Source organism: Macrobrachium rosenbergii, chromosome 51, assembly GCF_040412425.1.
Source record: "Macrobrachium rosenbergii isolate ZJJX-2024 chromosome 51, ASM4041242v1, whole genome shotgun sequence".
Taxonomy (NCBI): domain Eukaryota; kingdom Metazoa; phylum Arthropoda; class Malacostraca; order Decapoda; family Palaemonidae; genus Macrobrachium; species Macrobrachium rosenbergii.
Genome location: NC_089791.1, coordinates 72,240,247 through 72,301,194, shown reverse-complemented (window position 1 = coordinate 72,301,194; position 60,948 = coordinate 72,240,247). Strand labels below are relative to the sequence as shown.

The window sequence follows — 60,948 nt, the reverse complement described above, 5'->3', positions numbered from 1 at the left end:
TCCAGCCCGTGGGCCTCCCCCCTCCACATGGTGCAGAAACTGGACGGTTCCTGGAGACCCTGCAGCGACTACAGGCGACTCAACCTTGCAACGGAACCTGACCATTATCCCCTGCTGAACATGCAGGGCCTCACAGCCTCCTTCCATCATCACGCCTTTTGGGTCCTATGTGTTCACCTTCTCTACATTCGTCCTGAGGAACGCTGGGGCGACTTTCCAGTGGCTCATGGACAGCATCCTGGGGGACCTAAACTTCTGCATCTGCTACGTAGATGATATCCTTATATTTTCCAGGTCCCACAAGGAGCACCAGAAACACATCCGGGCAGTCCTACAGTGACTGCAGGAGAACGGCCTCGTCATACATTTTGACAAGTGCACCTTCAGCATACAGAAGGCCGACTTCCTGGGCCACAAAGTATCCCCAGATGGCGTCCGTACGCTCGCATCCAAAGTCGCAGCCGTCACCAGGTTCCCCATCCCCACCTCCGTCAAGGCCATCCAAGAATTCCTCAGGATGGTGAACTACTACAGGAGGTTCGTCCCGGGATCGCACACACCACGGCCCCTTTGACGGAGACCCTGAAAGGCCGACCAAAATCCTTGTTGTGGGGACCCAGCCAGCAGCAGGCCTTCTCCCTGACGAAGGAAACCGCCTTGGCCCACCAGGATCCCAGCGCCCCCCTCCAACTGACAACGGACACCAGCAATGTCGCCTGTGGTGCTGTCCTGGAGCAGGTCATCAACGGCGCCCCCCAGCCCATCGCCTTCTTCAGCAAGAAGTTCAACCCCGCAGAGGCCCGCTACAGCACCTTCGACAGGGAACTCTGCGCAGTGTACCGTGCAGTCCGGCACTTCAAGTTCCTCCTGGAGGGCATGCCCTTCACAATCTATATGGACCACCAACCGCTGGTCCACGCCTTCACCAAGCAATGGCATCTCTTGGCCATTGCCGAGTTCACCTGCCCCATTAAGTACCTCCCTGGCAGGAAAAACCCTGTGGCGGATGCCCTCTCCAGAGTCGAGCTGAATGCGGTGCAGCTGGGAACCAACTACGAAGACCTCGCCAGGGAGCAGGCCACCGACCCAGAGACCCCAGCCTACCGCACCGCCATCACGTCCCTAAAGTGGAGGGGCGTGCCCCTCACCCCTGGGGGTCCAAATCTCCTCTGTGACATCAGCACCGGTCAGCCCCACCCTCTAGTGCCAGCCTCCCACCGCCGCCAGGTATTCAACATCATCCACGGCCTGTCACACCCCTCTGGCAGGACGACGGCCAAGCTGCTGTCAGAGAAGTTCGTCTGGCACAGCGTGCAGAAGGACGCGAGGACCTGGGCGAGACAGTGCCTGCATTGCCAAACCAGCAAGGTGGGGCGGCACACCGAATCCGGGGTAGGCGAGTTCCCGCAGCCAGGGTGGCGTTTCGGCCGTGTGCACATCGACGTTGTCAGGCCCCTTCCCCATCAGGTGGGTCCAGATATCTCCTGACGGTGGTAGACCGCTCAACAAGGTGGCCCGAAGCCATGCCAATGCAAGAAGCCACCACCAGCGCCTGTGCCGAGGCCCTACTCTCCAGCTGGATCAGCCACTTCGGCATCCCTGACCAGCTGGGGACAGCTCATCACACCACCGCGGCCTACAACCCAGCCGCCAACGGCTTGGTCGAGCGTTTTCACAGGTCCCTGAAGGCGTCCCTTATGGCCCGCTGTACCGCCGAGGACTGGAAGTACCAGCTGCCATGGGTCCTCCTCGGGTTGAGAACCACCCCCAGGGCAGACGGCGGCCCGTCCGCAGCCGAGAAAACCTACGGCGAGCCCCTCGTGGTCCCGGGCGAACTAGTGACAGAGGATCGCCACAACCCATCGGTCCAGAGTCTTTGAAATCGTCGGCAAGTTCGCCCCCTACAAGAGGACATATACCGACAGGTCGGCCACCTTCACGCCGCCTGGGCTGGCCTCCACTACCCACGTCTTCGTCAGAGATGACGCCATCCGCCCGCCACTGACCAGGCCCTACAGGGGGCCCTTCTGTGTGCTGGAGTGGAACAGCAAGACATTCCTGCTCGCACTCCACGGGAGGAACGATTGGGTGTCAATCGACCAGGTCAAGCCCGCCCTCCTGGAGGAGGACACAGCCGTCAGCACACCGCACCCTCCGCCGGCGCAGCCACCGCCACAACCGGGCCCTCGCAAGAAGCGGAAACATGGCCGCCCCCGGAAAAGGCCGCCCACACCCACATTCAGCCACCCTCGCACACAGGATGTCCCTCCATTGTCCTCACGCAGCCGGGGCACCCTTCAACACCACAGCAGATACGCCGACTAATCAGATGTTACCTACATCTTTGGGGGGAAGTATTTGTAAAGCCATGTTGTACAGTCTCTGCTGATCATGTTGTTTGTAAAGTCCCCGCTAAGCAAGTTTTCTTTGATGACGGCCCATTTTCTTTGTACCTGCGATTCGGCACACTTGATGGGCCAGGTCACGTAAAATTCAATCGTTTAAACTGTGTATATAATTATTTATCTGTCCATCAACTATGTACCGTGTATTTCTTCTTTTGCAGGCATCAAGATTATACTCAACTTTAATTCTGTCTATTTTTACATTGTAAATTGTACTCATTCGCTTTATTTATTTATTAATTGTTATCGACCTCAGGTCACCCTTGCTTCCATTGTCTTCCGCGGCCCAATGCCAGTCGGCCGCTATATAAACCGACTGGACCTTGAATAAATCAGCAGTCACCTTTACCTGCTCGTTTCTTTTGCACCTCTTATAGGCACCGCAGAAAACAGGATGTTCATTACAGAGAACACATTGAGCGGGGACTTTACAATACTCCCCCCACTCCAAGATGTAAGTAACGTCTGATCAAAGCAGGTATCTGCTGGGGCGGCGGAGAGGGCCTCGCTTTCTCGATGCCAGCTGGAGGGGGTGGTCGTCTTCTTCGGCGCCCTTTGGAGTGGTGTGTTGGGGTGCCCTCCTGTCTGGTCCCAGGGTTTTCCTGGGATGCCCACGATGTTTTCCTGCAGATGGGGCAGGCCCGGGGGTTGCTATTTCCTGCGGGGGCTTCGGGGATTGCCCCTGACATCCTCCTCTAGGAATGTGGGCTTGAGGCGGTCTACCGATACCCAGTCTTCCCTTCCGTGGACGGCCGCCTTTTTGTTCCTCTCAAGCATAAGGAAAGGCCCTCTGTAGGGCCTGGTTAAGGGTGGCCGTACGGCGTCGTCCCTGATGAAGACATGGGTGGCGGAGGACAGACTGGGAGGCATGAGGGGGGATGTCCTGTCGGTGTATATCCGCTGGCAGGGGGCGAACTTCCCAACCCTGTCGCGGAGCCTCTGCATTGTTAAGTCATCCTAGTCCTCTGCGATGAGTTCCCCCGGGACTACCAGGGTCTCCCCGTAGACTTTTTCTGCTGCAGATGGGTCGCCGTTGGCTCTGGGGGCGGTCCTTAACCTGAAGAGGACCCAGGGCAGCTGGTACTTCCAACTCTCGGAGGTGCAATAAGCCATGAGGGACGCCTTCAGGGATCTGTGGAACCTCTCGACCATTCCATTGGCTGCGGGGTTGTAGGCGATGGTGCTGTAGCGAGTAGTCCCCAGCAGGCGTGCCAGGGTGGTCCACAGCTCAGACAGGAAAGCGGGATGCCTGTCTGTAGTTATATGGTCCGGGACACTGAACCGGCTGATCCAGCTGGAGAGGAGGGCCTCTGCGCACACACTGGAGGTGACTTCTTTCATGGGCGTAGCTTCGGGCCACCTGGTGGAACGTCGACGATTGTTAGAAGGTATCTTGCTCCTCCTGATGGGGGAAGAGGACCCACCACGTCGACATGGATGTGCCCGAAACGTCTCCTCAGGTGGGGAAAATCGCCCACCCCAGACTCGGTGTGCTGCCCTACTTTGCTGGCCTGACACTGCATGCACTGCCTTGCCCAGGCCGTTGCGTCCTTCCGTATGCCGTGCCAGATGAACTTCTCCATCAGTAGCCTGGCCATCATCCTTCCAGAGGGGTGGGGTGATCCGTGGAGGACGTCGAAGACCAGCCGATGACGGGAACCTCGTAGCAGATCTCGAGCTGCACTGCGTCAGTTTCGATCCTCGGGAGGGCGTCGACTACTGGGTTCTTCTTGCCGGGGAGGCACTTGATGGTGCAGGTGAACTCCGCGACGGCCACGATGTGCCGCTGCTGCCTGGAGGACCATGCGTCCCCCAGCTTCGTGAAGGCGTGGACCAACAGCTGGTGGTCAGTCCAAATCGTGAAGGGCGTACCCTCCAGGAGGCACATGAAGTGGAGTACCGCCTGGTACACTGCGAAGAGTTCCCTGTTGAAGGTGCTGTAGCGGGACTTGGTGGGGCTGAGTTTCCTGCTGAAGAAGGTGATGGGCTGAGGATTCCGTTGATGACTTGTTCCAGGACGGCCCCACAGGTGACATTGCTGGCGTCCGTCGTCAGCTGGAGGGGAGCGCTGGCGTCCTTGTGGGCCAAAGCTGTTGCCTTGGCGAGGGTGACCTTCATCAGGGAGAAGGCCTTCTGCTGGTTGGGGCCCCACTCTAGGGTCTTTGGACGACCCTTGAGGACCTCCGTCAGGTGGACCATGGTGTGCACGATCCCTAGGATGAATCTCCTGTAGCAGTTGACCATACTGAGGAATTCTTGTACGGCCCTGATGGAGGTAGGGGTGGGGAACCTCATGACGGCCACAACCTTCGATGACACTGGGCAGACGCCTCCTGGGGATATCTCGTGGCCTAGGAATTCCACCTTCTCGACGCCGAAGGTGCACTTGTCAAACCTGATGATGAGGCCACTCTCCTGCAGGAGCTGCAGGACCTTCCGGATGTGCCGTAGGTGTTCCTTGTGGGATCTGGAAAAAATTAGGATATTATCGACCTAGCAGACACAGAAGTCCAGGTCCCCAAGGATGCTGTCAATCAGCCTCTGGAAGGTCGTGCCTGCGTTCCTCAGGCCGAAGGTGGAGAAGGCGAAGACGTACAACCCGAAAGGCGTGACGATGGCGGTTTTGGGGATGTCGTTTGGAGCTACTGGTACCTGATTTTTGAGAATATTTTGGCCCGTGGAAGGAGGCCGTTAGGTACTGCATGTTTGGGAGAGGGTAGTGGTCTGGTTCTGTAGCGAGGTTGACCTCCTGTAGTCGCCGCAGGGCCTCCAGGTGCCATCCACTTTCTGCACCATGTGAAGCGGGGAGGCCCACGGGCTGGGAGCCTTCTTGCATATGCCCATCCATTCCATCTTGGCAAAGGCTCTCTTGGCCTCCTGAAGGCGCTGTGGGGGAAGCCTCCGGAAGTTCCCGTGCATTGGGGGCCCCTTTGTCTTGATGTGATGATATATCCCATGTTTGGCGGGGCCCTGGGCACCTGACAAAGCTCGGGTTTGAAAACTTCCAGGAATTCCTTCAGGAGGGAGCCATACGGGTGGGGCGCGACAGAACAGATTGTGGGCTCCCTGGGGCCTGGCAACAAGGGCGGGGACTGGCAGGACTCGGTGTCCAGCAGGCTCTTGTGGCCGATGTCGACTGCCAGTCTGAAGTGGGCGAGGAAGTCCACACCCAGGAGCGGGGTCCTAACATCTGTGACGATGAAGTTCCACCTGTACCTCCGGCCAAGGATGGAGAACGACAGGAGCCTGGTGCCGTAGGAGAGGATGGGGGACCCGTTGGCGGCCGTCAGGGAGGCAGCCAGGTCTGGCGGACATCTGCGGTCCTCTATGGAAGGGGGAACACTGACTGCATGGCCCCAGTGTTGATCAACATCATCCTGCTGGAGATGGTGTCGCAGACGTAGAAGCCTACTGGTGCGGGGCCCCAGGGTGTTTCAGATGCTGCTGCCATGGCAGCCTTTGAGGGTGGCCGCCACCTCCCCCATTTTTTGGATGGGCGAAAAGGCGGGGGCTTCGCAATTCCGGCCAGCTTTCCCAAACCTCTGGTGGTAATAGCAAAGCCCCGGCCTCTCCCTCTTCTGCTGGTGGTGTGGCCTCCTCTGGGCGACGGCGTTGATTCCCTCCGTGGTGGGGTCCTCCGGCTGGAGGCAGTTGGTGGGGTGTCGGGCGTGGATGCCCGCTTCACCCCCTTTGTGGAGTCTGTCAGCTGCTGCGCCACCCTGATCAGGTCCTCGACCGGCAGGGTGTATGCTTCTGTGATCTATCCATGGACCTCTGGTAGTAGCTGCTGCAGGAAGATCTCCCTTGACAGGCCAATCTCTTTGCACCTGACGCTGCTGTCAGTTTCAGGGAGGAGGAGGAGGTCCTGGAGGGCATGCCTCGTTTCCAAGAGGTTTGTGTACTGCCAGGGTTGAGGGCGGGGTCAAAGGAGCGGGCGGCTCTCTCAGAGGCTAGGAGGGAGCAGGTCTCGATGAGAGTGGCTTTTAACTCCTGGAAGGTGGCAGGGCTCGATGTTGTCAATACCCACAGGGCGATCTTGTATATCTCCTCTGGGAGGGCGTTGATGGCGATGTCCACCTTCAACACCTCGTCGGTCAGGCCTGCCACCCTGAATTGCCCCTCGACTCTGTAGAGCCAGGATGTTGCGTTCTGATGGGTGAATGGCAGCAGCCTTATGCTATGGGCCGCCCTTGGTTGGTCTGTCAGGGGGGTCATCACACGGGGAGCAGGCACCAGCGTGGAGGAGCACACTAGAGGGGGTTGCGCGAGGGAGACGTCCACCTCTGAGAAGTTTGTGGTAATTTGTATGTGGTTGGGGATGTCTGTGTCCATGCTTATTCCGCGCTCTCACTTGGAGTGTGAGGGAACACTCGCATCAATACACGCTTGGTGTTAGAAAAATATATTTTGTTTATTCTTCTTAGGGTTAAATGTGAGGAAACCGAGGTTTGTTTATTCTTAAGTTTATTATCAGTATTTGACCACCTTGTTTTATCTGAATTGGTTTCCTCCCATTCCATATGAATTAAGATGGCAATAGATACTGTTTGCTTGTTTTGCTATTCGCAGGACAACAGCCATATTACAGTTATTTGGGTGTGGCTGATGTTTATAAGAAGTTACTACGTAAAACAGGCAGAAAGAGAGAGAGAGAAGGGAGTGAGCCACGTAAGAAGGTAAACATGAAGATAGCTGTGCTTTCATACTGTGTAACTTTTTATGACTTTACGCCCTTTTTCACAAAGTGGATATCCTGTTTCCCTTGTTGGCTATGAAGACGTTGCTGTTCAACATGGAAGAGTAAAAACCATCGTCGCCACCCTGGATGGAAGCTGGTATTGCCGACTATCTGCATTCACCAATTAATCATCGATATCAGCCAAGTAGCACCAAGTATGATTATGAGGTTGGTCATTATTGACACCGATCATCTCAATGTCCATAATGTTTTTTGCATAAATTTACTTTGGTGACTTAGCAGTTAGCCTTAAGAAATTCCGAGTTTTTCCATTTTGGTTGCTTCATGAGGGTGGAATAAAATTATCAGCGTTTGAGTTTGTCATACACAAGTTTATTTTCATAACTTGTGTGACATATTATTGTTCCCGTCTTACCTGCATCTTTCTTCTAAGTCGGCGAAGTATTCGTCCACAGCGTCTCTTCTGTAGTCAGCAGCTCACGATATTATTATTTAGAAGGGCTTTATATGAAATGTAATATATCTCTCAGAAAGGCGTAATGGAGACGAAATGGGTAGCTTCTTACTTTAATGATGAAAGTTAATTACATACATAAGTACAATTACAGTTACAGTTTTACTATCTTGAAAATCACTTTTGCTAGTCGAAGTTCAGTTTATGTCTGGTTAAATAGCCCGCGGTCGGGGTATGGTTAAGTGGCCGTGGACAGAATCTGGTTAAGTAGCCCGCAGTCAGAGTCTGGTTGGGACCACAGGAGCTAGGGGGAAGATCTGCGTCTTCTCGTTTTGGTGACTAGTGGCTCTAAATAATCTTTCTCTGGCTTCGTTCTGCTCTGGAACCCCTGGTTCTTCTTGCTATCTTCCATCTCCTCCCTTGAAGTTACCTTACTGGAAGATTTTATCTGTAAGACCTCCCCTCGAACAGCTTGATCGGGAAGGACAGTTGTGGGTGTAGTTAAAATCTCTCCTTAGAGGATTTGATTGGAAACAACTTCAGGATGAGGTGCAAATGACTCCTGCCTAGAATGTTTAATTGCTGAAGTGGTGAGCTACTTCACTTTGTCCAGCCCCTTTTTCATGGAATTTCATGTAAACGCCTCCTATTGAAGGCGGGGTTATAGATATGGCTGGAACGTTAACTCCTGATGAGGCACTCGGTCAGCTCTCTCGCAAGGGCACAGGTTCAAGATTTTATGATCAGTTTTATGGCCCTGGGCGCGATACACTTGCTCACTGTTTTGAGTTTGTGTAAGACGGTTTCCTGCGGTTAGCTTATTTGACATTTCTAGCCACACAATGCATAACAACCAAGGCTTAATTGTTGTTCTCTCTCTTTCTCTTTCCTTTCTTTATTCTTTCTTTCTCTCTCTCTCTCTCTCTCTCTCTCTCTCTCTCTCTCTCTCTCTCTCTCTCTTTATTCTTTTTCTTATGCTTCCCTATTTAATTTTTCTTTATATCACTACATATCACTCAGTCCCGCTATCTCACACTGCCCTCAGGGTGACAACAAAAATATAGTTTAAATGGATAGTTATAAATTCACACACAAAACAAATTATTTATGATTGCCCATAATGTAAAATACACATATAAAATATTGAATAATTCATGTTAATGCAACAATGGTAAAATATAATAGATCAATAGTATATTGCAGAAAATTCATACATTATACAATGAATCATTTCTTAAAAGAAAATTCATACACACAATGAATCATCACAATGTAAAATGGTTAACTGCAATAGTGAATATATAATGAAAAATCAATAATATATAAAGAATTTGGTAGTAAATCATGTCTATAAAAACATTATTCTTCTTCCTTGGCCCTTTTAATTTCTTTTATAATCTTTTCAATATTTGAAATTACTACACGTTTGACTAAAATTGTAAATACCACAGTTACAAGTAAAATGATAATTAAATTGAACAGAGAAAAAATTGGTGAAACTTTTTCTTTGTAGTAGAAAAACTCATCTACCAATGGTGACTCATTCAACTGTTTAAATTCTAACTGAGACAAGTGAAACTCTTTGATATTCTTAGAATAGTTCATGTATGGGATATTTTTGTTAAAATTAAACTCAGTGAAAATATAAGGTTCATAGTATAACTGGTTTGGTATTACTAACTTGCAAGCCTTATCAAAAGCATGGACATTCTTGAAACTAACTTCTGTAATTAGATTATGGCAGTTGATTATGGCTGTTACAGTATCTAGTGAAAACACAAAAATTGACTGTTCTACTAGGATGGAAACAAATCTGTGTTTGGATAAATTCGTACATAACTCTTTTTCTTGAATTTTGTTGTCAATTATTTCTTGAACACAAGGATAGGCATTAGTAGTTTCGTAAAGGTGATCAAGGTTACAAATGTATTCTTTTTCCCTTAAAATTATGCAATCTTTTAACTGGGCATCAGTAATAAATGAAATCATTAATCCATGTTCTTCTAATGCAAAATGGATGTTGTTGACATTTGAAATGATTACATTTTCTTTTATCAATATGGGGAAAGGATGTATAGACATCAGTACATCTGCATCTTTCTGATTAAATGGTAACACTATGTGGTTATTAGATTATAGTACATAAGAACATCTTTTACCATATGGGTATAATGCCCCTCTACCAAATAAAAATTAATTATATCTTCTAATTCTTTAGGAGTGATTAGTGTTGGGCTTAAAATTCCCTTATAAGCTAACAAGACTGCGTTTAACATGTCTCTATGTTCCTTGAAGATAATTTCACTCTCCAGTACAAAGTTATTCAAAAATTGTTGGTTCTCTATCATATTTAGTTCCTTTGTTACATTCTGGTTAACTTTAGTAATGAATACCTTTAGCTTTTCTATCTCTTGGGCATTTAAATTGTGAGAAGTTATCACTTTATTTATCACTGTACCTCTTGCTGCTGCCCACTGTTCCAGCTTTACAATTCGAGCCTTTTCTTTTTCTACATTAGATTCAGTTGCGACTCCAAATAGTTGATTTAGTGCTGCTCCTATAAAAGGTAAGAGTGATCTTTTGGACCTTGTATTTAGGATATTTCCTATGTCATTATCTAACTTTTAACAATGGTAGGGCACTGTTATTATCACTCGTCAGTATTATGGATTTGAGTTCTTTTTGAACACCTTTCAAAGACATTTCATTGATAAGCACAGAAGAAATATCAATACTCACGACTCCTAAATCTTTTATTAATTTCACTGATCCCCTTTTTTTTAGTAGTACACCCTTTCGGATGACAACCTCTGTAGACACGAATTGGAGTATTACGATTATTAAGATGAGCCGCATGTATGTATCTGTAAGAATAATCCTTATCAGATAATTTGTATACATGAGGTATTTTAGTTTCTATAAATACATTATCCATATGATATTTTCAGTCCAACACTTTACATAAGCTTATCTTTTTCTTAACTCATATCTTTTGTTTATTTGTTCTTCCTTGTTCTCCTTCAATACTTCTTCTAACTTTTTAAGTGGACCAAGCGTCTGCTTTTATTACCTTCACATGATTAAATGAACTACCCTTTCCTTTAGATCATTCTCAGTAATAATTCTAAGCTTATTTAATTTTAACACTTCTAATACTCTATAAGGACCATGAAATTTAGGAGAAACCTTTACATTAAGACCTTCTGGAATATGATTTTGAACATATACCTGAGCACCTACTATAATGTCTGGTTTAGTCGTATTTTTATCATAGTACTTGGCATTAATTTTGTGACATTCATTAAGTCTAGTCCTCGTTTGTTTGATCGTGTCATAAGTACGTCTAGTTTTCCATGCAATATAGTCATCATTATTATAAGTATGTCTGGGTGGTGTTGCATCATCCAGTAAGGTATTAGGCAATCTTTTCTGATATCCATACAATAAGTAGTGTGGTGATTCTCCTATTGTCTCATTTACAGTATTGTTTATAGTAAACTGTACGTCTTCCAAAGCTACATCCCAGTCTTCTGTAGTAGGTTTAACTAAAGTTTTCAGGATATCCTTTATTTTACGATTTGTTCTTTCTACTGCTCCATTTGAACTTGCTTTATATGCGGTTATTTGACATTTATTTATCTCGTAAAATTCACATAATTTTCTTAAAAGCTCACTGGTACATTCACCCGCATTATCAGAAAGAACTTGCGGACATGAATGTCTGGTGATAATTCTAGATTTAAGAGCTTCCGCTACTGTAATTGCATCTCTGTTTGTTACTGGTACAATTTCTACATATCTGGTTAGATCAGTGGTTCTTAAACTTTTTTGCCTTGCGCCCCCCTCTGCATTATGTATAGATCCCACGCCCCTCCTCCTGAAATTTTTGCCAACTATAATCTATAAACAATATGTTGTCTATTTGTATGCTATTATACTTATCATAACAATAAAAGACAATTCATAAACAAGATTTGAAATTAAAATTTACTTATATTTTGAATTTTTGGCATGTTTTGAGATAATAATTAGAAAATATATGGAAGCAGTGATAACGTTTTTGGCAATTTTGTAAGTAACATCACAAATTAAAAAAATAATTGGCACCATCTGGCAACTCTGCTTGTGCCCCCCTTGGAAGCTTCTGGCGCCCCCCAGTTTAAAAATCACTGGGTTAGATAGTCTAGAAAGACTAGTATCTGTTTATTCCCTCTAATAGTAGTAGGAAATGGACCTAAAAAATCCATGGTAACTAACTGAAATGGATTTAGTGCTGATGGATATTTTTGAAGTGGAGCCTTTGGATTTACGTTACCCTTATTTCTATTACAAACTACACAATTTTGTACAAAGTTCTTGGCATCTTCACTACAATGTGACCAAAAATAGTTTCTGGTTATGATTCTGCTTGGCTTTTTAATTCCTGGATGTCCTGCTAACTTATATGAGTGTGTTAGTTCTAAAACTTCTCTGCTTAGTGTTTTTGGGATGTATAGACGAGAATAACCATTCTTCTCTGTTGGCTTTTTATACAACAATCCATTTATTACTACAAAATCAGGTTTTAAAGATTCATCTGTCATTAACTGTCCTATTATCTGTCTGATTTCTGCATCATTTCCTTGTTGTATTTTTACTTTCTAAGTCTAAGTCTACTACTTGACAGCTAAAACAAGAGGTATTAGTGGTAATGCATTTCTCTGATTCTTCTTGGAATCTGGATAATGCATCTGCTAGTGTATTAAATTTCCCTGGGATATATCTGAATTCTGGAGCAAATTCTAACACACTAATGAACCACCTATTGAACTTCATGTTATTTGTAAAAGTTCTCTTTTTAAACAAATCACAAATGGGTTTGTGATCAGTAAGTACTGTACTGTACAGTACTTTGACTTTATGACCTAGAAGTATGTGTCTAAATTTCTTTAATCCCCAGTATAATGCTAAACATTCCCTTTCTGTAGTACTATAATTTCTTTCTGCTGGGTTTAAGACTCTACTGGCATAATATACTGCCCTCATTCTAGTTTTGTCCTTTTGTAGTAATACAGCTCCTAGCCCTGTACTTGAGGTATCACAGGCTAAGTAGTCTTTGGAGAAATCTGGGTAGACTAATACAGGATTCCTTGTCATTTTACTCTTTAGCGTTTGGAAGGCTGTCTCTTGCTCTTTATTCCATTCATATTTGACATCCTTCTTTGTTAATTCTGTTAATGGTTTGGCTATCGTGGCAAAACCCTTAATAAAAGGTCTATAGTAACCTACCATTCCTAAGAATCGTCTTAATGCTTTCAAATGTGTGGGAGCTGGGTATTCAACTATTGCCTTTATCTTGCCTACTTGCATGCGTAGTCCATCTTCACTAATTACGTGACCTAAGTATTCCAAAGATTTCATTAAGAATTGACATTTCTTTAATTTGATTTTTAATCCTGCTATTCTTAATCTTTCTAGGACTATTTCTAAAGTTTTGAGGTGACTTTCTAAATCTTTACTAAAAATGATAACGTCATCTAAGTAAACTGCAACATTTTCTATGTCTCCAAGAATTTGTAACATTAATCTAACAAAAGTTAAAGGAGCCGAAGTGAGTCCAGATGGCATGACTTCAAACTGTAAGTGCTCTTTATGTGTGCTGAAGGCTGTGTATGGTTTCGACTCTTCGTCTAAAGGTACTTGCCAATACCCACTCAGCAAACCTAAGGATGAAAATATTTTTGCACCTCCTAATTGAGCTAACATATCTTGAATTACTGGCATAGGCACTCTGTCTGGGATGGTGTTGGAATTTAATTTTCTATAATCTATCACAAGTCTCCAATTTTCATCTTTCTTTGGAACAAGTAGCAATGGAGAATTATATGGAGATTTGGAAGGAATGACTACCCCCATCTTTCTTCATTTCTTCTATCCAATTATCATCTATGGGTCTTTTGGCTTATTGGTAATCTGTAATTAGGAATAAAGAATGGTTTTGCTCCATCATCTAACAAAATCCTATGTTGTAGGACATTTGTTCTGCCTAATTTATCGCCTTCTATAGTTATTACATCTCTGCATTTTTCTAATACTTGAATTCATTTATTCTTGTTTTCTGGGATATCTGTTTTATTCATCTCTTTGCTTAATTCAGACTTTTGACCAGTTACAGAGAAAAAGGCTTTTTCTTCTAGTGTTAGTAAAGGGTTGTTAATAGGTATTCCAATGCAAAAGACAATGCCTGCATATAGTGTTAGTTTGTTATCTGAGTAGTTTTGGACATAAACTTCACAAGTATTACCCTTCAGGTGGACCAACGAATTATCCATTCTGACAAAATCTGGCAATTCTTCATTTAATAACAGAATGTCTTTAACCTCTATCTCTTCTTTTCCCCTTAAATGTATTATTGTTAAACACTTTGGATGCAAAATTACTTGTCTATTAAGTATGAACTGTACTTTATTATCACCAGCGGTGCTTACGCAACATGTCTCTTCATCTTTTATATCTGTAAAGTAACAATGTTCTGTATATTTACTAGTTTCTTCAGTTACTGCTATTACATTGTTTATACCTGCTTTATTTATTTTATTTAATAACAATACTTCATTTAGTAATTTCCTTTCATCATTACAACTTATTACTGCTTTGCTATAACTATCAGTATTTATCTTTGTATATTTATCAGTATAGGAGCCTTGTTTTTCGTTATATTCAGAATCTCGGTGATCACCATTATTTGTATCTGGGTCATTTCTCTCTTCGGAGTATATAGTTTCTTGATGTGCACATCCTCTTGATTCTCTACTCTGGGATTGTGAGAATTCCTCTTTTCTATCTTTTTCTATTTTATCTTGATTGTTCTCTTGATGGTAATGTATTTTATATATGTCTTTCTCGCTTGCCGAAGCCGTCTCAGACAAATTGATCAGATTTGGGTAAAACTTTTCTTCTTCAAGCGTAAAGCATATGCTCCTTTGATTATCCTGTTTCAGGCTAATCCTTCCTTCTCTGCAGTCCAGGATGATTCCACATCTCTTCATTAGGTTAAATGAGAACAATACTTGCTAGAAAACTTTCAACAGATTTATGTGACGAAATGTCTATTTCTAAGTTCACATTTCCTAAACTTTTAATCTGTTTACCCACTACTCCTTTTATCATTCTGCTTTGACCCTGAATAAGCGTTTCTTCAACGCCTACTATGGGTTTCACAGACAGTGCAAGTGCGATTTTTTGCAATTATTCTGTAACGAACTCTCGTATCAGTACGAGATTTTGCTATAGTGTATTATACCCAGTGAGGAAATTTATAGGAGTGTCAAGAATCATTAATTGTTAATTATAAAGACACTTGCCCCTATACCAAAGGCCAAAGTCTCAATCAGCCAGTCACAAAAACGAACAACCATATACAAAAGCTCCGCCTCCACCCCCTCCTTCCCTCTCCTTTCTTCCCTCACATGCCCTCCCCCCCTCCTCCTTTCTCTCTCAAGGTAGCTCTTTCTTTTGTATGATTTTTTTAATCTCTCTATCAATCTATCTATCTATCTAATTATAATTTATATTGTTGTGGCTATGTAACGATTCAATCGGTTGTTACCTATCAGATGACTGATTTCTTTATGCATTGATTTGCACATTTCTCTCTCTCTCTCTCTCTCTCTCTCTCTCTCTATGATAGTGGTTATGTAAATAATTATTAGATTGAGATCTATCTGAAGGGTTTTGGAGTAGTTGAGTGATAGACACTATGACTGATAGGAAAATGACTGTTGTACAGTACCTGCGTTTGCTGACCTTCTTCGCAAACCTCATTTCTACTCAGGGCATTAGTCATCTACTGGTATTACGAGGGTGAGCTTGAAGAAGTGATGGCCACCTCAGAACATAACTGTCCGTATGGTTGCAGAAATGAGTTTGTCATCCAACTCTTCAACTTTTTTAATAAAGAGAAAGCTGACAATTCCTTCAAATTCGTTTGAATAGGTAACTTGTTACAGTTACTCTATGAATTACAAATAAATATTGACCCTTTCCACAGGACATTCATCAGAGTTAAAGCCTTGATTATACTGATGCACGTATTTTCAAGTCATGGATGTTCAAATTTTATTTTATATGATACATTATCTATATAAATTCTTTCCTTCATATAGGCGTTACCACCGTGTTGCAGCAGCCTTGAGGATGATAGTGGGGGCGGTGCACTCGATTGTGTATCGCAGGACTAGGCCACGGCCCGTCACACCACAACGCCTCCAGCACAGCCTATCTTTGACAGTTTCTCTGTAGGAGCCATACGTCGGCACATCCATACAAAGTTTGTTGCCAAGCAGGCTTTTACTCTCGCATCCCTGGCACAGAACCTGAAGGAAGAAAGTATCATCCCTGAAAGTACCTCAAAGATTTCGCTATGGCGCTTGCTCCACAAAATGGGAATCGAGTATAAGACCACTCAGCGCAAGATGTATGTCAGGAAGGAGTCGATTGGCATCATTTGCCAAAGGATACGTTCCCTGCGGGACCTTCAAAGACAGAGGGAAGACGGCAGGGAGGTAGTGTACCTGGATGAAACGTGGTTCACAAGCAGAATGAGTCATAACATGGAATGGGTGGATACCACACAGCCAAATACCAGTGCCAATTACAGCTGTCAGGTGCCACCAGGAGAGGGGGAACGTTTCGTAGTAGTCGCAGGTGGTTCAGTCAGGGAAAAGACTCCTTTTACCCCCTGCGTTCACTAGACACGCTAAATGGCAACGCCACTTCTGTTTATGTAGTAGAAACTGTTGAAAATATGAATGAATTCTGTCTCAAAGGCAAGCCTTATTGGTGGAGACGTTTCCTTACCTGTTAGTATATATTCACTTGATTATTTCAAAAGAAACAAAATGACCTGACAAAGAAAAAAGTTTACGAACAAACTACAACGTGATTCATGGTTTTATACGTGATTTTTTATTATTATATAAGACGTTGTATCAGAGGGAAATTACATAACGTAATATTATCATACACTTGCGTTTGGCTCTTGAGACTGACGTAGGAAATAGAGGAGGAGGGACGGGGTTGGGGGTGCGTGAAGAGGGAGGAGTTGTTAGTAAGGTAGAGACGACGAACTGCCAAAGCATGTATAGCTCCGTTTACGATTTTTCCCCCAACTCCTAAACCTTTTGAAGCTAGTTCTGATTTCCCATTAAAACGATAAGTAACGTAGCTACAACGACTGAAAATATTGTGTTAATTCTGTCAAACTTTATAATAAAAATGTAGTTTTCTTATTCAATATCTTAACAGTGGTATGCATTAGGATAAATTCAGTTGTCGAATACTATTTCCTTGACCAGTCCCGTTCCAATGTTCCTGAACACAATTAGCTACATTAGAGTTCAAATATTTACATATCATCTAATCTATGCTGAAAATTCCTCCAAAATTGTGTAATTCAATCGAACAGCGGAGGAAAAGTAGTTATATCTTGAACAGCCAACCGTTCTGTATATCGTTATCAGAAAAGAATAAAATTTTTTGTGAGAATAAGGATGAATACAATTATTGGAAATACTGAATTCCCAACAGATACACAGGAGTTTGGAGACGATACTAATGCAAGGACAGATATTTGAATTCATAAAAAAAATCCATGAAATGCATCGGCGATCCTGATAGGAATTCTATTTTTAGACATACTTTGTAGCAGTTGTCGGATAACATATTTTAGAGCTCATTCGTTGTGGCCAAGAATATAGGATGTCTACCCAAGAAGGGCCAAGACAGGTCCGCTAAGAACGAAGTTTCCTTTCCACCGACTGCTGCTGGGATCACTCGGACAACTTTTCATATGGAGTTATTTTTACTATTAACAATCTTATTATGCCACAGTTTTAATCATAATTTATCAGCCACTTACTGTTGCTAAACGCTCTTTTACTTTCAAATTATACTTCCTTAATATTCTTTGTAGCATGGATACTGAACTGGGATATAGAATGCATACCTTTTTTGTTTATCATATACAAAAATTCTATAGTAGCCTATAATAAAATAAGCTTTGTCTATTTTCACTGTTGCACGCAAATTTCATGTCTTTATTTCTTGGTTAAGACAAAATAAATATCCTTTCAAATACGGAAAATCATTAAAAACAATGTTATTCACATAAATTATATATATATATATATATATATATATATATATATATATATATATATATATATATATATATATATATATATATATAAACTAGACGATAATTATCACGCTATATATTTTTGGTGTTCCTCCCTTGATAGAGGCTGCCTGACAGTGGTTCTCGAAGCCTCCAAGAGAGCAATAAGGAAAGAGCTTGTTTTCCGCGTAAATGCTGGAGCAATGGCATGGCTTGGCTGTTCACTCATTAATATCATTAAAGAATGCTGGCCACATTTAAGAAAGTAAATGAGCAAAATAAATGTATGTGATGTCATTAAGAAGCAATTACATTCGCTAGATATTTGTGTGATTACATGATATCAACTCTCTCTCTCTCTCTCTCTCTCTCTCTCTCTCTCTCTCTCTCTCTCTCTCTCTCTCTCTCGTCTTGAAAAAATGGGTTGTGGACAATGAATGTGATTTTGTAGTAATTGCATCGATATTTTTTTTGTCACTGTAGCGACAGTATCAGTTGATGAAATGGAAATTCCGCAGTAGCTTCCAAAGATTTGGGACTTACAAGCAAAATCGTTAACGAAGCTACGCATGGTTTGATTAGACAGTTCGCCGTCCCTTCCTTCCCTCGGAACAACTTCTACCTTCTTCCAACCTTTCACCTTCCATCCACCTCCGTCTCCTGTGTCAGTCTCAGGAGCCAAACGACACTGCATGATGCTATTACTCTACGTAATTTCCCTCCTCTAAAGCGTTTTATATAATCCTGAGAAAAAAACACTTATAAACCCATTTTTCACGTTGCAGATTGTTCACACATTTTTTTACTTACGTATTTTAGTTTTTGTGAAATAAGGTAAGTATTCGATGGGCCGGAGTTCAATTCCCGCCGGCGGCTGATGAAGAGTTAGAGGAATTTATTTCTGGTGATAGAAATTAATTTCTCGCTATAATGTGGTTCGGATTCCACAATAAGCTGTAGGTCCCGTTGCTAAGTAACCAATTGGTTCTTAGCCACGTAAAATAAGTCTAATCCTTCGGGCCAGCCCTAGGAGAGCTGTTAATCAGCTCAGTGGTCTGGTAAAACTAAGGTATACTTAAAAGTTGAGTAAATATATGTTAACTGGTAAGGAGACGTCTTCACCAATCAGCTAATAGTATTACTACTTAACTACATAAACAAAAGCGGCGTTGCCATTTACAGTGTCTCGTGAACTCAAGGGGGAAAACAAATCATTTCCCCGACTGTACAGCCAATGGCTTCATTGAGGGCTCCTTCCTCTGCTTCCCTGCTAAAAATACCAGCGGCGACTACCACGGGGAAATGAATGGCGAAATGTTCCTACGGTGGCTAACAACTCAGCTCCTGCCACTTCTAGAGGAGCCTTCGGTATTAGTGATGGACAATGCTCCATACCATAGTATAACGACTGAAGAGAGTCGTTGTCCCACCACTGCTACCAGGAAATCTGACCTCATTGAATGGTTACAGGCAGAAATATATCCTTCCCGCAGCATGCTACAAGACCTGAACTCCTCTACATATGCCGTCAAAATAGGTCAGAGCCTGAGTACAAGGTAGATAACACCATTCGGGAATGGGGTCACGAAATCGTCCGCCTGCCGCCCGCACATCCCGATCTCAATGCAATCGAGCAGGTGTGGGGACACATGAAACGATACGTGCGCTCCTCACTCCAACGTTTCACCCGAGCAGACCTGCAGGCCAGATTGGAGGAAGCAAAGCTCTCTGTCACTGGCGATGTATGGGCAGGAGCAGTACGTCGATCACGAGCTTTTGAAGACAGTTATCGTTCAACAGATAACATGCATGACAGTATTGATCCTGTCATTATTAGCCTTGACAGTGACACTGACGATGAAGTTGACGTGCTCTTAGAAAGCGATGAAGACTAAAAAAAAAAAAAAATAAAAAAAAAAAACCTTCAAAGAAAATTAAATATGAAAGATTATATCCTACCCACAACATTCGAGTCCCGTTATCGATTGATACAAATATTCAATCAAACTCAATTCAGTCCTTACAGAGCGTTATAAGTTTTGATGGGGAGTTGGGGGCGAATATATGTGATATTAGGTGAAATAAAAATTTTGTTTCTCATTTCCTATGAATACCTATCATCTACGCTCATACCCAGTACCGAAATAAGCAATGATATAATGGTGTACAATTGCATATTGTTCAAAGACATTATATTATGATTTATATATATATATATATATATATATATATATATATATATAATTATATATATATATATATATATATATATATATATATATATATATATATATATATATATATTGCTATTTAGCAAACACTTTAAATTTAAGAAGCATGGGGCAAAAGGAAAAAATGGTTAAGCCTCTGTACCACTCCCCACATTTGTAGAAACTGACAGAAAGGCAGAGAGAGAGAGAGAGAGAGAGAGAGAGAGAGAGAGAGAGAGAAGAGAGAGAGCAAATCGTGTATAAATAGATCAGTTAACTGGAGGGTAACAACCAGTGAATCGTTACATTTATACAACAAAGTCAATTATTATTAGATAGATATACAAAATTCGTAAAAAAATATGTTTAAATCAAAGCAACTTTCAGAGAGAGAGAAAGAGAGAAGGAAGGACGTTGGGCAGGCGAGGGAAGAAAGGAAAGGGGAGGAAGAAGAAGGGGGTTGGAGGTGAAGGGGGATGGTAGGTAGGCGTGTAAAGTCACCACATCGGCGCCAGCGTAGTGTTTCGGCGGCGCCATTAATTAAGTCTCCGCTGAGCATGTTTTCTTTGGTGACTTCCCATTTTCTTCAAGCTCAATTAGTCACGCCTAAAACGTGCCAGGTCACGCATTTTTAATCATTTTTACTTTATGCTTATTTATACAAATGTCACACATTGTGTATCACATGTTTCTTCATTCACAGGCATCAAGACTGTATCCATATTGTAGTTCTGTATGTTTTGTATTGTAATTTGTACTCGTTCACTGCATATTATTGTTTATTGTTTCGACCTCAGGTCACAGTCAATTCCATTGTCTCTCGCGGGCCGGCGTCAGTCGGCCGCTATATAAACTGCCTGGATCTGTAATAAAGTAGCAGTAACTTTTACCTGCTCGTTTCTTTGACACCTTACAGTGGTGACCCCTGGAGTATCCCGGAGCCATTAGCGGACTGACACGGCGACTTAGTCTTGGCTCCAGGATTTCTCCAAAACGCTCTTAGCGGCCTAAACACGGCGCTGTAACCAGCGTTTGAGCGTGCTGACTCGTCGGCGTACCCCACCAGCGTCACTAGCGGAACCACACGGCGCACGAAAGTGCGTACTGACGCGAGTACCCCACTCCAGTAAGGGGTCAAAGGAGCGAGCATGGACGCGGATATCCCCTCCTTCATGCAGTTAAACGCGGACCCCGCGGACTCGGAGGTTTACCTACCTCCCATCACACCTGCGCCCGCCCCCGCATCGAGGCCCTCCCGCAACTCCACACCAGCGCCCCGAACACACGACAGCCGGGCAACACAATCGCAGGCCGCCCTCACCGTAAAGCTGCCGCCGTTTACGCAGGGGAACCCATCGATGTGGCTGCGCAGGGTGGAGAGCCACTTCAGAATGGCGGACCTGACGGACGAAATCCTAGAGGCTGACACAGTGCTCAACGCCCTTCCGGGGATGTGTACAGAAAACTCATCTCGCGAGTACCCGAAACACACACCCTCACATACAGCACCACAAAAAAGTTCCTCCTCGAAGCTTGCTCCCTGCCCATCGCCGAGCGGGCCGCCCGTGCTATCGACCTTGCCATAAACCCACGCCACGACCTCGATTCAAGAGACGCTTGGAGCATGGTCGTAGATCTCCTGTCACTACCAGACTTGGGTGGCACAAAGCGGCAGGAGATAAGCTTCGCGGAAATCTACCTTCGCCAACTCCTCCCGGAGTCGCAACCAGATCGCTCACCCCTACACCATGCCTATCGAGGACCTCATAGAGACGGCGCAACATCTCACAGACTCCGTCAAGGCTTCACAGCGGCTAAAACCGGCCACACAGCCGGTCAGCTCCGTCCAGCCTGAAGAGGACGTAGAGCAGCCTGTCAACGCCATCACCAACAGACGTCCACCGAACCACAGCAGATGGAGGTCCCCGGGCTTCTGTCGCTACCACAAATGGTTCGGAAAGGATGCCCGAAACTGCCTGCCACCCCTGCTCGTTCGCCCGTTCAAAAACGGGGGTGGCGGTGGCCAGCAGGACAGGCCGCCATGGCAGCCGAAGAACCCAGGGCCTCAAAACAGTAGGTTTTTACGTCCGCGACACCGTCTCCGGCAGGATGATGCTGGTCGACACAGGGGCCTTTAAATCGGTCTTCCCAGAATCCAGAGAGGACCGCAACCAGACACCACACCCGGCCGCTTTCTGATGGTCGCCAACGGAACCCCATCCTCTCCCTATGGCACCAGGCTCCTGTCGATCTCCATCCTTGGCCAGAGTTACTCCTGGGACTTCATCGTCGCGACGTGGGAACCCCACTCCTGGGGGCCGATTTTCTGGCGCACTTTGGCCTGCTAGTCGACGTGGGCGCAGCGCCTCCTCGATACCGACTCCTGCCGGTCTCTCCCATTAACGGCGGGACCCAGACCCACCATCAGCGCCGTCGCCCCCCACCAGTATGCACACCTACTGTCGGAGTTCCCTGAGGTATTTAAGCCCGAGCTTCGCCAAGTCCCTGGGGCCCCAGCCAAGCACGGCATATACCACCATATAGCGACTAAAGGGCCCCCGACACATGCGAAGTTCCGCAGGCTTCCCCCTCAGCGCCTTCAGGAGACGAAAAAAGCATTCGCGGAGATGGAGTGGATGGGCATCTGCAGGAAAGCCTCCGGTCCATGGGCCTCCCCCCTCCACATGGTGCAGAAACCGGACGGCTCCTGGAGACCCTGCGGCGACTACAGGCGGCTCAACATTGCAACAGAGCCCGACCACTACCCTCTACCCAACATGCAGGACCTCACGGCCTCCTTTCACGGGGCCAAAATATTCACTAAATTGGACCTTCTTAAATCTTATTTCCAGGTACCTGTTGCGCCAGAGGACATACCAAAGACAGCCATCATCACGCCCTTCGGGTCCAATGTGTTCGCCTTCTCCACCTTCGGGCTGAGGAACGCCGGGGCCACCTTCCAGCGGCTCATGGACAGCATCCTGGGGGACCTAAAGTTCTGCGTCTGCTACGTCGACGACATTCTCATATTTTCCAGGTCTCACAGCGAACACCAGAGACACATCAGGGCAGTCCTCCAGCACCTCCAAGAGAACGGCCTCGTCGTCCGTTTCGACAAGTGTACCTTCGGCGTCCAGAAAGCAGAATTCCTGGGTCACGAGGTGTCTCCGACAGGCGTCCGCCCTCTTACATCGAAAGTAGCAGCCGTAGCCAAGTTCCCGACACCCACCTCCATCAAGGCCGTCCAGGAGTTCCTTGGGATGGTAAACTTCTACAGGCGGTTCATTCCCGGGATCGCGCACACCACGGCCCCCCTGACGGAAGTCCTAAAAGGCCAACCAAAGTCCCTGTCTTGGGGACCCAGCCAGCAGCAGGCCTTTTCCCTGACGAAGCCCGCCCTCGCCAAGGCAACTGCCTTGGCACACCAGGATCCCAAGGCCCCCCTCCAGCTGACGGCAGACGCCAGTAATGTCGCCTGCGGTGCTGTTCTGGAGCAAATCATCAACAGCGCCCCCCAGCCCATCGCCTTCTTCAGCAAGAAGTTCAATCCCGCAGAGACCTGCTACAGCACCTTCGACAGGGAACTCTGCGCGATGTACCGCGCAGTTCGGCACTTCAAGTTCCTCCTGGAGGGGACGCCCTTCACAATCTTCACAGACCATCAGCCACTGGTTCACGCCTTCACGAAGCAGGGGACGCATGGTCTTCAGACAACAGCGCCACCTCTCAGCCATAGCCGAATTTACCTGTTCCGTCAGGTACTTCCCGGCAAGAAAAATCCGTAGCAGACGCCCTCTCTAGAGTCCAGTTGAACGCAGTGCAGCTTGGTGTAGATTACCAGGACCTTGCCAGAGAACAGGCCGCTGACCCAGAAACCCCAGCATACCGCACCGCCATCACATCCCTCAAGTGGCGGGACGTGACCCTCGCCCCGAAGGCCCCAGCCTGCTCTGTGACATCAGCACAGGTCAGCCCCGCCCTTTGGTTCCAGCCTCACGCCGCCGCCAGGTATTCGACATAATTCACGGCCTCTCACACCCTCCGGCAGGACCACGCCAAACTGCTTTCAAAAAAGTTCGTCTGGCACGGGGTGCAAAAGGACGCCACGGCCTGGGCAAAACAGTGCCTGCAGTGCCAGACCAGTAAGGTGGGTCGTCACACGCAGTCGGGGTAGGCGAGTTCCCACAGCCAGGCGCCGCTTGCCACATCCACATCGACGTCGTCGGGCCCCTTCCCCATCAGGCGGATCCAGATACCTCCTGACGGTGGTAGACCGTTCGACGAGGTGGCCCGGCCACACCCATGCAAGAAGCCACCGCCAGCGCATGCGCCGAGGCCCTGCTCTCCAGTTGGGTTAGCCGCCGGCGTCCCGGACCACATCACAACCGACAGGGCCCCGCTTTCCTCTCCGAGTTGTGGTCTGCCCTGGCTCAACTGCTGGGAACCACGCACCACACCACCACAGCGTACAACCCAGCGGCCAACGGCCTGGTCGAACGGTTCTACAGGTCCCTAAAGTCATCCCTCATGGCCCGCTGCACCGCCGAGGACTGGAAACATCAGCTGCCGTGGGTCCTCCTCGGGTTGAGAACCGCCCCAGAGCCGACGGCACCCCATCTGCAGCTGAACAAACCTATGGGGAACCCTCGTGGTGCCGGGAGAGCTCGTGACGGATGAACGCCACTCCCCATCACTGCAGAGGCTCCGCGACGTGGCCAGCAAGTTAAGCCCCTTGCAGGCGCTCATACATCGACAAAGCAACCACCTTCATGCCGCCACAGCTGTCATCCGCCACCCATGTCTTCGTCAGAGTCGACGCCGTCTGTCCACCACTAACCAAGCCCTACAGGGGACCCTTCCGCGTGCTGGAACGAAACAGCAAGGCGTTCCAGTTGGCACTCCTGGCAAGGACGACTGGGTTTCAATAGACCGGTTAAAGCCCGCCTTTCTGTCGGAGAGTCCCGACAGCGACGCAGCACCCTTCCGCCCAACTGCACTCCAGCACGCCCTCACCCCGCAGGTGCGGCCGCCCCAGGAAGGACCGCCCAACCAGCAGCCTCACAGGCGGGAGACCCTCCGTTATCTTCAAGGAGCCGCGGCACCTTCAGCGTCCCAGCAGATACAGGGGATTAGTCAGACGCGTCCCTCGTCTTTGGGGGTATTTGTAAAGTCACCACATCGGCGCCAGCGTAGTGTTTCGGCGGCGCCATTAATTAACTCTCCGCTGAGCATGTTTTCTTTGGTGACTTCCCATTTTCTTCAAGCTCAATTAGTCACGCCTAAAACGTGCCAGGTCACGCATTTTTAATCATTTTTACTTTATGCGTATTTATACAAATGTCACACATTGTGTATCACATGTTTCTTCATTCACAGGCATCAAGACTGTATCCATATTGTAGTTCTGTATGTTTTGTATTGTAATTTGTACTCGTTCACTGCATATTATTGTTTATTGTTTCGACCTCAGGTCACAGTCAATTCCATTGTCTCTCGCGGGCCGGCGTCAGTCGGCCGCTATATAAACTGCCTGGATCTGTAATAAAGTAGCAGTAACTTTTACCTGCTCGTTTCTTTGACACCTTACAGGCGCAGCTTTTCTAAGCTCGTGTTCGTTTTCTTGCTTGGCTAATGAGTTTTGCCTCTTGGTAGGCTATAGGTACAAAAGTCTTTATTATTTACAATAAATGATTCATGATACTACTATAAATTTCCTCACTGGGTGTAATACACTATAGCAAAGTCTCTTACTGATACGAGTGTTCGTTACAGAATAATTGCAAAAAATTGCACTTGCACTGTCTGTGAAACCCATAGTAGGCGTTAAAGAAACGCTTCTGGTTAAAGTTATTTTATCTATTATGTTTACAATACTACCTGAATCCATGAGTACAGTACATATCTTTCCATTTATGCGATCTTTAATGATAGGTAAATCCTTTCAGTTTATTTCTTCTTCTCTCATGGAAAATATTACTTCTTTACTCTGCAAATAGGAAAATGTGGATGAACCTTCACTTCCCCTTTTTGCTAATTCTTCTGCTTTTATGTTATCTTCTTGAAGGGACTTTCTTGCTTTCTTATGTGTAGAGATAAATTGTCATTGACTTGACGACTTATTTGAGGTTGGGCGATTGCTGCTTAATTCAATTACTTCTTTATTGTTTTCCTTTAACCAGAAATTCCTGGTTAAATGGCCTACCTTCTTGCAAATCGTGCAGATCCTAGGCCTTCTGCACTCGTTTGTAGAATGATTTGTATACCCGCAGTTTCCACAGGCTGTCTTTGGTATCACTCCTTGAGCAGAATAGTTCACTTGGGTTGAATTATTTGTGTGTGAGCGTTGACCATATTTATAAGGTTTGGGAGGACCACCCTTTGTTTGATTCTGTCTTCCTTTCTGGTTTGGCTTCCATTTTCTTTTAGTATTTTGGGCATATTTTCCTTGAAAGGTAGTTGGTCTATTCCCTACTTGTCTGGAATTATCATAGAACTTATTATTCATTCTTGAGGTAGGATTATTATTTCTGCCTTTCCTTTCATTTTGTGTTTCTGTTATTCCTACAAATTCCTTGGAGAGATTTATCTCTTTCTTTTGTATTTCTTCTCTCATCGTTTTCAGTGTTTGAAGGCTGTCTTTCTTTGGATCAATTCTTATTTTCCTGAAAGCCTTCTTTTCATCTTCTCCAAGGGCATTATATATTGTTCCAAATGACAATTAATTGAAAACATGTCTTAGATCAACTAAATTATTGTCATTATCACCAAACTGTGCCTTATCTCCTATGGTGATGCCTGTTTTCTTTAAGTCTTGTTATTTTATCGATTGCATTCTCAACACTTGCGTACAGATTAGCTATTGTTTCATATTACGGGTTAAGGAATCTGGTTATGTTATATAAACAGTCAGTCTTATTTACTGGTTCCCAGAGTGATAAACAAATTTCTTTGAATTCCGCGTAGTTATTAAGTTTGCTAAAACTCGTGGAATTCAGAGTTTTGTGGGCGTCACCATGTTCTGAACTTACGAGAATCAAGGCTTCATTTATTTTAGCTTTTTCATCTGTTATTCCCTCTGAAGATATGCAACTATCTGCATCTGAGAGCCAATAATTTACTGTATAAGATTCGAGTCGACTTTTGTCAGGATTTGAATCATCCACCTGCCCACAGAAGCGTGTGGCTGTTGTTATTACAGCTGCTTGATTCATATTGCGATATTGGAAGGTGCGAGTATTATTAGTATTGTTACTATTATTATTACTGTTAGTATTATTAAAATTATTAACACTATTTTGGTTCTGGTTAGTTGTGTTATTATTGTTAGTATTTCTTTGCACTGAAGTTGAGTGGGAAACTAGTCTTAGAATTCGACTACGTCTGAGTGTCGACGGTCTTAAATTGCATGGTGAATGGCTAACTGTGTTTAGTAATTCATCAAAGACTCTTTGCATTTTAAAATAAAATTATTAAAATTGAATACACCACATCATAAATGTATAAAAATGTTACATTATGCACACAGTACCACAAAATAAAAGAAACTATCAAAACACAATAGTCACAAAATTAATTTTCTTAAATTGATTTTAAGTGCACAAGTAAAATAAATCCTTCAAAAGTAATTATTCAAATACACACAAAAAAAATCTTCCGTGAAATTGGGCACCATATCATCAAGAAAAAAAATATCCATCACAATGAGCACACAAATTTGCATATAATTACTCAAAAATATTTATCACCAACCGAACGAAAAAATAAGAATTCCCTTTCTAAATTATTTACCGAACAAATAATTATCATAGAGAGAGCAATAATTGTAATTACTCTTACAAAAACAAAATTTAATTCACTAGAGAGAGAGTTTCCTTAATTTTCAATTTGATAAAGAGATGTTAAATAATCTTTACTCTATTATAAATTTAACAATTCTTCACTTCTTTACACCTTTAAAGAGAGAGAACAGTAAATCTCACTTTCTCCATAACTTACAGGTTGTTGTTATTACGGAATTCTTTCGTAGTCGTCAAGTTGTTTTTCTGTTGTTGTCGCCTTCGGAGCTTCGTTGAAACACACTCTGCGCTGTTTCTGTTACACTCGTGGCAATATTTTGTTAAACACACTCGCTGACTATTGTTGCTGATCAATGTGCTGGCTCATTGTTTTGTGGTAAATTGCTCCATGTGTTTTGCTTCTCCGTTGTGCACCATTACAGCTTATATTCACTTCTGTTTGACGCTTTATTGCAGGATTTTATTTTAGCCTGTTTTGCTTGCCGTCGTAACATCTAAGTTCGTTTTGTAGATTTTCATTTCACTGTAACTTAAGTAATTGCACTGATATTTCTGTTAATGTCTGTTTGTTTCGTCTCGCCTTTTGGATCCTATAGCACTGCCACCAAATTTATGTCATACACAAGTTTATTTTCATAACTTGTGTGACATATTATTGTTCCCTTCTTACCTACGTCTTTCTTCTAAGTCGGCGAAGTATTCATCCACAGCGTCTCTTCCATAGTCAGCAGCTCACGATATTATTATTTAGAAGGGCTTTATATGAAATGTAATATGTCTCTCAGAAAGGCGTAATGGAGACGAAATGGGTAGCTTCTTACTTTAATGACGAAAGTTAATTACATACACAAGTACAATTACGGTTACAGTTTTACTATCTTGAAAATCACTCGTGCTAGTCGAAGTTCAGTTTATGTCTGGTTAAGTAGCCCGCGGTCGTGGTATGGTTAAGTGGCCGTGGACAGAATCTGGTTAAGTAGCCCACGGTCAGAGTCTGGTTGGGACCACGGGAGCTAGGGGAAGATCTGCGTCTTCTCGTTTTGGTGACTAGTGGCTCTAAATAATCTTTCTCTGGCTTTGTTCTGCTCTGGAACCCCTGGTTCTTCTTGCTATCTTCCATCTCCTCCCTTGAAGTTACCTTATTGGAAGAGTTTATCTGTAAGGCCTCCCCTCGAACAGCTTGATTGGGCAGGACAGTTGCAGGTGTAGTTAAAATCTCTCCTTAGAGGATTTGATTGGAAATGACTTCAGGAGGAGGTGTAAATGACTCCTGCCTAGAATGTTTAATTGGTGAAGTGGTGAGCTACTTCACTTTGTCCAGCCCCTTTTTCATGGAATTTCATGTAAACGCCTCCTATTGAAGGCGGGGTTATAGATATAGCTGGAACGTTAATTCCTGACGAGGCGCTCGGTCAGCTCTCTCGCTAGAGCACAGGTTCAAGATTTTATGATCGGTTTTATGGCCCTGGCCGTGACACACTCGCTCACTGTTTTGAGTTCATGTAAGACAGTTTCCTGCGGTTAGCTTACTTGACATTTCTAGCCTTGCAAAACATAACAACCAAGGCTTAATTGTTGTTCTCACTCTGTCTCTCTCCTGTCTTTATTCTTTCTCTCTCTCTCTTTATTCTTTTTCTTATGCTTCCCTATTTAATTTTTCTTTTAATCACTACAAGTTCAGCTATGTTTTATTTAGTTTTTTCGTGTGTTGAATCAGCCCCTTGTTACTACACACAATGTTGCTCAGTTGTTCTTCATTTCTCAGGCTTAATTTGTGTTTTTGTATTCCCACGTATTTTTTGTTCATGCCTAATGAAGGTCTCAGGAAATCTTGGTAAATAGTGGGTTGGGAACATCAGACCAAAAATCAAGGAAGAACACACCACATTAGTTCTTCTAGGAAGGAGGAAATAAAATTTATGTTTTAGTATAGTGAATTTTTCTTATCCCAACGAATTTAGCTGTTTACCTGTTGGAACAGAATATTAAATTTACATATGGATTTTTTTGTTTGAGATTTTTTCCAAGATGGCGCCCAACATGGGGCTATGCTAAGTTGGTTGGTTTCGGTGATGGTGTTAGTTGATGGCGTGCATTGTGGCAGAACTCCAGGGGAGGCATATTTCAGTATGAAGTTAGCATTAGTAGGTCACTCTTACATTAGACATTTGCAACGAGTTTTTCCTACTAATTTGAAAGTTAATGATACAGATTTTCATTGTGAATTTTTTGGTTATAGTGGGGCTAAGTTTAGAACGTTGGTGGCAAATGATAGATTTATTTCAGAGTTGAAGACATATGACCCAGATTTTGTTTTTGTCTTCCTAGGTGGTAATGATATTAGTATTCGAGTAAGTTTAGAGACTGTAAAACAGCATTGTTCTGAATTTTACCGGAAGTTACGTGGCTGGTTACCGAGGTCTAGGATTATTACTTAGTCAAATTGAGCAAAGGTATTATTCAGTGGGTAACAGATTTCTGTGCCCTACCGGAATAGATTACCATTATCAGTGGAAATACTTGAATAGGTTTATTTATAAGCTCAAGATCAAGGATTTTTTGTTTAGAGTTGATGGAGAATCTAGACTAGACAATAAGGCCCTGTTTGCAGATGAAGTTCATTTGAATACTAAAGGACTTGAGAAACTTGCTGAATTGGTTAAGGCTGGTTTGTCTTATAGGATAGAGCACTCTTGAGTTGCAAAAGAAAGTGTCGTTGATGCGCTTTACTGTTTTCTCATATATTTTTATGTTTTGTTATTCTTGTATTTGAAAACATGAGTTCATTGAATGTTTTAGTTAATGCACGAAAATACCTACGTGGTAGGACCAACGGTAGTGAGTGATAATAGTTCTAGAAGTCTGTTGAAGAATCCTATTATTCCTTTGCCCACTTTTAACAGTACCCCAGATGAAAATATTAATAGGTTCTTCCAGGAGTTTGAATCGGTATCCGAGCAACAACAGTTTTCCAATAGAGATAAGTTTTTGCTTTTAAAACAACAGATGCATGGGAGAGCAGAATATTTGATTAAAATTCTCTGGAACTGAGTAGTCAGTCATATGAGGATGCAAAGGATTTATTAAGTTCTGCATTTGCTTCCACTGATTTACAGAAATATAATACTGTAAGGATGTTTACTGAGCTGAAACTAAAGCCATCAGATGATCCCTTTTCATATATTGGCAGGGTGAGATCACTAATGGAAATTGTGAAATTGTTAAAAATGAATGAAGATGACTTTGCTCAGTAGGCCTATTTTGTGTGGGAAGGCTTAAATGACACCTTTAAACAGTACTTCATAAACGTCGCTAATAATGTCAGACCTAGTTTAGAAGACATCCATGAGCACTTCTTTGAAGCTTCAGATAGGTATCTGCAGGATTTCAAAGTTCATTCAAAAACTATTGCTAAGGCAAAATTTGAGAAGGTGAGCTCTACTAATCTAGCAGTTTCTGTTGAAAAGAGTAAAATACAAAGGGGCTGTTTATTGTGTTGTAATAGTGGTTATCCCTTGCACAAAGTTTCAGAATGTGAAGTTTACAAAACTCCTGAGAAGAAACTAGAACGAATTATAGAACTGGGTAGATGTTTAAGATGTTGTGGACATGGCAACTAATTGTTTTTCAGATTTCATAAGAAGTGTTTCAAATGTAATGAATGGCATTTTCCTTATTTATGTACCAAAGAGCCAAAGGTAAAAAAGGTCAGCAGAGTAGAATCTAAAACAGGTGCCAGATCAAAAGTTACCAAGGATGATCTTGTGCAGGTTAAGAATGGCAGTGCTTTGGTTATAGGATCAGTGACCAGTTGTATGGGTGATATGGCTTTACCCACATTTACCTGTAGATCAAAAACTGAAACCTTTAGAGCCTTACTGGACAGCGGTTGTCAAGGGAATTTTATTACATCTGAACTTGCCATTGAGCTTGACTGTGAGATTATTCGTGACGGTATCAGTGTGGAAGTAAATGGATTTAATGCTTCTAGGAAGTATAAAACTAAATTATTGGCCGTTGATTTGGATATTGGGGATAAGAATTATAAAGTCCAGGCTATATGTGTACCTAATATTGGCATTGATATTTCAGTCCCCAACTTGTCAAAGCTTGCTCAAGCATTTCCGAACAGAGGATATGTAATTGCTGATAGTCAACTTTTGAGCAGTGATAGGATATCTGACATGAAATTCGTGTTGGGTACGAGTTCAGCTCATTGCTTGTTGACCACAGCTAAATTGTTTGGTGATATGAGTCCTTTTGTTTACTTAGATTCTCCTGTGGGAATATTGTTTATGAGGGAAGCTAGCAAGGGATTTAAAGCTGTTGATGAAGAGTCTTTTCTGCAGAATAAAGTTGAATTTAGTCTTGCCAGTTTCTTATGCGTTCAGCCTAGGGAATGTGTACTAGATGAATGGTAAGATAACTTAAATGATAAGGATTCTAATCTTATTGTTAAAGTTAATAAACAATCCAATAAACACTTAAATGCAATAGCTGATCGAGCTCTGGCCTATAAGGTTAAGGAAGTTCTCAGTTATGAGAATATGCCCTATGAGGAAGATTCGGAGTTGAATAACGAATTGGTTAAGAACACCTTGTTGAATATTAGAATAAAAATGATGAGGGTCGCCTAACCATGCCATTAATGTGGAACCAGAGGTCATCTCATTTGTTGGGGCAAAACATCAATTTGTGTAAAGGAATATTAGCTTCCAATTTTAAAAAGTTGAAAAGAAACCCTGAACACCTAAGGATGGTTGATGATGTTATTCAGGAACAAATAGAAATGGGCATAATTGAAAGAGTTTCAAATGTGGAAAAATTCCTCGAAAAGCATCCTAGCTCACGTGCTAATCTTTAGACCTGATAAGGAAACCATAATGTGTCGAATTGTGTTCATGTCAAACTTAGGTAAAAGGGTGGAAGGTAGACCTCTGAAAGTTACTCATAATCAAGCCATGCATCCTGGTCCTAATTTGAATCAGAAGTTGAGTACTGCATTTATGAATCTGAGGTTCGGCTCCAAGTTGCTCTGCTATGATATTAGAATGGCTTTTAATCAGATTGCATTAACTGAGGAAGATCAAAGTAAGTTGCTATTTTTCTGGTACAGAAATGTATCAAAGCGTGACTTTACTTTGGTAGCATATAAGAATGTAAGGTTAAGTTTTGGACTACGTTGTAGTCCAACGATACTGATGCTGTCATTGTATTATGTGCTAGTTATTGATGATTGTGATCCTAATTTGACTGATGTCAAGAGGCTTTTGTACCAGCTGTTGTATATGGATAACGGAGCATATATTTGCAGTTCAAGGGACAAGTTGAATGAAGTTTACAGGGTTTTACCTTCAATTTTTGAGAAATATAAACTTCCTTTGCAACAATTTGTTACAAATGATCCCTCATTACAAGAAGTTATTGACAGGGAAGGATCAATTCAAACTCCTCATGAGGTAAAGCTGTTGGGTATTCAATGGGCAAGGGACTCTGATCAGATTTACACATTGCCTGTAAGGTTGGATCCTAAGGCCAATACGAAAAGGAGTGTGCTAAAAACTATTGCTTCCAATTTTGACTCCTTTAATTTCAATGGCCCTATTTTGAACAGAGCAAGGATTTTTTTTGCACAATTTGCAGGTGAATAACAAATTGGGCTGGAATGAGATCCTTGATGGAGAACAACTTAAGGGATGGAAATGTATTGTAAATTAGGTAAATTCTTCCCCACCTGTTAAATTTGATCGTTTTGTTGGTGAAAGGGATTCGAAGTACATTTTAGAATGTTATGTTGATGCAAGTACTGGGATATATGGAGTTGTTCTTTACATTAGAGAGGCTGAGTCAGGCAAAAGGAGTTTTCTTATAGCAAAGAATAGGTTTGTTAATTCATCCCCGAAAGCAAAGTCTGTACCCTCTCCAGAGCTTCAAGCACTAGTTTTGGGTTGTGAAGTGCTGAAGTCTATGATGAACTTACTGGTCAGTTTTGCTTATCCAAGATTAATATAACAGACTTGCAACTGTTTTCAGATAGTCTTGTGGTTCTTCACTGGCTGCATTCTAGTGCTGTTAAATTGGATAAAGTGAATAAGAGAGCTATATTTGTTAATAATAGGCTCGAACGTATACAGAAGATATGTGAGCAAATTCCAATGGTATTTAACTATATTGCAGGTATTAACAATCCTGCAGATTGCATTACTCGTTTGGTTTCCAGCAAGGTCTTGTCCAGTAATAACTATTGTTTTGGTCCAAGAGAAGAGCAATTTGAAGAAACAAAGGTTCAGGAAGAAGTGTTGAGGTTCCGAATACCTAGCTTTCTGGTTCAAGAGTTTGAGGTTTCTGTTAACCTAGCAGCAGAAAATCTAGTAACAGATCATTTAATTCCAGTGTATAGATTTTCTAACTTGACTAAATTAGTCAAGGTGCATGCTAAAGTTTTAATGGCATTGAATAAGTGGTAAACTGCGCTACATAAAAATGGTTCTTTTACTTCATCTTTGGATATAAAGCCCACAAGTTTTAATCATTATGAACTGGAATTGCAACAAATTATAAGTAAAGAGCAGAAGCTCAAATTTTCAGAAGTTCTGGAGTTTTTTGGAAGAAGGTAATGTGCTAGAAAGGAGATCCCTGACCTAGTTTCTCAGTTGAATATCTACTCCGACAGAAATAATGTTTTGAGAGTACTTGGGAAATTTGATAGACCTAATTCTCACAGGGTGTTCTTTCCTGTGCTACAACCTAAAGACAGTTTATTAACTTCATTAACTGTTAGGGATGCTCACATAAAGCTTGGACATGTCGCTGAAGTGGAAGGACGTGCCTCTCGCTCCCGGGGGGCCAACACTGCTGAACGATGTAAGCACTGGCTGCCTCCGCCCACTGGTGCCTGCCTCCCGTTGTTAGCTGGTCTTCGACATCATCCACGGACTATCCCACCCCTCCAGCAGGACAATGGCCAAGCTGCTGGCAGAGAAGTTCATCTGGCACGGCATACGGAAGGACGCAATGGCCTGGGCGAGGCAGTGCATTCAGTGCCAGACCAGCAAAGTAGGGTGACACACCAAATCAGGGGTGGGCGATTTTCCCCAGCCGGGAAGACGTTTCGGGCACGTCCACATCGACGTAGTGGGTCCTCTTCCCCCATCAGGAGGAGCCCAGGTGCCTTCTGACAGTCATCGACCACTCCACCAGGTGGCCCGAAGCGACGCCCATGGAAGAAGCCACCACCAGTGCGTGCGCTGAGGCCCTCCTCTCCAGCTAGATCAGCCGGTTCTGTGTCCCGGACCATATAACCACGGACAGGGGCCCAGCTTTCCTGTCCAAGCTGTGGACCGCCCTGGCATGCCTGCTGGGGATCACTCACCACAGCACCACCGCCTACAACCCTGCAGCCAATGGGTTGGTGGAAAGGTTCCACAGGTCCCTGAAGGTGTCCCTCATGGCTCGTTGCACCATCGACAACTGGAAGTACCAGCTGCCCTGGGTCCTCCTCTGGCTGAGGACCGCCTCCAGAGCCAACGGCGACCTGTCCACAGCAGAAAAAGTCTACAGGGAGTGCCTTGTAGTCCCAGGTGAACTCATCATGGAAGACTGGGACAACCTGACAACACAGAGGCTTCGTGACAGAGTCGGAAAGTTCGCCGCCTGTCGGTGGACGTATACTGACAGGACGTCCCCCTTCATACCTCCCGGTCTGTCCTCCACCACCCACATCTTCGTCAGGAACGACGCCGTCCACCCACCCTTCACCAGGCACTGCAGGGGGCCCTTCCTCGTACTGAAGAGAAACAAAAAGGCATTTCGGGTGGCCACCCACGGGAAGGACGACTGGGTGTTGATAGACTGCCTCAGGCCTGCACTCCTGGAGGAGGACATTGGTGGCACTCCCCAAAGCCCCCCACAAGAAACGTCGCCCCCTCAGCCCACCCCGCCCACAAGAAAGTCGTGTTGGTGCCCCCGTAAGGCCCTGGGCCCAGGAGGGGGAGCAACCAACCATTCCCATACGCAATGCACCGAAGTCGAACACCCCCCCCAGCTGATATCGAAGAGCCACGGCCCTCTCCGCCACCCCAGCAGATACCTGCTTTGATCAGACGTTACCTACGTCTTGGGGGCTTTCTATGAAGGACCTCCTGTTTTCTACGGTGCCTTCACACCTGACCCTAGGTCGTGGTACTCAGCCCTATTTTTCATTATGTAATTGTACATTTATTACCTATTCATTTTTGCCCTTATACATAGTGTAGGTGTAAGCGTAATTTTGTGTCTAATCTACTGTTGTCAGTTGTCACGTTATCTGTATTTACCTGTCCTATTTTGTATAGAGAATAATTGACCTTGGGTCACTTGTATGTCTTTGTACTGACGTCCGCACGCTGCTTTATAAGCGGGCCGCTGCCTCAATAAACAAGCTGTTCTTGTCTACCTGCTCTTTCTTTCACACCCCCTCACAGGCTCTCTAGTTGAAACTGTAGTAAAAATGACAAAGCAGATGATAAATAAGAGCATTGGGACTAATATTCTTGAAGTTAGAGTTTCTGAATTTATGATATGTCAGGTTAGACACTTAGTAAATAAGAGACCCATTGCATTCAAAGAATCTTTGAGAGATCAGGACCTTCATACACTAAGTCCTATAACACCAGAAATGCTTCTTAGAGGCTATGAAATTGTAACTGTCAATTTGATCCCAGAATTACAACCCTTACCAGAGTTAGATGAATATTCAGATCAGAAGTCCCCATCTGATATGCTAAGAGACAAATATGCCAAACTCAGAAAGGTTAGACATCGATAGTTTGACTTATATCAGAGTGAGTTTATGTCTACTTTGTTGAGTCAAGCAATAGACACCAAAAACAGATAATATTATAAACCCTACAAGCATAATAAAATAGGTGTTGGTGACATAGTGCTTATTAAAGATGATAATGTTAAGCCTGTAAACTTCCCGATGGGAATTGTTAAACAGGTTATCACCAATACTGAGGGAGAGATAATGGTGCGGTGGTCATGAAGGGCAGAACAGCAGAATTGACTAAAAGACATGTGAGCTCTCTGATTCCTTTATTGTTATTTGAAAATCCCTCAGAAGATAAAAACGAGCTAGCAGATCACCTTCCTAAGACTAGCACTGAGTTATCAGTTAGGCCCAAAAGTACTAGGAAGGCTGCTTTGGAGTCTGTGAGAGGGTGCAAAAGAAAGAGCAGGAAGACAAGTACTGCTAGTTTATTGATTGTTGTTGTTGTTTCAGATTTAGCTGGCCTTGTGCCAGCATGGGCTCTTGCTCCTAGAGCAGTCTGTGAGATGGGTAGGTTAGATTGTAAAGTCACCATATCGACGTCAGCGGAGTGCTTCGAAGGCATCATTAATTAAGTCTCCCCTGAGCAAGTTTTCTCTGGTGACTTCCTATGTTCTTCGCACTCAATTCGTCACGCCTAACGTGCCAGGTCACGCATTTTCTACCATTTCAACTTTATATGTATTTGTCCAACTGTCACAAATTATGTATCGTATGTTTTTATATTGTAAATTGTACTTGTTTGCCGTATATTATTGTTAATTGTTTTTGACCTCAGGTCACGCTCAATGTCATTGTCTTCCACGGTTCGGCGCAAGTTGGCCGCTATATAAACTGCCTGAATCTGTAATAAACCAGCAGTAACTTTTACCTGCTCGTTTCTTTTGCACCTCTTATAGTGGTGACCCCCAGGAGTATCCCGGAGCCATTAGCGGACCGACACAGCAACTCAGTCTTGGCTCCAGGAACTCTCCAACGCTCTTAGCAGCCTAAACACGGTGCTGTAACCAGCGTTTGAGCGTGCTGACTCTCGTCGGCAAACCCACCAGCGTCACTAATGGACCCACAAGGCGCACGAAAGTGCGTTCTGACGCGAGTACCCCACTCCAGTAAGAGGGCAGAGAGCGAGCATGGACGCGGGCATCCCCTCCTTCGTGCAGTTAACCGCGGACCTTGCGGACTCGGAGGTCTACCTTCCTCCCATCGCACCCGCGCCCGTCCCCGCACCGAGGCCCTCCCGCACCTCTACACCCATGCCAGCGCCCCGAACACTCCATGGCCGGGCAACACAGTCGCGGGCCGCCCTGACCGTAAAGTTGCCACCTTTTATACAGGGGAACCCAACAATGTGGCTGCGTAGGGTCGAGAGCCATTTCAGGGTGGCGCACCTGATGGACGAAATCCTGCAGGCCGACACGGTCCTCAACGCCCTCCCGGAGGAGGTATACAGAAAACTCGCCTCGCGGGTGCTTGACACACACCCCCTCACATACAATGTCGTGAAGAAGATCCTCCTCGAAACGTCCTCCCTACCTATCGCCGAGTGGGCCGCCCGTGCTATCGACCTCGCCGTCAACCCACGGCATGACCTCAACGCAAGAGATGCATGGAGCATGGTCGAGGACCTTCTGTCACTACCAGATTTCGACGGCACAAAAAAGCAGCAGGAAATAAGCCTGTCGCGGGAGATCTACCTTCGCCAGCTCCTCCCGGAGGTCCGCACCCAGATTCCTCACCCCTACACCATGCCTCTCGACGACCTCATAGAAATGGCGCAGCACTTCACAGACTGCGTGAAGGCCACATAGCGGCTAAAAGCGCCCACACAGTCGGTCAGCTCCATCCAGCCGGAAGAAGAAATGGAGCAGGGCGTCAATGCCGTTGCCAGGAGGCATCCACCGCCCCAAAACAAGTGGAGTTCCCCGGGCCTCTGCCGCTAACACAAGTGGTTCGGCAAAGACGCCCGAAACTGCCTGCCACCCTGCTCGTTCGCCCGTTCAAAAAACGGGGGTGGTGGCGACCAGCAGGACAAACCGCCATGGCAACCGAAAAACCCAGGGGCCCAGAACCAGTAGGCTTCTATGTCCGCAACACCGTCTCCAGCAGGATGATGCTGGTTGACACAGGGGCCTTTAGATCGATCTTCCCAGCATCCAGGGAGGACCGCAACCAGAAACCAGACCCGGCCGCCTTCCTGACGGCCGCCAACGGATCCCCCATCCTCTCCTACGGCACCAGGCCCCTGTCGATCTCCATCCTTGGCCAGAGTTACTCCTGGGACTTCATCGTCGCGGATGTAGGAACCCCGCTCCTGGGGGCGGACTTCCTGGCGCACTTCGGCCTGCTAGTCTACGTGGGGCGTAAGCGCCTCCTCGATACTGACTCCTGCCGATCTCTCCCATTAACAGTGGGACCCAAGGCACCCACCATCAGCTCCGTCGCCCCCCACCAGTACACACACCTGCTGATGGAGTTCCCCGAAATGTTCAAGCCCGAACTTCGACAAGTCCCCAGGGCCCCAGCCAAACATGACATATACCACCACATAACAACTAAAGGCCCCTGACACACGCGAAGTTCCGAAGACTTCCCCCACAGCGCCTTCAGGAGGCGAAGAAGGCATTCGCAGAGATGGAGTGGATGGGAATCTGCAGAAAGGCCTCCAGCCCGTGGGGCCCCCTCCACATGGTGCAGAAACCGGACGGCTCCTGGAGACCTTGCGGCAACTACAGACGTCTCAACATTGCAACGGAGCCCGACCACTACCCCTTGCCCAACATGCAAGACCTCACAGCCTCCTTTCACAGGGCCAAGGTATTCACTAAATTGGACCTTCTTAAATCATACTTTCAGGTACATGTCGCACCAGAGGATATACCAAAGACCGCCATCATCACGCCGTTCGGGTCCTATGTGTTCGCCCTCTCCACCTTTGGATTGAGGAATGCCAGGGCGACCTTCCAGCGGCTCATGGACAGCATCCTCGGGGACCTGAAATTCTGCGTCTGCTACGTTGATGACATCCTCATATTTTCCAGGTCTCACAGTGAACACCAACAGCACAGCAGAGTGCTTCAAAGGCGTCATTAATTAAGTCTCCGCTGAGCAAGTTTTCTTTGGTGACTTCCCATGTTCTTCGCACTCAATTCGTCACACCTAACGTCCCAGGTCACGCATTTTCTACCATTTCAACTTTATATGTATTTGTCCAACTGTCACAAATTATGTATCGTATGTTTCTTTAGTCGCAGGCATCAAGACTGTATCCATATTGGAGTTCTGTATATTTTTATATTGTAAATTGTAATTGTTCGCCGTATATTATTGTTAATTGTTTTTGACCTCAGGTCACTCTCAATGTCATTGTCTTCCGCGGTTCGGCGCAAGTTGGCTGCTATATAAACTGCCTGAATCTGTAATAAACCAGCAGTAACTTTTACCTGCTCGTTTCTTTTGCACCTCTTACAAGATGAAAGCTTTATTATGATGCATGAAAGTGATTATGGTGAGGGTAGTTTATTGAGGAAGCGACTTGCTTATAAAGCAGCGTGCGGACGTTGGCGTATACTCGGATGTCAGTACAAAATTTACAAGTGACCTGAGGTCAAAACTATTTCTCTACACAAAACAGGACAGGTACATATAGATAACAGGATGATTAACAACAGTTGATTAGACACAAAATATACTCTGACACATATACTATGTATAAGGGCAAATTAACACGTAATAAATGTACAAAATACAATAATGATAATAAGGCTGAGTACTGCGACCTCAGGTCAGCTGTGAAGGCACCGTAGAAAACGGGAGGTTCATCATAGAGAACCCGTTGAGCGGGGACTTTACAGTTCTGTCAGCAAAACCAAAGTAATGTCTGATGATTGATTAAATCTTGCAGTTTTGTTGATTCTGGTTCTGTAAATATTTGTAGATATTTGTACATTATTCTTGCTGTATTTTCATCTAGTTGTGTTTATATGTATTGATTTTTTTGTTCAACAATTTTTAGAAAAATTGTTGAAACGTGTTGGGGAATGTTAGAAATATATATTTTGTTTATTTTTCTTGGGATTAAATGCGAGGAAACCGAGGTTTGTTTATTCTTAAGTTTATTATCGGTATTTGACCACCTTTTTTTATCTGAATTGGTTTCCTCCCATTCCATATGAATTAAGATGGCAATAGATACTGTTTGCTTGTTGCTATTCGCAGGACAACAGCCATATTACAGTTGTTTGGGTGTGGCTGATGTTTATAAGATTACTACGTAAAACAGGTGGAAAGAGAGAGAGAAAAGGGAGTGAGCCACGTAAGAAGGTAAACGTGAAGATAGCTGCGCTTTCATACTGTGTAACTTTTTATGACTTTACACCCTTTTTCATAAAGTGGATATCCTGTTTCCCTTGCTGGCTATGAAGACGTTGCTGTTCAACATGGAAAAGTAAAAACCATCGTCGCCACCCTGGATGGAAGCTGGTATTGCCGACTATCTGCATTCACCAATTAATCATTCACCAATTAATCATCGATATCAGCCAAGTAGCACCAAGGATGATTATGCGGTTGGTCATTATTGATACCGATCATCTCAATGTCAATAATGGTTTTTGCATAAATTTACTTTGGTGACTTAGCAGTTAGCCTTAAGAAATTCCTGTGTTTTTCCATTTTGGTAGCTTCAAGTGGGTGGAATACAATTATCAGCGTTTGAGTTCAGCTATGTTTTATTTAGTTTTTCGTGTGTTGAGACAGCTCCCTGTTACTACACACATTGTTGCTTAGTTGTTCTTCATTTTTCGCCCTTAATTTGTGTTTTTGTATTCCCACGTATTCTTTGTTCATGTCTAATGAAGGTCTCAGGAAATCTTGGTAAATAGTGGTTTGGGAACATCAGACCAAAAATCAAGGAAGAACACACCACATTAGTTCTTCTAGGAAGGAGGAAATAAAATTTATGTTTTAGTATAGTGAATTTCTCTTATCCCAACGAACTTAGCTGTTTACCTGTTGGAACAGAATATTAAATTTACATATGGATTTTTTTGTTTGAGATTTTTTCCAAGACTTGGGAGCGTGCCGTGTAGGTTCGCTAATGACGCCAGTGACTTGCCGACGAGGGTCGGTAACGTCCGAATGCTTTGTTAGAGCACCGTAGTTAGTCCGTTAGGGGTGTGGGTTGGTTCATCAGGCCAAGACTAAGTCACCGTTTGTGTCTGTTAATGGCTCCAGGAACCACTCCGGGCGTCACCACTGTGAGAGAGGTGCGAAATAATGAGCAGGAAGACAAGTACTGCTGGTTAATTGATGAAGCGACCCGCTTATAAAGCAGCGTGCAGACATCTGTGTATAACGCAGAGACCGCGGGTACAAAATTTTACAGGTGACCTGAGGTCAAACTATTTCTCTACAATGACTGGTTAGACATGAAAATACTCTGTTACATATACATGATGCAAGGTCAAATGAACAGATAATAAATATACAATTCATAATAATGATAATAATATTGTGTCCGTCCGACCCTAGGTCGCACATGAAGGCACCACAGAAAACAGGATGTTCATTACAGAGAACACGTTGAGCTGGGACTTTACAGATGCATAGACCTTGACTCTTTCTATCTACAAGCTGTCGAGCGCAAGAGTCTGTGCTGGCATATGACCAGCTTTATCTATGCCATTATTATTAACGCACTCAGCATCGTAAAATTAGTTCCGGGGGTGTCAGCAGACTGTTGAAATTAAGTGTACAGGCATCTTTGCTTTGACCATCATTTCCTCTTAGGGTTAACCCTTCGGCTTTTTGCACAAATGTATGCAATGAGGTTGTTAGCTCTATTCCCTGCTCTATGGATGTGCCACGGGCACTTAAGGCTGTTTCACAATGGATGCGATGTTCTTGCCTCATGGCTTAAATCTAAATGTACTGTAAGCGTTGCATTAACGTGGGGGTATAAAGTATGCCTAAGCAAATTTACTCAGAGTAAAATTTTATTTCCAGTGGTGCATGGTCAAGTTTTATTATTATTATTATTATTATTATTATTATTATTATTATTATTATTATTATTATTATTATTAATTATTATTATTAAACAGGACCACTTTCAAATGGGAGAAGGAAATGTCCGAACAATAGAGATGATTTCATAGATGAATATATAAATTAATTTTAAATATAGCAGTAAAGATGAACATATTAACAATATTCTTACATACTTGCATGAACTGTCTGCAGACATCATGGCTTTCGGTGTGAACACAGAACACACGCATAAAGAGCATAGCTAGTGTCGGGAATTTCCTCGACAGACGTCACTGTATATTCGTTGTGCCGATAGACTGCACGATCAACCCACGAACTACGAAAGTGAATTAGCCCCCATGCAAGGATAAACGAGTCACATATCAGGTTTTCTCAATTTATTTACAAAAACAAAACCATCCCAACCACCACCCTTACATAACAATCACACAAACCCCCCAAAAAATGCACTAACGAACCTACAATCTCCGCACCCGCAACACGAAACACGTGGGATAACAATTTCCCCCAACTCCAAAGAAATCACTGGAACCCAACCACAACCAACATAACGCCACTGCAGTACACAAATGCCCAAACAGTTATTCTTACCCAGTCACTCTCATTACAAACACATAGGAACACTCACAGCTGCTAACTTTGTGTGAACCTTTGGGAGCCCAACCCACACGTCTCTCACAAACGGGATCTCTGGAACGACAAGTGAGAGAGAAGCGTGCGACAGTCACACTTCCCTGTCCAAGCAGCTGCTAATTGGGTTAATCTATTTTTAGCCACTTGGGTTAAGGACCCCAAACTCACAACAAATCACTCAAACAAACGACAGGACGAAACATGACATTGCATACTGCGGCGGTACGTGCATTTCAACAAAATGTGCAATAATGTCGTGTTTATGACATACCTTGTCTAGTAAGTTCCTGTCATTCTGTGAGCCCCGTAGAATCGGCAGGAGTTTGAAGCGAAAAAACCCTTATGAGGCTTCAAGAAAAGTCAAAAGTGAAAGACTAATCTTTTATTATCCTCTACAGGTGTTTATAAGACAAAAAGCAGATGGAAAGGTAGCGGGTGACCCAAGGCCCCCTGCTGCGTCCATATGCAATTTGTTGTTTTTAGCAAGCATAAAAATACGTACAACATTTGTTACATGGCATATAAAAGGTAGATATACATATCAGCAGAAAGGCCGTACAATAATGCATAAGATGAGGTACACAAAGAATCTGAAATAAAGACAGGTGAAATACATGACATGATTAATGTACATCTGAAAGGAGAAACACAAGGAAAAAGAGGTGCAATTTGTCTCCCCTACATATACTCCCCCCACCCCCAAGACAATAATTAGAGGAGCAATTATTGGATGAATCAACATTAATCATGGAGGCACTGAGGCAGTCGGAGCAGGCCCCCGCTTCTGGAGAACTGTGGGCACGGAGTGGAGCTGACACCTGGGGACGGCAGGATGCATTTTCTGGGCCGTCTCGGGCCCAGCTTTGGTGGGGAAGCAGGTGCGCCTTCAGGCAGGTATTGTGGGGGAATTCTGGGGTGCCTGCCTACTTCTTCACAAATTTCACTGTCTAACAGGCATGCCGGCTTCAGTCTGTCGATGGTGATCCAGTCCTCCTACCCGTGGATGTCGAGGAAGAATGCTTTGCTGGCCCTCCTGATGACTCGGTGGGGCCCCTGAAGGGCCTGGTTAAGGGTGGGTGGCGACTGTCCACCCTGACGAAGACGTAGGCACAGGAGTGTAAGGCAGGTGGGCTGTAGGTGATGGTTCCGTCGGTGAAGGTCTTGTGGCAGGGCGCGAACCTTTGTGCAAGTTCCCTCAACCTCGGGAGGGGATGTCGGCGCCGTCGTCCAATGGCGGGAAGAACTCTCTGGTTACGGCCAGTGTTTCCCGTAGACTTTCTCAGCAGGGGAAGCGTCACCATTTGCTCTCGGTGCAGTGCGGAAACCCAGCAGGACCCAGGGCAGCTGTTCCTGCTACTTCTTGTTGGTACAGCATGCCATGAGAGCTGCTTTAAGAGAGTGGTGCACCCTTTCGACCATGCCGTTTGCTGCGGGGTTGTATGCTGCTGTACTGTGTAGAGTTGTACCCATCAGGCGTGCCAAGGAGACCCAGAGCTCTGACAAGAAGGCAGGTCCCCTGTCCATAGTGATGCTGTCTGGCACTCTGAAGTGGCTTATCCAACTGGAGAGGAGGGCCTCTGCGCATGATGTCATTGCTGCCTCATCCATGGGGGTTGCTTTGGGCCAGCGGGTGGAGCGGTCTATGGCTGTCAGGAGGTATCTGGCTCGCCCTGACTGCGGAAGGGGCCTGATGACGTCGATATGGATGTGGCCAAATCGCCGACGAGGCTGAGGAAAATTGCCGATCCCGGATTCAGTGTCCCGGGATGTTTTGCTCATCTGGCACGGGATGCAGCTCCTTACCCACTGGCGGACGTCCTCGTTGATGCCATGTCAGACGAACTTGTCAGTCATGAGATGTGCCGTTTTGCGCCCTGATGGATGGGAGAGTTCGTGGACAATGTCGAACACTTGTTTCCTCCTCGATGCGGGCACCAGGGGGCGTGGGCGCCTGTGCTGGTGTCGCAGGGGAGAGTTGTGTCCGAGTTTGATAAGGGCACGTCTTCCCATTTGAGAGCCGTCACTGCTGTCCTGTAGTCCGCCGTCTCCGGATCTGCTGTTTGTTTGCTCGTGAGGTCTTTGTAGTCAATGCCGAGGTGAAGGGAATTGATCTCTATTCTTGACAGAGAGTCGGCCACTGGGTTTTTCTTGCCAGGGACGTAGCTGATGGTACAACCGAACTTGGAGATGGTGGTTAGGTGCCGCTGCTGCCTTGCACACCAGGCGTCCCCCTGTTTTGCAAATGCGTGAACCAAGGGTTTGTGGTCTGTTAAGACTGTGAATTCGGTTTCCTCCAGCAGTTACTTGAAGTGCCTCACTGCCTGGTAGATAGCCAGCAGCTCTCTGTCGAAGGTGCTGTAGCAGGTCTCGGCTGGCGAAAACTTGCGGCTGAAGAAGGCCAAGGACTGGGGTGCCATTCATCAATTGCTTTAGTACTGCACCACAGGCGATGTTGCTCGTGTCCGTTGTCAACCTGAGGGCAGCGGTGGGGTTGTGGTGAGTTAAGGTGGTGGTACTGGAGAGGGCCCTTTTTGTCTGGATGAATGCCTGCTGCTGAGGGGCTTCCCACGTTAGTGTTTTCGGTTTCTCCTTCAGGATTGACGTCAGGGGGTACATGATGTGGGCAACATCTGGGATGAAGCGCCGGTAATAATTTATCATCCCAAGGAACTCCTAAAGGGCCTTGATTGTTTGGGGTTCCATGAAATTTTCTATAGCTTTTACTTTAGAGGCCGTGGGGTGCACTCCTGCTGGGGAAATCTCGTGGCCCAGGAAGTCTACTTTTTCTCTTCCAAAGATGCACTTTTTATCGAACCTGACAACTAATCTGCTGTCCTGCAGGCGTTTCACGACGGCGCAGACATGGCGAAGGTGTTCCTCTGGGGACCTGGAAAAAATGAGGATGTCGTCGACGTAGCAGATGCAGAAGGGCAGATCTCCCAAGATGGTATCCATCAGGCGCTGGAAGGTGGCACATCCATCTTGGAGAAAATTTTGGCTCTGTGGAGGGTGCCTGTCAGGTCTTGCATGTTAGGGAGGGGGTAGTGATCTGGTGTTGCTATCAAATTCAGGCACCAATAGTCCCCGCAGGACCTTCACGAACCATCGGATTTCTTTACCATGTGGAGAGGGGATGCCCACGGGCTTGATGCCTTTTTACAAATGCCCATGTATTCCATTTCTGCAAAGACCCATTTGGTGTCTTGTAACTTCTGGGGGGACAGACGTCGGAACTTTGCATGGGTTGGTGGGCTCGTCATGGTGATGTGGTGGAAGATGCCGTGCTTTGCCAAAGCCCCAAGTGACTGGCATAGTTCTGGTTTGAACAGGTCCAGGAATTCCTGTAGGAGGGACGTGTAGCTGTTGGGGGCTGCGGAGCATATGGAGGGCATCCCGGGTCCGGTGAAGAGCTGATGGGAATGGCACGTCGCTGTGTCGAGGAGGCATTGTCTGGCGATGTCGACTAGGAGTCTGTGGTGCCCTAAGAAATCCGCGCCCAGCAGAGGGAACTTAACATCCGCTACGACGAAAGGCCAGTGGTATCTGCACCCCAGGATTAAGATAGCCTGGGTCGTTGTACCAGAAGTGCGGATGGGAGTTCCGTTTGCTGCTATGAGGGAGGGCAGTGAGTCAGGTATTTTTTCTAAACCTTCCTGGATGGCGGGAAAACCGACTGCATTGCCCCCGTATCAACCAGCAGGTGGCGTTTGGAGATCTCGTCTGTGATGAAAAACCCCGCTGGGCGTGAGGAGCTGGGTTTCACAGCCACAGCTGTTATTTGTGGCCGCCTTCTTTGTTTTTTGTGAAAGAACATGGAGGCCTGCAGGTTCTGGCATTGGTCCCAAACTTTATCTAGAAAGCTTCTAACTGTTATTTTCTATAGCGGGTAATCTTAGCTGTTAACCTACAAACCTACCTAACCTGCCTATCTGGTGACAAATGGGACATGATTTAATGAAACCAATGGAGTCTCAGTGAAAAATATGACTCGTCGTGTAATCTTCTGTAATAAATCTATACGTTAGCTATAATGAAAATAAATTGCACAGTCTCAAACACTGTCCACAGTTCCCTATGATATCTTATACATTATTAGATTAATCATCATCAAGAACTGAACTTGCAAAATTGTTGTGACAAAGTAAATCACCTGTACAGGAACAAAATAATTTTCAAGTTAGGCCAGTTGACACACATGAGCATTTCCAAGTCTTGCAGGCTCTTGTACTGGAACAACCACATTTTATTAGACTTATCAATTCCTCTGGTGCCACCTAGGTGCCCTAGGGCATAATAGTAGGACTAAGGGAGGTGGAACCTTCCACCGTAGTCCAGCCTGTTCGACTGGGTCAAGACAAGGGGGATCTGGGTCAAGAGCATGATACCAAATAGCCAGCTGCAGATGGGCCCTCTTGGCATTCTCAGTGAATGCCTCTGTAGTGGGTGGAAGTAAGCAAAGCGTAGGGGGCTCTGCAAGACGCTTCACCATTCTGGCTCTCCACAATTCCTGTTGAGCTTGTGTTAAGTTCTGACAGTGACTCATGTTATAGCATGCCAAAATGAAGTGCGTTGCCTCATTGATCATCTTGTCATAGGCAGAGAATAGCAGGGTGCTACTTCTGAAGGAACTAAAAGACACTTTAACTGAAATGATTACAGCCCATTAAATAAAACACATATAGGTATCAAGCTCCATGTTAAATTCTGTTCAGGCATAATGCAGAATATTATGCACAGTACAGTCGATAATATCAAGTTAACTCTAGAAATGTAAGGTCTTCATCATCCGCTCAATTCCATGAAACCTTTTGTTTGCTTACAAAATCTTCTGGAAGTTACAGACTTGGTATTTGTAAAAGAGTAGGCTTCTTTTCTCCTTTGTAATGAATAAAGACAAACTCATCATCTGGTAGTGGTTGTGACATATGTTCCCAGTTGATTCTTTCAAATTCTCCCACCTCACTTTCAAGTGAATGACTCGATAACAGATATGTTTGTATTATGGTTAATGAATGAGTAGCACCTTTTCCATTAGGTGTGTGCAGATCCAGGTCAAAATTATCAGCTACTGTTTGAAGAAGTCCACCCACATGCTTAGTTGGACAAGTCTTTTGTTCTTTAGTGACAGCATCAATCGCAGATGATTTCCAAAAGCGTTGCATTTTATCATAGTTGCAAGTTACAGAATAATTTGACAAATGATTTAAAATTTTCTTGTCATTCTTGAACAGCACACCAAGAGCAATTTGCAGTGGAGTTGGATGTTTTTTCACATTACAAGTGATCATATTCCCAAAGACAATAGAAGTCAAAGAATCCTCATTCAGTTTTGCTGCTTGTTCTTTTGCCAGGTCTTCGTAGTCGATGCCGAGGTGAAGGGAATTGATTTCTACTCTCGACTGGGCATTGGCTACTGGGTTCTTCCTGCCAGGGAAGTACTTGATGGTGCACCCAAATTCAGAGATGGCGGTCAGGCGTCGCTGTTGTCTTGCAGACCACGTGTCTCCAGGCTTTGCAAATGAGTGCACCAAGGGTTTGTGATCTGTTAGGATCGTGAATTCTGTCCCCTCCAGCAGGTACTTGAATTGTCCCATGGCCTGGTAGATAGCCAGCAGCTCCCTGTTGAAGGCGCTGTAGCGGGTCTCTGCTAAAGAAAACTTGTGGCTGAAGAAGGCCAAGGGTTGGGGGGCACTGTTCACTAGTTGCTCAAGTGCTGCACTGCAGGCAATGTTGCTGGCATCCGCTGTCAGTCTGAGGGCAGCTGTGGGGTTGTGGTGAGTCAAGGTAGTGGCATGGGCATGTTTCGAGGCCTTGGTGGCCTCGTGTATTTTCAGGGCGACGTTGACTAAGGCGTCCATGTTGAGGGCATATGCGTCTTTTATCTGGCCTCTAACTTCCTGAGTGAGGCGCCGAAGGAAGATTGCTCTTTCTGGGAGCACTGTCATGGTGATGTCAGAGTATCGTCTGAGATGCATGCCACACAAAAGTGTGCGTCTGCGTGCAGGAACCATGATGCCGTGTTCTGCCGCAAAAACAGAGAAAGTTTGACCGTGTCTGGCTTTGTTGGTGAGAGGGGCATACAGGCAATGCTCGTGGGTTCACATTGAAGTTCAACTTCCAACATCTTTACTACTCACTCACCAAAACGTGGGAAAATGCGCTGTATTGAGTCCGTTAATGGTACTGATTGTTCGGGAGGCCGAGTGAAGTGCCAAAACGTGCCATTTTGGGTTACACCGTATTTAGTCCGTTAATGGCATGGTTTCCACCAGGTAGGGAGCTATCAGAGGCCTAAACTTTGATGCCGTAGTTATTCTGCTAAAGGCTCTCTGATGGTAGGCTGCGGCCATCTTTAGTCCATTAATGGCTGGGCCAAAACCGCACTACCTGTCACTCCGGGGTCACCAGTGTGAGGTTCAAGGTAGAAATGAAAGACTGATCCTTTATTATTCTCGACAGGTGTTTATAATGCAGAAAGCGGACGGGAAGGTAGCGGGCAACCTGAGGCCCCCCACTGCGTCCATACAGAAACTGTTTGTTAACAGGCATAAGAAGACATATATAATGCGTTCCAGAACATGCAAAAGGCAGATATATATATCGGCGGAAAGGCCATACAATGATGCATACAGTGAGACACATAAAGAATCTGAAATAATAACAAGTAACATATATGACGTGATTAATGTAGATATGAGGAAAGAAACACAAGAATGGAGAGGTGATTTGATGCCCTTACAGGACCTTTAAATCTTTGATTTAGCTGAATGATCAGTATGTCAAAACAACCATAAAACGCATCCATTTTGAAGTTGTACTCTGGATCCGAAAACCTTTCATCTGTACATAATTCATCAAAATGTTTTTTGACCTTTCTTATGTGTTTGTACTGAAACTTTGGCTCAACACCATATTTATTTGAGAGCTTCTCAGCTGCTTCTTTTACTTGTGCATAGCTGTCTCTCATTTCCATTAGAGAGTCAACAGAGTTCTTCAGCAAATGAATTGCTTTGTCTAACATCAACTCCTGACTTTGCAATGCCTTAGAAAGTGCATTTATTCTTTCTAGTAATTTTGTTTGCACGACAACCAGGATTATAAACTCAAATATTTCTATTTTCTTCAGAAGGCCACCTGCAGCATCTCGTTCATTATGACTATCACTAAGAGGACTTATCTTTGAAAGCACTTTTACAACATCTGAATAGCGAAATCTTAAAGCAACTAGTGAGTCATGTCGAGATGACCATCGAGTTGGACATAATCGTTTTAGTGTTACTTTCCTAATAACTTCTGAGACACAAGCTAATTCTTTCAGCATGGCCCATCATTTTATACTGCGGCCAAAGAAATTGTAAAGCTCTTCAATATTGTCATAAAAGTTTCTCATTTCAGAAATATTCTGAACAGAACCATTGAGAGCAAGATTCAGAAGATTATGTGTGGCACAATGTACATAGACAGCATTGGGTTCTTTTTTAGCTATTCTGGCTTGAATACCTGAATATTTCCTGCTCATGTTTGCTGCACCATCATACCCTTGACCGCGACATTTATTTAGGTCTAGACCGTTTTTTTTTTTCAAGTAAACTGACAATGTTGTTTTCTAATCCAGCAGCACTTTGAGTTGATACTTCTTGAAATCTAAGAAATGATTCAAGGATCTCAAAATTACGAGGCAGTCCGTCTAGGTCAGCATTTACTTTAACATGTCGAATTATACTCATTTGGTCTACTTTTGAGATGTCCTGTGTTGTATCTATAATGATTGAAAATGTTATTAGAAATGACATTAATCACCTCATCTTGTATTTGGTGACTAAGATATTTGACTTGATCTTTTTTCTTTGCAAGTAGCTGTTCAATGACAGAAAGAAAACTGCCTCTCCCAGGTTTATCAAAGCTTTCTCCGTGTCCCCTGAAAGGCAAGCTGCAAGAAGCTAATGTCATTGTAACGTTGATTATTCTCTAAAACGTCTCTCCAAATCTTTATTTCTTTTCGTTTTTCATTTTCATTTTGTCCATACAAAGTTTTATTTAAGCGCCATCTCTGCATTAACAAACAAGCATCAAGAACGGCCTGAGGCAAACCTCATGGAAGAGGCATCAACAGCATCATGTGCAGAGGCCCTCCTCTCCAGTTGGATCAGCCATTTCGGAGTGCCAGACAGCATCACTACAGACAGGGGTTCAGCCTTCCTGTCAGAGCTCTGGGTCTCCTTGGCACGCCAGATGGGTACAACATTACACAGCACAACAGCCTACAACCCCACAGCGAATGGCATGGTCGAGAGGCGCACCGCTCTCTTAAGGCAGCCCTTATGGCATGTTGCACCGACGAGAGGTAGAAGGAACAGCTCCCCTGGGTCCTGCTGGGTCTCCGCACCACACCGAAAGCAAATGGTGACGCCTCCTCTGCTGAGAGAGTCTGCGGGGAGACACTGGCCGTTCCCAGAGAATTCTTCCCACCGTCGGCCGACGGCACCGACAACCCCCTCCTGAGGTTGAGGAAACTCACACAGAAGTTCGTGCCCTGCCATAAGACCTTCACCGACAGAACCACCACCTACAGCCCACCCGCCTTAGACTCCTGCGCCTACGTCTTCGTCAGGGTAGACGCCCATCGTCCGCCCTTAACCAGGCCCTACAGGGGGTCCCATCGAGTCATCAGGCATACCTCCTTGACATCCACAGGTGTGAAGACTGGGTCACCATCGACAGACTGAAGCCGGCATTCCTGTTGGACAGCGAAGTATGCGAGGAGGAAGGCAGGTGCCCCAGAGTTCCCCCTCATTACTTCCCCGCAGACACACAAGCACCCCCACCAAAGCGGGGTCCGGGGCAGCCCAGGGGACACATTGAGCCAACCCCAGATGTCGGTTCCACCCCACGCCCACAGTTCTCCAGGAGTAGGGGCCTACTCCAACTACCTCAGCGATTGCGTGATTAATGTTGTTTCATCCAATAATTGCTCCTCTAATTATTGTCTTGGTGGGGAGTATTTGTAAGGGCACCAAATCGCCTCTCCATTCTTGTGCTTCTTTCCTCATGTGTACATTAAACACGTCATATATGTTACTTGTTATTATTTCAGATTCTTTATGTATCTCATTGTATGCATCATTGTATGGCCTTTCTGCCAATATATATGTCTGCCTTTTACATGTTTTGTAACGCATTATACATGTCTTCTTATGCCTGTTAACAACCACAGTTTCTGTATGGACGCAGCGGGGTGCCTCAGGTCGCCCGCTACCTTCCCGTCTGCTTTCTGCATTCTAAACACCTGTTGAGAATAATAAAAGATCAGTCTTTCACTTCTGACATTTCTTGAACCTCACAGTCTAAGACATTGCTGAAAATTTCAAAATACTGTTTCGCAAGAATTTACTTACTGCATCTGATGATGAGCTATATAATGGAGCCATAAGTTTAAATAAAATATACAAGGAAGATATTTCTACAGAATTTCCAGCTCAGTTGTTGTTCTTCCGCCAACATTTCAGATCACATCTTGAAAATATTACTACCATTTCTAAACTATATGCTTTATTAATAAGTGAAAACAGCATCATGTGTTCAAGCTTTCATGAAGACCTAAATGTAATCACTTTATTTCAAACGATTCCTGTTACAGTCGCAAGTGCTGAATGGTCCTTTTCAAAGCTCAAAATTATCAAAACTTATTTGAGAAGCACAATGGCGCAAGAACAAGTGAGTGGACTGTCGGTTATATCGATTGAAAATAGCATGGCAAGAAACATAAACTTAGAAGAACTAATAAAAACCTTCGCCGAGATGAAAGTAAGAAAGGTTGACTTCTAATAATTTGGTAAATTTTTAGTATTTTCACATGCACACACAATATATATATATGTATTATACATATATATATATATATATATATATATATATATATATATATATATATATATATATATATATATATATATATATATATATATATATATATATATATATATATATATATATATATATATGTATATATATATATATATATATATATATATATATATATATATATATATATATATATATATATATATATATGTATATATATGTATATATATATATATATATATACATATATATATATATATATATATATATATATATATATATATATATATATATATATAATTGTTATAAGGTATTATAGTATTTAAAACCATTCTACAAGTGTAATATGCATCTCTGAAAATTTTGATGTTTTGCTTGCAGATTCGTCATTTGTTGTGATGATATGATTTTAAAATGTCTTTTACTTACAAATAAATTGTGTATTATGTAATTTTAAAATGTTTTGATGTGTTTTTCTTTCATTTGTTGAATATATGGTGCAGTATATTAGAGTATTATGAACTTGAATTCTTAACGAATTGTGGAGAGAAAGGGTAAGATTCTTATCACTTAGTACATCCTGTGCTGACATAAGTGTTAGGACAAAGTCGTGTTTGGAGAAAGGCAGAGGCCTCTTGTCTTATCTGATGACTTGACAGCTATCGGCAAATTGCCTGTTATGCATTTGTTCTGTGTGCCTGTTCCATGGTTATTAGCTGTGACTATGCCTATTATGTTTTCATAATCTGAGAAAGAGAGAATTAGTAAGTGAGAGAGATGAAGTTGATATGCTGACAGCAGAGCCAGTTTTGGTCCAAAAGCACTTCCTTTTATTTGCTCAGTTGGTTTGACTGGGCGGATGATGTCAATCATTGATAAGAGCTCTGGCATATTTTCTTCTGGGCCTTAGAATTCCCTGTATGTATACCGTACATGTATACCTGTACATATAATGTACGTACACTTTATGTATCATGTATTCTGGGAGGGCTTGAAGATAAAAGTGCAGTACTGATCCAGAAACAGGCAGTCAGGAGAAGGGGTTCCTGGGATGAGCTTCACTCTCTCTCTCCCTCTCAAATACTGTGTTACTGGTTGCTCTCTTGTTTGTAAAAGTTTTGTTAAACTCACCCAAGAAGTGTATACATTTTGTAAGAGTGATCCAAGGTATTTATGTTGTGCAAGCATTGTGTAAAGTGTATAATGGTGTAACACTGGTAAAGGTAAAGTGATGTTTACTGGTTTTTATTATGTTAAGAGTTAAAGTGTTGTTCTAGGTAAAAGAGAATTATTATTTTGATAAGAGGTGGATAATATCTCTTATTGTGAGTTCTAATGTGTCTTGCTGCTAATTATATATCATTGTGTATGTCATTGTGACTTGGCAGTGTTGTCTTTGAGAAAGTCTTAGAAAGACGTGAGTTAAACCTTTTTTAAAAGTGAAGGTAATCTTTTGAAAGATTGATGTGTTCTTTAAACATATTTTTTGTCTTAGTGAAATGGCTGTTGGTATATTTCCATTTTTGCATATTTCATTCTTATATGTCTGTGTTATCACATTACTCTAATTTTATAATTAGGGTTTTACAAAGTTTTGTGCTTGTGATTACTTAGCATTTTCTTAGTGCATACTTATTATTGAGATTTCAGAGAATATTTATATGGATTCCAGTCAGTAATATTTTGGTGAACACGTGTGTTGAGTTTAATGAATCATGTATATGTTTAAAACTTGAGTGATAGTTAATGGTTTGAATCTTATTTAACCAAATTGCTTTCTTAATAAATTAAAGTTTTGTTAATTCAACTTGATTAAGAAATACTTAAATCTTACACTGTTGTCGGATAACAGTAAATCTTTTTGAGATTGTGAACTCTGCATATAACTTTTGAACTTAGAAATAAATTTGTCTGTTTAAAGTTTTAAAAGCACAGCGTTTCATTTTGACCACCAGTAATTAGAGAAATTAATGAATGTGAACAAGGTAAGTGATATATCTGTTTGTTCACCTGAGACTTATCTAGGTGAAATAGAACTGGGGAAACCGTTATAGTGTTTGTTGAAGTGATGCCCATTTTCCTCTAGTCTGTTTATAGCTTGTTAGTTGTTACCTCACCCATAACTTGATAAAGTTACCTTGATTTTCCTAAGTGATAGGTAAGTTTTATGGGATCACAGTACCTTTAGAGTATTCAGTCTTAATATTTTTGTTATGAGGTTTCAAGTACTGGTCAGAAGTGAGGTAACTTTTTGGTATTATTATTTGTGTAATAACCAGGTGCTTGATCACTTCATGACAAAATATATATATATATATATATATATATATATATATATATATATATATATATATATATATATATATGTGTGTGTGTGTGTGTGTGTGTTTATACAATATAAATGCATATATACAGGTATATATACACACACCCATAAATCACATAAATAAAAATGTGTTTTGCTTTATTTATGAGCATTACTTACTGGTAAATCAAGTAATGGCAATTAATTTTGTTTTTCATGATAGGGGGCCCACTCAAATAATTTGCACCAGGGCCCATAATGACCTAGTTCCGCCACTACTGCAATAGTTATCATAGTATAGGTTCATCAGAGTTGTGGAGTATTTTCAAATTATATTACAATATATAAATCTCTTTGTTTTGTTACACAGTGCTTATTATACTGCTTGCAATCAGAAATGCTTTATCTAGAGTGGTGGACTGACAAAGTTTCCTTGGCACAATGGTTGCTTCTTTTTAGTATTGTCATATATATATGTATATATATATATATATATATATATATATATATATATATATATATATATATGACAATACTATATAAATATGACAATACTGAAAAGAAGCAACCATTATGCCAAGGAAACTTTGTCAGTCCACCACTCTAGATAAAATATTTCTAACTGCAAGCAGTATAATGTGTAACAAAACAAAAAGATTCTTATTGTAATATAATTTGAATATGCCACGACTGTGATGAACCTATACTATGATAACTATTGCACGCTGTCTAAGATGCCTTTAAATATATATTTGTTAAAGTGAAATAGAATAACGCAGTTTCATTTGCAGATACATATAAAATTCCACATCATTACTGGGAAGATGCCTTTCAGGGTGCTGGAAAGGTATCAGGTTGCTATTTACAAGGAACAATTTTGTCACATGTCAAGTTTTTGTGGAGATCGGATTTGACGTCCAGACATGGACAGGGTGACAGGGGGGGTCCTTTGTCAACTTCCAGGTAAGTGGGCTTTAGGCTGTTAATGGAGAAAGCCCTTTTTACCATTGAGTTGGAGGATGAATGCTTTTTCATGTGCTCAAGGGCATGGTAGGGTCTCCTGTAAGGGTTTTTAGTGGAGGTTGGTGGGCGTCATTACGGCAAATGTGGAGGCTTCTTGGTAGGTACTACTTTTTTGTGCCTGTAGGATTGTATGCACGCAAAGTAACTTTCACAACCCTGCCAACCCTTGAGATTTATTCTTCAGGATGAGTGTTGGCTTCTGGGTGAAGAATTCGTTCTGCCAAATACCATTTCAGCAGGAGAGATGCTGATTTCTTCCTTTGGAGCGATGCAGAATCAGTAGAGGATCCAGGTGATAGTGTTTCCCAGTCTAAGCCACTACATCTGATGATAAAGGCAATCTTGAGGGGGTGGTGGGTTCCTTCTGCCCCACTGTTGGTGGTGGTGCTTTGGCAGGATTGTCTCGGCACAGGTGTGTGAGGCTACATCTAGTGTTGGTAATGCTTTTGACCATCATTTGGATAATTTTGTTGCTGTGAAGATATACCTGGAGCCATTGGATGATGGTAGAGGGGCCCACTATGTTGATGTGGGGGTGCCAAAATGACACCTGGTTTTTGGAGATTCACTGATGCCAGATTCCATATAGAGGGCTATTTTACTTGTTTTTTCACTTAAGGCATTGTTTGGCCCATGTTTTCATGTCCCTTTTGGCTCCTTGCCAAATGAACTTTTGTTACTTTTTGGCTAATGTCCTTGTGAAGGGGTAGGAAGTTCATGGAGGAGGTAAAATACCTTCCACTGAAGAGTGGTTGCCATAAGGGGACCAGGGCAGTCAGTGCTGGTGTTGCCAAAGGGGACATCTTCTCACTGTAGACTTGTTATGAAGGTGTGATAGGCTCTTGTTTCAGGGTCTTGACTGGGAGGTTCCAGCATCTACCAAGAATTTTCTGCCAGATGCATGGTTGATGATGTAGAATGTGGTGAAGTGGGTGTCTGTTGGGGCTGTGGCACCCACTGTTAGTTTCTTGGGTGCAGTTCTTAGTGGCTTTCTAAAACCTGTGATGGTATACACAGGTGCCAGCTATTTCGGGCGCCCTTTCTGTCACGGCTTGTCAAGGCACTTCTGCTTGGCACTGTTTAGCAGGCTTAGGACTCTTTGGGTGCCAGTGGGTGGGGCAGGGAGAATTCATTTATGAGGAATTTGTGCAGGTCCTTGAAATATATTCTCTTGCCATGGACATTGAGTCCCTGTGTGAGCAGAGTGAAAAGAGTGTCTGGAATTGACTCAAGTGCATACTCTGCCTTCTTCATGGAACTTGTGATGTTATGGAGGCAGAATATGTATTTGCCCTCCAGAACCAGACAGACGGTTCTGTTGCCAAGAATGGAGGCAGATGGAGGTTGATGGCATTCATGTTTGGTTGATCATCTGCAGACATCATTGTGTTTTTCCTTAAGAGATTTATTCTGAAGCTTTGTCTTTGTGCTCTTAGTGATGAAGCTAAAACTGGGGTGCCAAAATTAGTCTGACAGTGGCTTTTTGTAGTGGCAGGCATGGCAGTACTGAGTTCGTCAATTGCCAGGGATTTGTGAAAATACCATGCTGGGTCTATCAGTCTGGTGGAGGACAACCTTGAACTCTTGAAGGAGAGAGAAGCCAGAACTTAAGTAGTGTAGTTATTCAGTTAGTGACTTTTTTTTTTTTGTAGCAGCAGGCATGAGTTATTGAGTCCATTATTTCCAGGGATTTTATACAAAAATAGGGTCTACTTAGCTAATAGAGGATGACACTGAGCTCTCGAGGGTGAGCAAAGCCAAACCTTGAGTGACATGTTTAGTCTCTTAGTGTCTTTTGCAGAGATAGGCATGGTTCTAATTAGTCCATTAATTGTCAAGAGTTTGTACAAAAACCATGCTGGGACTACCAAGCTATTGGAAGACCACCTTGAATTCTCAAGAGAGAGTGAAGCCAGAACTTGAGTACTACAGTATATTTAGTTCATTAGTGGCTTCTTTCTAGTGGTCACTCTGAGAGGTCATCAGTGTAAGGAAAAAAAGGCACACAGGAGCCAGGAGTGAGACTAACCTACCAGGCCTGCAGACAAAAACTGGTGAAAGATATCTCTAGTGACACATAAGACCACAGGGCTTCATCATAACTGCCTGCCAAAGCTGGTGACTAAACCAGAATTTAGCAGGGTGACTAGCAAGAGGTACATTTTTAGTACACAAACTCCTTAATGGTTGAAAGAGCTGGTGGCTTGAGAATGAATCAGTACAACTGCATTGTAGCAGTTTTGTTTAGCCCTTCAAGAATTCATCCTTGAAGACTGGAGGAAGTATTTTGCCCCAAAGATGTGTTGAAATACACGGAAGTACTTGGCACTCTGTCGTTTCTTCTCAAGCTTTTCCTGTGGCTTCAGCTGATAAACAAAATCATGCACATATTTTTGTGATTTCTCAGTGTATGTATATATATATATATATATATATATATATATATATATATATATATATATATATATATATATATATATATATATATATATATATATATATATATATTATTATATATTCTTATTCATAGAATAAATGTTTTTTACAGAATATTATAATTGCATTTCTGATTCTAGTATAATTTTGATATACGAGAAATATTCTGTGTTGTAATTATAATTATTGAAACAACATTTGTAATGTTAGGTCTGACAAGAATTAATAACGTAATATCTAGACTGGTGTTTGTCATTATGATCCCATAGTCTTACGTTGTCCTGAACATGTATAGATCTGCTAAATTGTTTGGAGATTTGGTCACGTAGACAGATGAGTCAACAGGAGAAGGGCTCAGTTATGCAAGCATTTTCTTGTTGGAAGGCGGGGAATGATTGCGCTCAGAGAGAGGAACTGCGTGGGTCACTACACATGTACCGTTCTGTTTAAAGTCATGGTGGGTAGATGGAAAGTATTGCACAAAAACATGTATAAGTTACATCATCTAAACTCTGGTCATGTATCGTTTGTCTTTTGTTAAGTCACGTACACCATTGATTTCTTGTAAAGAAACGTTTTGCATTGATAATTACATAACCCAGTGAACATGTCCAATTCGACCAGAGGTCTAGAACCTTCTTTGTAGCTTTGGCTTTGATCAGTTACAGAAAATATTGTCACTGAGAGCCTAGACCTTTTGTGTTAGATGCACTCTCTCTTCCTTCAAAAAGTGAAATTGTAAAGTAATGTAAAATACTTGATTCAAAAAGTGAAATTTTAAAGTAAAGTAAAATACTTGATTGTGGTCACTAATATTAATCTTAGCATGTGAGATCTAATAACATTTAGTTAGTTTGTGAAAGATTGGCGCCTCGACAGGAATTGTGAAAGTGTATATTTTGTATAAAACAGCTGCAGCTTGTGAAAGGTATAGTTTCCTTTTTACAAGTTTGAACCATGGTTGAAGGTTATTTGGAATCTAGGATGTGTTATTCAAAATTAGTTGATTTTTTTGTGAGAATTTGAACTGATTTAGTGACTGGTGTTTAGACATAAAATACCTTAGTGCATTTATTATATTTACAGTTTTCAGTTTTGTGTGTTTGTATATCTTATATTGTTTTCAAATTATTTACTTTATTTTCTTTCACATCTTAGTAAATTTTAACGGTCTACCTTTTGTTTATTTAGTTCAAGGATTAATTATGGTTGTTTCCAAATGATAGCCTAATGATTGGATTTCAAATTAATTATAAATATTGAATTAAAAATAAATGTTTGTATTTAAAGTTTTCACAGCATTGTTTCATTTATTGACCAACAGTGGTAGAATTAACTTTGTAAGTAAAGCAAAGTGATACAAGTTTTGTTCCTTCAGTTCTGTTGAAGAGACTCGAATCGAAGAGAAATAGTTACAGTTGTTCAGTGCTTAATAGAATAATGCCCTTTTACTTTAGTGTATTTAAATATTGATACTTCACATTGTTGATGAGCCTTTTAAGGGATCATTGTTGCCTTTAGAGTATTCAGTCTTTTTTTTTTTTGTTATGAGAGTTCAGGTACCTGGCTGTAAGTGAGGTAAGTTTTGAATTTTATGATTAGTAAGCGTAATAACCAGATACTTGTAATACTTAAACAAAAACAATATATATATATATATATATATATATATATATATATATATATATATATATATATATATATATATATATATATATATATATATATATATATATATATATATATATATATATATATATATATATATATATATATATATATATATATATATATATATATATATATATATATATATATATATATATATATATTATATATATATATATATATATATATATATATATATATATATATATATATATATATATATATATATATATATATATATATATATATATATATTGTAATGAACTTATGTTAACAAATATTTAATATTTAGGAAGTGGCAAGAGCAGGCTCTGTTTTATTTTTAAGATGAGTGCCACAAAGGATTACTTAAAGCCAAGGGGCAAGATCACCAACAGAGCAAAAACACAGAAAAACACTCAAAGAGGATAACAAAAAATGCTAAACAACCTTAATTATTTATTAC

The 60,948-nt window shown here is 43.2% G+C and overlaps 2 protein-coding genes and 1 pseudogene across 2 annotated transcripts; 1 reads left to right on the top strand and 2 right to left on the bottom strand.

Moving 5' to 3' along the window:
- Positions 1-3,362: 3,362 nt before the first annotated feature.
- On the bottom strand, positions 3,363-3,746 carry LOC136833106 (igE-binding protein-like). The gene has a single exon (XM_067094751.1). The coding sequence runs from the start codon at positions 3,744-3,746 to the stop codon at positions 3,363-3,365; it is 384 nt and encodes a 127-aa protein (XP_066950852.1).
- An 11,671-nt stretch (positions 3,747-15,417) lies between these two features.
- On the top strand, positions 15,418-19,685 carry LOC136833105 (uncharacterized; annotated as a pseudogene).
- Positions 19,686-49,892: 30,207 nt separating this feature from the next.
- On the bottom strand, positions 49,893-50,531 carry LOC136833104 (uncharacterized). The gene has a single exon (XM_067094750.1). It carries the CDS (start codon positions 50,529-50,531, stop codon positions 49,893-49,895), a length of 639 nt encoding a protein of 212 aa, XP_066950851.1.
- Positions 50,532-60,948: the final 10,417 nt, after the last annotated feature.

Excerpts from the sequence above, each read along its gene's own strand:
- LOC136833106 (XM_067094751.1), bottom strand. The coding sequence starts at position 3,746 with ATGAAAGAAGTCACCTCCAGTGTGTGCGCAGAGGCCCTCCTCTCCAGC.
- LOC136833104 (XM_067094750.1), bottom strand. The coding sequence starts at position 50,531 with ATGCTGAAAGAATTAGCTTGTGTCTCAGAAGTTATTAGGAAAGTAACA.